The sequence below is a fragment of the Euleptes europaea genome, chromosome 6 (assembly GCF_029931775.1).
Source record: "Euleptes europaea isolate rEulEur1 chromosome 6, rEulEur1.hap1, whole genome shotgun sequence".
In the NCBI taxonomy this organism is placed as follows: Eukaryota; Metazoa; Chordata; class Lepidosauria; order Squamata; family Sphaerodactylidae; genus Euleptes; species Euleptes europaea.
The window spans coordinates 56,237,778-56,298,725 of record NC_079317.1 but is presented as its reverse complement, the minus strand read 5'-3'; the positions used below and the strand labels follow the sequence as shown (position 1 = coordinate 56,298,725).

The 60,948-nt window shown below is 44.2% G+C and overlaps 1 protein-coding gene across 1 annotated transcript; it reads left to right on the top strand.

The window, feature by feature from the left end:
• Positions 1–2,743: 2,743 nt before the first annotated feature.
• Positions 2,744–40,336, top strand: PLEKHD1 (pleckstrin homology and coiled-coil domain containing D1). Its single transcript, XM_056851611.1, has 13 exons — positions 2,744–2,892; positions 15,050–15,143; positions 16,754–16,843; positions 17,336–17,412; positions 20,582–20,673; positions 22,163–22,215; positions 23,730–23,824; positions 26,958–27,051; positions 28,383–28,561; positions 30,408–30,540; positions 31,036–31,180; positions 36,261–36,410; positions 40,126–40,336. The coding sequence occupies exons 1-13, from the start codon at positions 2,744–2,746 to the stop codon at positions 40,278–40,280; spliced, it is 1,506 nt and encodes a 501-aa protein (XP_056707589.1). The 3' UTR covers positions 40,281–40,336.
• Positions 40,337–60,948: the final 20,612 nt, after the last annotated feature.

The window sequence follows — 60,948 nt, the reverse complement described above, 5'->3', positions numbered from 1 at the left end:
AGAATCATTACTTTTGCTTGGTTAGAGCCAGTGAAAAATTACTGCTAGTGGAACATTAGGATTTAATACCCTTTCAGCAGCCTTCCGCCTATTTTTACCATTTACTGTATGAGCCCCACCTCAGCAAACAGTTGCCAAAGCATCGATTCCAGGAGCGATGAGAAATTCAGGATGTATTTTATTTAGAGAGTCAGTATGGTGTAGTTGTTAAGAGCAGTGGTTTGGGGGGGGGGTCTGATCTGGAGAACCGGGTTTGTTTCCCTACTCCTACACATGAAGCCAGCTGGGTGACCTTGGGCTAGTCACACTCAGCGTCACCTACCTCACAGGGTTTCTGTTGTGTGGCGGGGAAGGGAAGGTGATTGTAAGCCAGTTTGATTCTCCCTTAAGTGGTAAAGTCAGCATATAAAAACCAACTCTTCTCCTCCTCCTCTCCCCAAAAGAAACTCAAAGCAACTTACTACATTGAGAGCCAGTGTAGTGTTATGGTTAGAGTATCAGACTAGGATCTGGGACACCCAGGCTCGAATCCTCACTCTGCCATGGAAGCACACCGGAGGACCATGGTCCATTCTCACACTCTCAATCCAACCTACTTCACGGGGTAGTTGTGATAATAAATTGGAGGAGAGGAGAATGCTATAAGCTGCTTTGAGTCCCCTTGGAGAGAAAGAAGGGGTGCAAATGAAGTAAATGCCCTCTCTCCTCCATTTAGGCTGAGAGAGAGTGACAGGCCCAAGGTCATCCAGTGAATTTCCTTGGCAGAGTAGTGTAGTTGCCAACCTCCAGGTACTAGCTGGAGATCTCCTGCTATTACAACTGATCTCCAGCTGATAGAGATCAATTCCCCTGGAGAAATTGGCTGCTTTGGCAACTGGACTCTATGGCATTGAAGCCCCTCCTTCTCCAAACCCCACTCTCCTCAGGCTCCGCCCCAAAAACCTCCTGCAGATGGCAAAGAGGGACCTGGCAACCCTACAGAGTAGGGATTCAAACCTTGGTCTCCCAGATTCTAGTCTGACCCACTAATCATTACACCATGTGGGCTTTCTTGAGAGAAGAGAGCACTGGCAACTTAATGGTGTCTTTTGTAATATTCAGTTTGCCTATAAGTTGAGTAGGCTTTACTTTTACAGAAACAAACTTGCAAGCAGTTTGTGCCAGTTCTAAAGCCATCTTGGTGTATTACCATAATGAAATCTTATAGGAAAGTATTTAATGAAATACAAGGTATAGTGTAAAACAGCATGGAAATGGTATGCTTCAAACAATGAGAGATCACATAATGTGGTGTGCCATCTTGTGATTTTCCTGGAGCAGCTGATGTGAAACCCCATCTTAACCACAGTAGGCTTAAAAAAAAAAGTTTCGAGGTTTAGCAGAAGAGCTGCTGAAGCAGAAACAAACAGATTCTGTAGGGGCTTGTATGTGCACAATGTGTCCTCTGTTTGTATTCATAAAAGCCCTGAAAGGCAACTTGGGCATGTCCCTGCCTCTTAGCAGGAGGCCGTACAGTTAATGTAAAGCAGGGCTGAGCCTTTCTGACACCGTAATCAAGGGCACAGCAGTCATGTGAAACCCATCCAAGGATTTCGGTTTTGCTACAAAAAGCAAATCTGGATTCATGCTCACTTTCTGCACACACTCACGTGCTTTGTATCTTTCCCCTCCCTTCCCCTCTTCCTCCTTTCTGAGCTATGACAGTACAAACAGTATATGCTAACTATTTGCCAAGCCTGCTTCTATTAATTAATATATTTATACCGTGCTTTTCTCCCCAGCAGGGACCCAAAGCAGCTCACAACATTATTCTCCCTTCCTCTATTTTATCCTCTGAGGTAGGGTAGACAAGAGTATGACTTGTCCACGGTCATCCAATGAGCTTCCATGGTAGAGTGGGAATTTGAACCTGGGTGTTCCAGATCTAGCTGGATGCTCTAACCACTACACTGCACTACTAGGTAGCATGGGAAGTAGTTAGATACTTTTTGCTTTACTGCATAGACTTAAAGAAATGCACTGTAGCAGACTCTGACTCTTGCCATGTACTCCATGTAGGAGCCAGCGTGGTGTGATGGTTAAGAGCAGCGGACTCTAATTTGGAGAACTGGGTAGGTTTCCCCACTCCTCCACATGAAGCCTGCTGGGTGACCTTGGGCTAGTCACAGTTCTCTCAGAACTCTCTTAGCCCCACCTACCTCACAAGGTGTCTGTTGTGAGGAGGGGTAGGGAAGGCTGCTTTGAGACTCCTTAAAAAAGTAGAGAAAATTGGGGTTAAAAAAAACTCCTTTTTGTGTGTACGTGGCTTTCAAAAAAAGGCATCTGTCTACCTTGCATAGTACAGGACAGAGGCACAGGTATGTGCTAATTTTTAACAGAGACACAGGTATGTGCTAATTTTTAACATGTAGTAGTTAATGTCATAATCTCTTGCTGTTTGGTTTGTTATGATCCAGCTGCTCATCCTGTTTTATGGCAGAGACCATCTTCAGGGCTGAGCTGGAACTTCAGCCTTGCTTCAGTGCATCAGGAAGCGATACAGCACGAGGAAGCTCTCTGCATCTCTGCATCAGGGAGACGAATATTGACTGAGCCCAGAGCGTCTGGTTATCGATTCAAAGCGTAGCCTCAGTCTCCCAGTGGCCGGTTACATCCTTCTGGCTCATTGCGTCTAATCGGATTCCCTGAGTCACAGAGCAGAGGCAGAGAATTAGATTTTTTTTTTAATCCATCCATCTGGACGATGTTCGCCTCTAAATCCAACTCTGTCTCTCCTTCTCCATCTATGGAACAAGCGGATTCAGATGCCTTGGACATCAGCACCAAAGTGCAGCTGTATGGAGTGCTCTGGAAGAGACCTTTCGGGAGACCGTCTGCCAAATGGTCCAGGAGGTAAGCTGCAGATTCGGGTTGTGTAGGGATGCAGTAGCAATAAAAATGCTTCAGTGGAAACACAGTGCAGGGCTTTGGCTGGGTGGAACCGAAGCCGGACAGTCAGGGAAAACCCTCTAAAGAAGTTTCAAAGAGGGGAGGGGCTGTGGCTCAGTGGTAGAGCATCTGCTCGGCAGGCAGAAGGTCCCTGGTTCAATCCCCAGCATCTCCACTTAAAGAGACTAGGCGAGTAGGTGATGTGAAAGACCTCCACCTGAGACTCTGGAGAGCCGCTGCTGGTCTGAGTAGACAATATTGACTTTGATGGACCAAGGGTCTGATTCAGTATAAGGCAGCTTCATGTGTTCATGTGTGTTCTACTACCATGCCAATACAATAATTCAAACTTCCAGAATATCAATTAGCTTGTGGTTTAAAACGTTTCAAAGCAAGCAAAGATTGCAGTACATGTTCATGCAGAGGGGTTCTGGGCAAATGAGAGGGGATGTGAAGGCAGGGTTTTAGCTTAAAGTGTTGCTGGGATGAAGTATCAGGAGCAGTTTTCTGGGATTTTTAGGCTACCATTGTGGATAATTAATGTGTGCCACACCAACCTCTTTGCTTAGACCGAATATTCTGATGGCACACTTCCCTCTTCCTAGCAGGTTGCTCTTTGCTGACTATCCTTTCCAAGGGGAAACAGTTGATATCCAGCCAGCTTTATGTAGGAGGGGTGTAGCCTTTAACCTTCCATGGATCACTTTTCTTGTCATTTGTGCTATGTCTCTTTAACAGTGTGTGGCACTGTGTTAGCCACCCCCCACCCCCCTTTGCAGAGTAAAAACAGTGTAGCAAAAATTGTGCCAAGAACTAAACAGTTGTTTTCCTACCTTTCATGGAGTGGAAGTGTGGGAATTTAAATCCAAAAACCTTTTGATGTTTAGCTGTACATCTGAAGGAATTTAATTGTGCTGGAAGAGTTGTTTGTGATGTCACAGTGGGTGCTGTCCAACATTAATGCTCATTTTCTTCTAACCTCTCTTAGCAATGCAGTTCTAGCACTTGACCATCATTATTAATTTAGCACGGTTTTATGGCAAGAAGTCATCTTGTTTTTAGCAGGCAGTGAGTAATTTACATCTATAAAGCAAGAATTGCCTGATGTTGGTTGAGGGTTTCAGACCTGATACTTACAACAAACTGGAGGCACTAGAAGAGATTCCATGGGAAGAGTTGGCAGTTTGTTGCTGAAGTTCAGCACAAATCAGGTGACAGGAGAACGGCATGGCATCAGAAGGAAAGAATCAACTGGTGCGCTGCCCAAGCACAATAGTATGCCTGAGTTATAGGAGCATCATGGCGTATGGGGAGTGGCTTGAAAAAGTCAACACAATTTGTCCTTTCTTAGAGTGACTACAAGTCTGCATTGGACACCGTGCAGAGGTTGTGCTGAGCCATGCTGTTCTGATACAGAGTGTCAAGAAAAAGTTACCTTTGGCTTGGCATGGCATGACATGACATGACCGCACTGATGGGATAGTTTGCTCATTCAGACTGTGTGTGTGTGTGAAGTGCCGTCAAGCTGTAGCCAACTTATGACGACTCCAGCAAGGGGCCTTCAAGGCAAGCAAAACGCAAAGGTGGCTTGCCATTGCTTTCTCCTGCAGAGTCTTCCTTGGAGGTCTCCCTTCCAAGTACCGACTCTGCTTAGCAGCCGAGATCTGACGAGATCGGGCTATACCATGCTGCCTTCCCTCCTTCATTCAAACTGCCTCCCAATAAAAAATTCTTGATGTTACACAAGCACAAATATTATAAAAACATATAACAACAAATATAATGTAATAAATTGGCAATAAGCAAGCAACAAGACTAAAATACTAAAAGTAGCCATTAAAAAAAGTTAAAACCTGCCCAAAGGCAGGTCTCATCTAATCTTTGCAAAGAGAGGCGGAGCTTTCAGGCTCAGGGTGCAGAGGTTGCTCTCGGACTATCTGCCTGTATACTTGCTCATGTGCTTCCATAAAACTTGTCAATCTTTGTATTTGTGAATGAAAACACAACATGCCTCCAATGCCATCTTCTTCTAAGGAAAACAAGCCCTGTAAAAGCTGGCCAGAAATCCCACTGATTAGACTTAGGACAGGGCAGGAAACATTCCAATAAACCACTGCTTTATTGGCTCTTTATATATCAATACATCCAATTCTAGAAGGCAGATAAAAAAAATCCACACAATGTGTGCCTGTAAAGAGAAAAGGAATTTTTCTACAAACTTGAACAACCACCAGGTTTGCAGGAAAAAAGTGATAATTAAAAAGGACGAAGGGGTGTTCTAGAAGCTCCCAAATCTAACTTTATGGAGAAGAAAACTGAGATGGGTCTCAACTGCCACTTTTAAGAAGGAGGAAGTGGTGGGAAAGCCATGAAAGGTGGCACTGCTGGGTAAGGTGGCCAGCTCCGGGTTGGGAAATACCTGGAGATTTTTGGGGTGGAGCCTGAGGAGAATGGGGTTTGTGGAGGGAAGGGACTTCAATAGGTATAATACCATAGAGTCCACCTTCCAAAGTGGCCATTTTCTCCAGGTGAACTGATCTCTGTAGATTTCCAGCCACCACCTGGAGATTGGCAACCCTAGTGAGTAGGCAAGCTGTGTTAATGGTAGGAAATGTAGGTGTGGTAGGGAGCAGAGAAAGGTGAGTTAGGCAGGCAAGGCCAGTAGTAATGGGTGCAGATGGGGTAGTGTAGGGTGCAGAAGCTCAGCCAGCAGGAGGAGGGGGAGAGAGGCCATGGTGGACAGAAAAAAGTTGCATGAGGAAGTGGGGATCAGTCTGGCTGGGATTTTCCCTGCCTCACAAGTTCCTCATGGGTTCCTGTTGGTGCGTGCATAACATATATATAAAAATATAACTTTAAATCCAGGCTGTGGTGAGCTCTTGATATGTACTGTTACATTTATTACTGTTGCCCTCCATACCAAATAATGGCTATATAGCTTCCATTTTGTTATAGCCCTGTATGTCAGACCTTGAAAACATAAGAAATGACAGTATATAGCAACTGGCAGATGGTTCAATCCATATGAGTTTCTGATTATATGAAAAGAATTTATGGGATTACGAAAACTTAAAAGTGTCCTTTGCTGCTCCTCCGCCATGCTTAAGAGAACTCCCACATTACATACACCTTTTAGTCATTAATGGTTTTCGTATGGTTGGAGTTTACCGGAACAGGCCCCTACAGAGCATCATTTGGAACGTCAGCTAACAGTCCAAATCTCTCTAATGGTTCTCTGCCAAAGCAGTTTAAGAAAAGTAGTTGCAGCAGTAAAATCTTTGCCTTCCACAGTACACATACTGTTGTGGGACCAAGACAACTAATAACCCATTTGTATGCATTACACAAGGCATATTGTAGTGCTGGTGATGAGGTATTTTTCAGCTTTCATGGAAAAGCTAAGCATTATTCTGCACTAAGGGAGGTTGCCATCTTGCACTGTTCTCTCAAGCACATATTGCAGCTTCAGTGTCAAGAAGGGCTGGCTCTGTCCATGACGTCTAGTACTGTTCGGTTGATAAGTGAGGGAATTCCAGGGAAAACCAAGAAGCACCGGTGAGTGGGTTGGGGTTGGCAAGGATTATTGGACACCGTAGACCTGTCTGTACATCATCTACTAATGCATTTATGGCTAGTCCATAAAGACCAGTGATCTGTACATGTTGTTCTTTTGTCTTGGAACTGGAATATGGAGTTGGTTCATTTGTCAACCTCAGTCACAGAAATCAGTTACAGTTTTCAGAATCAAGGTCTGCTATTAGCATAATAAAGCACCCAACACTGTGAGTCTTTCATACATGACTCTTGCTATACAAGACATGGAAAAAACTGTCGTTTCCAGAAACCTATTTTCTTTCTGGTTCCAAAAGAGGTAAACTGCTTTTTTCCTGCTTCCTGTCACCTTGTGCTAGACTATAACATACCATAGCATTAAGGTCATGTAGAAGCTATTATTATTAGGGAAAATGTCTAGGCAAATGTAAATTAAAAATGTAACATGCCCTATTTTATTATATATTTATGGTCCACCTTCACCTCTAAGGGGTATCCAGAATGGCTTTCAATGGCCTTTTATGCACAGGTTGTTCCTGTTGCCGTCAAGCCCCAAGTATTTCAGGGCTTTGTTTTCATTATACATGTGTTTTCTGACCTTTAGAAGTCGCCTCGCTCTCCCCTCGTGTTTTCCCCACATTTTGTGAATGCTTTTCAGCCCAAGTGTAATGTCTGCCTTGATCCCAATTTGAAAGCTAGTCCTGTGCATACTTGTCAATTCAAGGTTTTCTCCCCACACCCATTCTCATTTTCACCTCCCACTTGTCTTTCCTCCCATCCAGCCCCTTCCCTCAAAGCTGGAATACTATGAGGCTGCTTATTTGGTCAGTTTCACAGCGAGTGTGTCAGTTTAAGACCTTGGCTGGCTGGACAAATGTGAGAAAATGGCTTGCCCAGCTAACATGAAGACATACAAACAGAGAACCTACATACAGAGACACACACAAAAAGGGAATCACTTGGTCAAAGGGGGGGAATTCGAACAACAGAAAGTGTCTGGGAAAAGAAAACAGAAGGAAAAGTCGTGGGGAGGGAGGGTTTGCCATGAGTTGCGACTACTCGGTTCAGTAAAATTAGAGTCTTGCCGCCTGGCTGGTGAGAGCTGTTAACATATTTATAAAAAATTGACTACAGTCCATCACAAAGCAGTATTTAAAGGGGGAGGGGAATAATGCCTATACCATTAGCTCTGAAGCTCTGCATTTTCCCTGGTGATGCATAAGTTTAACCCCAAGTACTCCAGGAATTTTTTCAGGGGAAAAAGACTAGGGCTGTTGAAAAAAAAATTCGGTATAGTTCGGATTCGGCTGAATTCGGCCCGTCTGGATTCGGGATATGCCGAAGTCCGAACTCCCCCGCTTCGGGTCCAAGCAATTCGGCGCGAATTCAAACTTCGGGGAAAAAATCTGGCCGAGTAAAGCCATTTAAAACACAACCGCGCCTTTCCGCGGCTCCGGGGGGCATTTTTGGGGGTAGAGGTCCCAAACTTTCAGCGGAGCTTCAAAGGACCGTTCTTGCCAGACTCCCCATGTTTTGTAAAGATTGGGTCAGGGGGGGCTGAGATATGGGCCCCGAAAGGGGTTCCCCCACCCTTAATGTGCATCTTTGAGCAGAGCTTGCCGCCCATGCACAAAGCTCCCAGCCCCGACAAACAGCTGAGCTGCGGGGAGCAAGGGCGGGGCAGGTGCGAAGAAGTTTGCAAAGCAACACAACTGCAAAGCAACACAACTGCAAAGCAACACAACCATGCAAAGCAACATGTTTGCAACCATGCAAAACAACACCTGACACCTGGGAGTTTGCAAACCATGGAAAGGGACAGAGGCAGCTAGCTATGCATAATGAGCAGGAGGGGATGGAATTTCCCCTTTTGCATCGGACTCGAGTCGGGACCAGGCAAATGCATTCTTTAAGTCACCATTTGAAAACCAGTTTTGAGCAAGCATCAAAATAGCGACTCGAGGGGGCACACACACCCCAGGCAGAACGGGCGAAAGCCCCCTTTGGCTTCCCCCCCACCCACAGAAACTGGTCCCTCCCCACACACACACACTCTGCTTCCCCCCCACACACACACACAGGAGAAAAATTATAGATTAAAGCCCCCAAAGGGGTCTTACTGTGGCTGTCTTCTGTTCCATCAGGAGGGGCTGGGAGGAATGGGTAATCCAATACGATTCTATTTAAACACAGGAGGTTTTGCCTTGGATTTGCCGCTCTGGAGATGCATACAGGATCGGGTGATCCATTCATCCCAATAGGGAAAAGGGGAAAGCCCATATCTCGGGACCCCCTGACCCAATGTTTACAAAACTTTGGGGGTCTCTTAAGAAGGCTCGTCTGAAGCTATGCTGAATGTTTGGGGGTTGCACCCCCAAAAATGCACCCCTTGCAGCCACGGAAAGAGAAAAGGGGGGAGCCCATATTTCTGCCCCCACTGAACCCATCTTTACAAAACTTTGGGGGTCTCTTAAGAAGGCTTGTCTGAAGCTATGCTGAAAGTTTGGGGGCTGCACCCCCAAAAAAGCGCCCCCTGCAGCCACGGAAATGGAAAAGGGGGGAGGGAAAAGGGGTGGAGCCCATATCTCAGGACCCCCTGACCCAATGTTTACAAAACTTGGAGGGTCTCTTAAGAAGGCTCGTCTGAAGCTCTGCTGAAAGTTTGGGGTCTCTACCCCAAAAATGCCCCCCCTGCAGCCACAGAAAGGAGCGAATGTGCACACACACCCCACGAGGATTTATCTCTCTTTCTCTCCCCGGCCGGGCCGCGCAGCAGCTGATTCCTCCCGTACTCAATCCTGACTGATTGGCCAGAAGAAGACCCAGCTTGGCCACCGATTGGCCGGGGGAGAATTCTGCTTACTGACGGTTATGCTGCTGCGCCCCGAATTTGCTGAATTTATTCGTGAACTCCTGAACTCGCTGAATTCGGCTCCCCCGTTTTACCGCCATTTTTGAGTTCGGTTCGTCCCGAACGAAAAACCGCCGAATCAGGGGAAATTTGGCTGTTTTTCAGTTCGGGCCGAACCGAATCGACAGCCCTAAAAAAGACCCCATGCACAGTGATTTGAGAATTCGAGTTCAAATAGTGTGCATCAAGAGAGCAGAATATCTAGCAGAAACTACCCATGCTTAAAAGGCCAATAATAATCTTCCCTCCTAACAGCTCTGTGACATGGGTTAGTCTGAGAGAGCGCATGACTGGCTGCACAAGTTCACCCAGTGAGCTTCATTGACAGAGTGAGGATTTGAACTTGGGTTGCTCAGATCCTTATCCAACACTCTAACCACTGCACCACACAGATGGGAAACTGCAATTAACAAGGGTTTAACACTTAATTCAGAAGATACCAAACAGGATCTTTCAGTAAACATGAAAACCACCTCAGAATTAAGAACCTCTATAATGGCTAAGTTGGTCCAAAACTGTTGTAAGAAATATAGCACTACTTACATTCATAACAATAAAATATGGCATTCATGGATGTGTCACAGCAGTTTTAAATGGTACTAAAACTCATACCAGGATCTTGTTAAAGAACCAATTGTTTACTGCAAGGAATTTATTGATCAACTTATTTTAACAGTCGAGGCATTAAAAAATAATAATTTGTTGATGGAATTGACCGTCTGGGCTGGGAAGGAAAGGCCAGCATCTGTCAGCTCACCCATTGGGGCACTGGGATGGAAGTATATTATGCACATAATTTCACTCCTCTAAGGGCAATGTGTTGTTTCAGGGCAAGGGGCTTTCCCCCCCAGCACAGGAGGCTCCTTGTGCCAGAGGAACATTTAGGTGAGCAGAATGGTAGGATGTGGCCTATGATCTCCAGGGCAAAACAAGGTCCTGAGTAAAGCCCAACAGCTGAAAAGTCGCTCATGTCTATCGTACACTGGAGGACTGTGTTTCCATAATAAATTAGATCTCTCTTCCAGTTTGCATGCACGCAGTGTCTTTAATGTTGTCCCATCCCCATACTCAAATCTGTACTTCTGTGCCCAAAACACAAACCGAAAAGTCTCAGCCTCTCTCTGAGTGGTACACGTGACGGGCTCTGGAGCTTCAGATCTGAACAACCCTTGAGGCTGCATTGTTCTACTTTTACTGGAATATCCCCAGAGGATGAAAATTACCCTAGTTCAACATCAATTATTTGCTATACTTAGTTACTGGACTTATTCCAAAAAAGCATTGTTAGCTCGAGGCCCAGAAATGATGCTGTAATCCACAGGGAATACTTAACATGGTCCTTTTATGTTTTCAAAACACATTATAAAACATTACCTAGCTAATCTCATTGTGTATGGGTATGTCGAACAAAAACATTTATCATCAGAAAACAGGCTTTCTGTGAGAGAATCACACAAGATATATTTTTTCAGTTCTAGCTACTCCCAGGTGAATGAGCAGAAGAATTTAATGTCTGAACCTACGGACCATAGATCTACTTAGGGTTGCCAGGTCCCTCTTCGCTACCAACAGGAAGTTTTTGGGGCGGAGCCTGAGGAGGGCAGGGTTTGGAGAGGGGAGGGACTTCAATGCCATAGAGTCCAATTGCCAAAGCGGCCATTTTCTCCAGGTGAATGGATCTCTATTGGCTGGAGATCAGTTATAATAGCAGGGGATCTCCAGCTAGTTCCTGGAGGTTGGCCACCCTAGATCTACTCAGTATCAGTTTGTGCAAGTGCGGACTTACTGCAAGGATGGAGAGGATGGGCAGAGGCTGTGGCTCAGTGATGCAATATCTGATTTTCTTGCAGAATGCCACAGTTGAAAGGATCAGGTAGTAAATGATGTGAAAGTAGAGTTGCCGTCTGGCCCGAAGAAAAATGTCCTGTCACTTTAATAGAAGCTTAATGTACGGAAATGAGCAGCTGAAGATTTTCACGGCATGGAAGTAAATAACATTACCTCGTAAATAATATCTCATTAAGCTATTAAAGGGATAAGATGTTTTATTCCAGGCCAGTTGGCAAACCTACTCTGTCCTGTCTCACAGGATGAGACTTTGTTATCTTTACCTTGGAAATGTCATTGAAAGCTCACTATAATGAAAGATCTCTCCCAGCTGTAATGTTTAAAAGAGCTTACCAGTGTGGTTGGTTAACATCAAACTGGGAACTTCCATACCCCCACTGGTGGCATCCAGGAAGGTCATGCAGAATGGAATGATGACAATCATCATGATAAGCAATCCTAACCATTATGGCTTCCAACTCTTTCAGCACAGTGGTTGTTGGAGACTGTGCAGTTGTCACATACATTGGACTGGGCCTGTGATATCAGTTAATGTGATTCGCATACTCCCTCAAACCATGCGCTGTGTAGTTTTGGACTCGTGCTCAAACTTTTAATACTTTAAAAGAAGGTTCAGGTTACAGATGTTGCAGACAATCTCATCCAGGTTGCCAAAAATAAATAAATTGTGTCATGAGAACAGTTCAAAAGCCTCAGACATATTTGGTGAGGATTAAGGCAAACACTGTTATGGACTGTGGAAAAATTCAAGCTGTCAGAGCTTGGAGGCATGACATGGATGGTCTTTATTCTACTTAGTTCTATGCAGCTGGACTGTTACAAGATATGTGATGAGCCTCACACTCCAAAATGTTTGGTAGCTGTAGCTTATAGCAGCACAGTCTGTCGGAGTCCAGATTTAAAAGCTCCTTAAGCCATCAGTGCTGTTGTCAGTATGACTTTGGACTCCGATCTGATGGGGGCAGGATGTAAATCAGGGATTACCATGAGCTCTAACCCATAATAATAATAGTAGCTATGGTGCATAATACAGTCAAATTTAGAAAGGGAGCCCCCACGTTTACACACCAGTGCTACATATATGTTCTGAAAGCCATTGCTGAGAAACTCTCAGCCCCAGGCAAGAAAAAGAGCGCCAGGCAATCCTGGGCCCCTGCCAAATCCTTATTTCTATCTGACTTTTCCTCCAAGGATCTCAGAGCAGTGTATATGTTTCTCCTCTCCTCTATTTTATCCTCACAACAACCATGTGGCACTCCTTTTTAAATTTCTCTCCATTTCCAAAGCAGTCTGTGAAAATAGGCTAGGATTGCCAACTCCAGTTTGGGAAACTCCTGGGGATATGGGGTGCTACCTGGGGAGAGCCAAGGTTAGGGAGGAGAGGGAGCTCAGCGGGGATGTAATTCCATAGTGTCAATTCTCTGAAGCTGCCATTTTCTCTCAGAGAACAGATCTCTGCAGTTTGGAGATCAGTTGTACTCTCCAGAGATCTCCAAGTCCCACCTGAAGGTTGGTAACCCTAATTTAGATTGGTTCTTGTAGGTTATCCGGGCTGGGTGACCGTGGTCTTGGTATTTTCTTTCCTGACGTTTCGCCAGCAGCTGTGGCAGGCATCTTCAGAGGATTAACACTGAAGGACAGTGGCTCTCCGTGTCAAGTGAGTAGGAAGAGTAATATATAGTCAGAAAGGGGTTGGGTTTCAGGAAAGAAAATACCAAGACCACGGTCACACAGCCCTGATAACCTACAAGAACCAATGAACTCTGACCGCGAAAGCCTTCGACAATATTCTAATTTAGATTGTTCTGCACTTTCCAGTGTGAAAAACCTTCATTTCTGTGAGGGAAGCAACAAACGCCTTTTAAAAACAAGCATGGAGACAGGGGATAATTTTCCAAAGAGTGTGAAGTGGTATGATGGAGCCATTGGTGCTCAAGGCCGTACACTCATTTTTCTGTCCCACTGCTGTTACTCATCAAAGAGGTTTTGTGTGAGTGTGTGGGGGGGGGGTTATTGTACTAGTAGATCACCACTTCCACGCCACATGTGCCTGCATCAAATGGAGTGAGAATGACAGTGCAATCCTATGCAGAGCTACTCCAATCTAGCTCCACTTTAATCAATGGACTTATTCTGGAGTAATTCTGCATAGGAATGCACTGCATAGGATGAACTGTGTATATGTAGGGTTGCCAGATCCCACTTTGCCACCGGCAGGAGTTTTTTGGGGTGGAGCCTGAGGAGGGTGGGGTTTGGGGAAGGGAGGGACTTCAATGCCATAGAGTCCAATTGGCAAAGGTGGCCATTTTCTCTAGGTGAACTGATCTCTATCGGCTGGAGATTAGTTGTAATCGCAGGAGATCTCCTGCTACTACCTGGAGGTTGGCAACCCTAATGGAGAGTCATCTTACGAGAAAGATAAATGCCAGCAAACTCCAAATGTCATGCAAAAACCCAAGCATGAAGCACAGTTCTCATTGAAGGTTGACAGTAGAACAAAACATTTGGTAGTCCTCATTACCAATGTCTGAGAAAAATTTGATGGTGTAAAAGAGGAAACCATTCTGCCTGCTTTTCCAATGGGAAAAATGTCCTCAATGTTTTTTTTTCCCTGTTCAAATATTTACAATAGCTAGAAAGTTCCAGGTGACTCACAATGAATAATAACAGACCTTGGGGTATTATGGAGTCTACTTTGACTTTGAGGGAGGTAAGCAGCAGTTTGCAATCAGCCATGCCACTGTTGACAGAAGTAGTTCTGGGATAAGTTATGGTGAAATGAGAGAAAGCAGCTATCCAAGCATGAGCTTCTCCAAAAATGAATCAAGAGGCCTTTATTCTGCATAGACAGAAAATGCCTTCCCCTTGCCAAGCTTCAAATTGGAATCACTCTTGAAATATATCAGCAATTATGGACAGGCCTCTCACCTTAAAGAAATATAAGGAACTGCAAAACTCTTAAGCTACTTTTGTGGCTGCAAATACGTTCCAAACAACTTCCAGCCTGGATAATTACCTTTCACTTTCTGCCTCAAGTCCCCAAGGCCTGACAGCTCTAGAATTCAGCTCACCACACTTGGCTAGTAGTATTGTGTGCTCCTTTCACATAGAGAAGCAGCATGTTATGATTTTGAGAATCTTAAAGGTTCCATTTTTTAAACAAAGTGATGTTTCTAGCCCTCATGGTTGGAGAGCAAAATTTAAAAGATCATGTGTTCACTGAAGGCTTCCATTGGTCGTGTTGCAACATTCTGGAGCCTAGTTGGTATTGTTAGATTACAGGAGGTATTCACAGAACTGGGCTACATTTCTTGGCCCGGTCTGATCATGGCAACCTTGGCTGTAACCATGAAACTGTAGGGCCGGATGGGCCATGAAAATAATCTCCCCCAAGTTGGTTTCGTATAATTGCAAGGAATGTGTGGTTCACATCTATAGGTTCAGTTTCTTTAGAACTCTCCAGTTTCGCTGAGTTGGTCCTCAATTAGACAATATGTCACAATAATAGGGGAAAGGACGGTGGCTCAGTGGCACAGTACAAACCTTGCATGCATAAGTCCCAAGTTCTATTCCCCGCATCTCCAGTTAGCAGGGTCTTGGATAGCAAATCCTGAGAAGGGCCTTTCTCTGCTTGAAATCTTGGAGAGTCACTACCAATCAGATCAGGCAGTTCTGAGCTTGATGCCCTCAATACTGAGCAAGAAGGACTAGACAACATAAGACAGCTCATATGACTGCTGCCCATATGATATGGTCTGGTGTGTACATTAAAAGGTTGACAAAGACAAATTATTTTCATCTTTCTTTCAGGTTCTTTATCATCAAAGAGAGTTTTCTGCTTTACTATGCTGAGGGAGAAAAGAAGAACTTTGAAAACAATAGATACTTTAATATACACCCCAAAGTAAGCCATACCTACAAACACTCTCTGGTGGTATACTATCTTGTCAACATCTGGAGCTATGATCTAGAATTCCTGAGGCCTCATCTGCCATATTTGCATACTGTGCCACCAGACTACAGAAAACATGCTTGCCAGTTTGTTTTGTTGTTGTCCCTTAAAATACAAACAGCAGAGTCATTTCTTTCCTTTGTAAATATTTGGGTATCATGAAAATAAAAGATACTTAAATTTTCTTTATCGTATATTATTAAGGTAGTGAAGTATAGATGTATTTTATTTGTGGGAAATGAAGTATCTGTATAATGTTCCTTTGTACTCCAGTGCTTCAGAGCTAGGGCTGATGGGAACTTCTGGTGGTGATGCTGGGCATCATGTGACTAGGGTTGCTAGGTCTTCTGGTATAGTGGGAGACCGCTGCCCACCACTGTTCAGCTGGGTGGTAGGAGGAAATTCCCTGGAAAAATGAGGAGGTGACTGGTGTCTGCAGCATGATGATGTCGCTTCTGGTATGACCTGGAAGTGACATCATCACATTGGGTGGCACTCTAGCATTCACCTCAAATGCTGTGGTCACCCAAGGTGTGATGATATCACTTCCAGGTTGCACTGGAAATTATGTCATTGCACTGCGAATGCTGGAAGTGGTGTCACACATCTTCAGAACTCTCTAGCAATCCCCCCAAAACTCTGTTTTTTCTAGGGTAGGGTGGCCAGGCCTCCCATTTGCAACCCTTGTTACTTACTGCCACTAAGAGGGGTGGGGGAGAATGGTTAAGAGTGGTGGTTAGGAGCGGTGGACTCTTATCTGGAGAACCAGGCTTGATTCCCACTCCTCCTCATGAGCGGCAGAGGCTAATCTGGTGAACTGGATTTGTTTCCCCACTCCTACAAACGAAGCCAGCTGGGTGACCTTGGGCCAGTCACGCTCTCTCAGCCTCACCTGCCTCACAGGGTGTCTGTTGTTGGAAGGGAAGGAAATTGTAAGCCAGTTTGATTCTACCGTAAGTTGTAGAGAAAGTTGGCATATAAAAACCAACTCTTCTTCTATAATCCCCCTCTTAAAGCTGGCTTTGTGTGTGGTGGGATGTCACTTATGGGGGAAAACCCAGTTTTACCATAGGGTTTCTGATGATTCCTAGAGCTATGTGACATTGCAAAAATCACAAAATCACAAAAGGTTGGAAGAGACCACAAGGGCCATCCAGTCCAACCCCCTGCCATGCAGGATCCCACAATCAAAGTGCTCCTGACAGATAGCCATCCAACCTCTGCCCAAGGACGGGGACATTACTGCCAGGTATTCCTGGAAGTGACATCATGGCGCATAATACCATGTGCCTCCGTGCCCCCGCACCTTAAGTTCCCCCTGTTGCTAGGCAACACTAGGTTTTACTCAACTGGAAACTTCAACCTGGCAATTCAACCTGGCAACTTCACCGCAATGTCACTTTTCTAGCCAAATTTTCCCCACTGTTGGACATTTTTCTCTAGGCCTGCTGGCAACCCTAATGCCAAAAAGGCACTGTGAGAGATTTGGTCCATCTTAATTCCATTGTTATTCAGTGGAGATTCTTACCATCTAACCCAATGTTTGGTATATCGTTCTTCAGGGTGTCATACCTCTTGGTGGCTGCATCGTAGAAGCCAAAGAAGAGCCCAACATGCCTTATGCAATGAAAATCTCCCATGAGGACTTCCATGTAAGGGAACTTTTTTTCAACTGAATAAATGTTTAATGCTGCAGAAACCTGCTAAATGGACAAGTAAGGAAATTCATTTTCCAAAAGATACACCACGTAGATATGTAGTAGTGCCAATCCCACTCATTTTCTCTCTGCCAGCATGCTCAGCTCTTTCCTTGACATGCTGCCCACCCAGTAATGTTTTCTGTAGCTATAGCTTCCACTATAATAGTAGTGTCAGATGTTCCTGAGACTCTTGAGGCCTATCTACACTATAGACTCCATCTGTTTAGCAGTCATTCCTGTAGTTCTCTTTCCAAATTACAATTCCCAGGATTCTTTGGGTGAGGGAACCACAAGACTTAACCTGCAACGTGTCTGTAATATAGAAATCCCCACTGAAACTCCGTCTATATATAAGAGTGGGGATATTTGGTTTTCTTTTTCATTGATGGAGCATCTTTGTATATCTTCTTCTCTTTGTAGCTACTTTTAACATTTCTTTTTAAGGGTAACATTGTTCTAGCTGCCGAATCAGAGTTTGAACAAACCCAGTGGCTGGAGATGCTCCAAGAATCTGGAAAAGTGTAAGTACAGTGGGCAGCCAGCCACCCCATTAAACCTTTCTTTTCCTTGAAGCCAACTTCCATATTGCCATTGTCTCTCAAGCACTTTGGATATTATTAATGCTTTGTGTCCTTAACATAAAAGTGTTAGTAACTCTTTCATTTATTTGCACTTTCAATTGACTTCACATTTTTGCATGCCAACACAGCTGGTCAACTATATTATATTTGGGACATATTTGGAAAGATTAGAGTATACAGAGATGGGGGTCTTGGTGTAGCAGTATTTTGATTAAATCACCACCTTTCTTGCTGGTCATGGCTGACTTCTGAAGTCTGTGGGGGTTACCGCACTTGTATTCCAAGCAATGTATTAAGAGTTTGAAAATGTTATAAAAAATACTGTTCGCACTTTCTATGTATTCCCACCAATGTATTAAGAGTTTGAAAACATTATAAAAAATACTGTTCGGGCTTTGTTTGGCCCCTTTAGCTGTGAAGACGTCTTCCAACTATTTATAAGCCGTGGTATCCAAAACCCCTTTTAAAGCGATGTTTTTTTTAACATTTTCAAACTCTTAATACATCGCTGGGAATACAAAGTGCGGTAACCCCTTGTGAGTTCATGCACATTTCAACTGTCAGTGAACTCTGGTTGCATAAGGTTTACTTTAATATTTGACAGTTAATTGAAACAGTTACAGAAAAGTTAGAATAATTCTCTTTTAATAGAGGTTAAAAGTTAAATTTGGCCTTCTTATTTTGCTTTAGAAAAGACAATGAAGACATATTCTGATGAAACTGTTGAATATATCATACATAGTTAATTAACAAGGTAGTAATCCCATGATTAAGATAATTGAGATTTAGAGTAGTACATGCGCGAACCCACAAAGACTTGTGGGAGGCTTCTCATTTTCCTGTTCCCCACTATTTCCTCTTTTCCTTTACTGAAAGCCCCCATAGCCTCTCTTTCCCCCCCCCCCCGCTTTATTCTCTCCTTCTAGGCTTGCCAACCTCCAGGTGGAGCCTGGAGATCTCCTGGAATCACAACAGATCTCCTAACTACAGAGATCAGTTCCCTAGGGTTGCCAGCTCCAGGTTGGGGGTGGAGCCTTGGGAGGGTGAGGTTTGAGGAGGAAAGCGACCTCAGCAGGGTATAAATACCACAGAATCCACCCTCCAAAGCAGCCCTTTTCTCCTTGGGAACTGATTTCTGTCATCTGGCCTCCAGTCTTCAAATTACTTCCAGGGTTTTTTCTGCATGTCAGACCATCCTCTAACACCCTAGGCTACAGCATGGATATGTTTGATCTAGGTTGTCATAATTATAAGTATTTATGGCATTGCAAAGTGATTGAAGAGCACTTTTACTATCCAGAGGAGTTTAAAATAGCTCTGAAGATTTGCTCTGGCAGTCATGCAGTTCCTTGGTTAAGAGAGAAGCAGAGAGGGCATGGCTCTGAAGGTCAAGATACATGTGGCTTAAGCAGGACAGAGCTAATAAAATGGCTGTTTGTAGCAAAAGGGGTATACAGTAGACATGTCTCTGCTTCTGTGGTGAATTACAGGGGCTTCATCTCCCTCTCTGTGTAGAACACAACACCAATTCCACTCTGAGAAAAGAGGGTGATGGGATATTGTAACAAGACTCTCATGGGAGAACATGCCATCCAACTAGGCACCAGTGTTATATCCCATTGACAGCACCAGATCCCTGGAAGGCCTGTTTCTCCACTAATACTTGGCTTAACAACAGCATGCCAGTTTTGAGTATGCCCAGATGAACATGGAGGAGCTCTCTCATGTATGCCTACATCATTAAAATGAGACCAGGATATCTAAAAGTTCTTTCATATGTATTTGCCTTTGCTTTAAGATTGTAAACTGAAGCCCAGTTCTGCTTCCCTTCGTTATTGGAGGTGAGGTGTATGGCAGCAAGGAACAGGACCTTTTCAGACAGTGGCGGTAGGGTTGCCAACTCTGGGTTGGAAAACTCCTGGCAATTTGGGGTAGAGCCTGGGGAGGGTGGGGTTTGGGGAGGGGAGGGACCTCAGCAGCCACACAGTCCATCCTCCAAAGCAACCATTTTCTCCAGGGGAACTGATCCCTGTAGTCTGGAGATTAGTTGTAATTCCAGGAGCTCTCCAGGTCCACCTGAAGGTTGGCAGTACTAGGTGGTTGCACCTAGATGCACTGCCATGGACACTTACATGAACCAGAGCTGATGTCCTTCATCTCTGTGAAGACTAATTTCTTCTAGGTTTTTAAGAGAGTTTGAGTGGGGAGTCCTAATTATTGATTCTTTTGGTTTAATTTTGGGTTTACTACTGCTGTTTACATTGTTGGTTTTATAAAGTTCTATTTTGTATCACATATACGATTTGTGGCATATTCAAAGGGATATGCCATAGAGTCCATCTTCCAAAGCTGCTATTTTCTCCAGGCGAGCCAATCTCTGTCACTGTCAAGAAATGCAAGTCATGGCATATCAGAAACTGAAAGCTCAGGAACACATTGCATCCTGGGAGACTGCCTTGAGCTGGTTAGAACAGGTGTTAACCATGGCTGATGAAATAAGGTGAAATAGGAGCAATGACTAAGCAATGACTCAGCTGTAAACTGATTGGTTCCTGAAGCCTGTGAAATGTATAAATGTCTATTACCCTGTGACTGGGTGTGGGGAGATTTTGGTGGAAGTCGAGAGTGTTGGAGATTGCTGTAAATAATCTGTGCCCTGTAAATAAACAAACACTGGCTTTTTTTAGCTTGGCGTTTCTGGATTGTATCCTGAGGACTCTAATCTAATCCGCTAGCTCCTCGCGACAGTCATGTCAGGAGCTCACTGAGAGCCAAAAGGCACAGTCTGGCCTAGTAAATTGAAGAAAGTTTTCAGGGATATTATGAATCCGTGGGGTCCACAGTTTTTATTGCCATTTTGTTCTTTGGAGAGAAATGAGTTTCCTATAACAGTGTCACATTGGTAATTTATCTTCTTTATTTCCTACCCTAATAATACGTTGTAGGTAGGGCTGCTGGCTCTCATTGTCTGAGATATTTTCATAGAATAGCTTTCCCTATGCGCTCTCTCTTTCATAAAAGGAAGTTTATTGGAGATTGTAAATTTGACAGCATGGTATATTTTTAAAAGGGGATTTTCACTTTCTTATTGATTTTGGTTCTTTTTTAGGACCTGGAGAAATGCTCAGCTGGGAGAGGCTATGATTGAGACCCTCGAAGCACAAGGGCTCCAGCTTGCGAAGGAGAAACAGGAGTATTTAGGTTGGTCTGAACAAGTGTTCATTAGCGGATAATCATGTCTCAGCTCTGTGGTGATTATTGGTTTTATTTACATAGTGCCATTGATGTTTGTGGCACTGTGCAGAATTACATAATCCAAAATGGCAGGTGTAATGATGATAAATCCATTTGTGGCACCACAAGGTCCGCGTCACCTTCTTCCTGTAACAAGTTTGAGGCCAAAAGGTGATCTGCTTACCTTCAAGGCCTTACTACCAATGACCTCAATTAAGCAGCAACTTTTGTGAAGCTGTTATAGCAGAAAAGAATAGAGCAGAGATAATAAGCACAGACTGCATTCCTGAGGTGCTTATTAAAGGTAAAGGTAAAGGACCCCTGTGCCTCCCCCTCCCACTGTGGCCAAAAATGCAACCTGAAATGCTGTTCCTGAAGGACAGCCCCCCCCACCTCAGGAACAGCGTGAGGGGGGAATCATGCCCCCTCCACCTCTGGAAATTTTCTGTGGGAACCATGCCCCACTGTATTTCAGGTTGTTATAGGTGGCTCTGGGTAATTAAGAATTAAACCTTAAACTTAGGAACTTAGTCCTCTGAGCAGCTACTTGTCCCCTACTCCTTTTTTTTCGTAGAATGCTTTAAAAAAAGAATATTGCCATTTGACATCTCCCCCTTTGCTATGCCCTCAGTCATAGCAATAAACAGCACTTCTAGGATGGCATTGTAACTTGGAATGTAGCTCGAGAGCTTTATCTGATGGCTTGGTATAATTTTGGAAATTTGTAAGTATGCTGGAGTGTGTGCTAACATCCCACAAGCAGTGAGCAACCCGTAAGTCTGGTTTTAGTGTGGTTTCCTGTAGTCACAAGATAGATCCTCAGGCAAGAGGGAGTTTTGTGGTTCCTGGTGAGATGAGCTTTTATACAGCTTTATTTCCTCCAGTGGTCAGTTACAGTTCCTGCAACATGTTTGGCACCTTTGGCATTAGGTAACAATGTGAGGATCCTGCTGCCTACCCTGTAACTGTTGCAATGCCCCCCCATCCTTACATTCAAGTTACCAGGCAAACTCAGGGTTTGGGTACCCATGGTTGCTTTATAATGTATATCCCCCCCCCATTTATTTGGGAAACTCCAGCTGGCAGAGTAAAGCCTTCACTGCTTTGCTCTTGTCCTTATCCTGTATGCCCCTCTATCTCCTTGTGTTTCTTCCTATGCATAAAATTAAGTTGGTGATGTTTGATGGCGACATTGTAAGGTTTACTGCATTAGTGCACTTTGAAATCCTTTCAAAGAAAGCACTGGAGACCAAATTATTGTTATAATTTATGATTAATTTGGCAGAAGGGACATAAAAGACAAAAAACTCATTAAAGTAATTTCATAATAGCAACCCTCCAATTGACGCAGAACAATGCAACAAGCTAAACTGCATTTTTCAAGACCCACACATCTTAAGGCCTCACAGTCTAAAATGGTTTCTTCTACTGGTTGCTTTCTCCTTTATGTTTGCAGATAAGCTGATGGAGGAGACGGAGGAGCTGTGTCTGCAAAGGGAGCAGAGAGAGGTTTGTTCTCTTCCTTTACTGAACGTGTTTGTTGAAGACCTGTATGAGGGTAAGATTCCCACAGAATGTGATACGAGATTTTAGAATTTAGAACTGGATTGCACCCACTCTTCCCCCTGCCCCTTCAAAAGTCCAGTGTGAGGGGGCGGGGGGGGGGCTAGAGAAATCAGCAGGTGTTGATGGCCCTGTGACAAACACGAGGGACTCACTGCCCACTTGCAAGAGGCATGCTTGGGCTTGGTCATTGTTTCATCGGTGTTGAGGATGAAGGCTAGGGTTGCCAGGTCCCTCTTCGCCACCGGTGGGAGGTTTTTGGGGTGGAGCCTGAGGAGGGCGAGGTTTGGAAAGGACTTCAATGCCATAGAGACCAATTGCCAAAGCGGCCATTTTCTCCAGGGGAACTGATCTCTATCAGCTGTAGATCAGTTGTAACAGCAGGAGATCTCCAGCTAGTAGCTGGAGGTTGGCAACCCTAATGAAGGCAGAGCTCACACTTATAAAGAACCCCATTTCCCCAAGTGGTGAGAGGTTTCATGGGCAACACCTACCTGGATTCACGCACTTTGGAGAAAAGACCACTGGAGACTTATGGAATTTTTGTAGTATTTGCTTTATTTCCAGATCTATGAGTAAAGAGACAGTCCTACAGAGCACCAGATCTACAGCTGAGTATGTGAGAGACATCCCATGGCCTCAAGGGGCTTCAGCCAACTCACAGCAGAGCCTGCCTGCTTTGCCTCTCCCAGCATCTAAAGCTGCCCTTTCTTTCCGCACAGACACTAACCTGCTTCTTCCCTTAAATGAGGGCTGGGGCAGTCACCTCCTGATGGGCACTTGGTAGGGTTGCCAGGTTTCTCTTCACCACTGGCAGGAGGTTTTTGGGGCGGAGCCTGAGGAGGGCAGGGTTTGGGGAGGGAGGGACTTCAGTACTATAGAGTCCAATTGCCAAAGGGGCCATTTTATCCAGGTGAACTGATCCCTATCGGCTGGAGATCAGTTGTAATAGCAGGAGATCTCCAGCCACCACCTGGAGGTTGGCTACCATAGCACTTGGCCTTAGTTGTCTCCTGAGACTTCAGGCCCACTGAAAAGATATCTACACTCACTAAGGCACATTACCCTATGTACATTGTCATGTACGTTGATTGAGCCACAGTGATCAGGATCCAAGACTGCAACAGGGCTTTTCTTGTTGAAGACTGAGCTCTGCAAGTTTGAAACAGAGCCTGGCTTGCGTGATTCTGATAGGCCAGAGGCACCCTGTGGTTACGCACACATACCCCCAACTCCTGGAGGAAGCTTGCATTTTGATAAAGTTGCCTTTTAAAAACAGACTTAATAAGGTGATGCATGTCTGTATGGTGCTTTTATAATTTGGAGGGGGGGGGAGATGGACTGTTTATTTAAAGCCCTAGCAAAATGTAAAATTGAGCCAATATTTAATTGGCCAGTAATGAATGCCTGAAGCGTGATAGCCTGTTGGATGCACCATCTATCCTCTCCCTTTCTGTTAGGCTTTGGAGCACCTCAACCGAGTCCTGGAGGCAGAGAAGCAGCAGTTTGAGGAGGTGGTACAAGAGCTGCGCCAGGAGCAAGAGCAGATTAAGCGGTAGAGTATGAAGGGAGACAGGTGAAGAAGTGGGTTTTTCCACTGGCGTCTCGCGTGGTGCCTACCTTGGGCAGGGCTGGCTCATTTGGGTGCCCCGAGAGCTCTGCTCCTGTCCTGCTCTAAGGGCGCCAAGCTGGGGCACAAAGGGGCTCTGCAAGCCTGTCTTGGAGCCCGGCAGAATTAATGGGAGGTTGTTGCCTTCTCCTGTGCCACTCCACGGGCACCACTGCACCCTTATTAACAGTGCATTCCTAAGGTAGGGTTGCTATGTGCCTCTTCGCCACCGGCAGGAGGTTTTTGAGGCGGAGCCTGAGGAGGGCAGGGTTTAGGGAAGGGAGGGACTCCAAAGCCATAGAGTCCAATGGCCAAAGCGGCCATTTTCTCCAGGTGAACTGATCTCTATCGGCTGGAGATCAGTAGTAATAGCAGGAGATCTCTAGCTAATACCTGGTGGTTGGCAACCCTATCCTAAGGAGAGTTACTCCAGTCTAAACCCATTGAAATGAATGGGCTTAGGCTGGAGTAACTCTCCTTAAGAATGCACTGTCAGAGCCTGGTGGCAGCACAAGTATATGGACAGGTGCTATTTCTCCCGTGTCACCCTTATCAGCTCCAAGGTCTCTGCAGTCTGTCTTGGGCCCAGACAGCAGCAGCAGGGGTGTGCATAGGAGGTGATGAACAGTGCAAGCCATGCTCATGCCCTCTCTGCCAGTTTTGCACCCCAGGTTGTTGCTAGTAAAAGGTAAAGGTCCCTGTGCATGCACCGGGTCATTCCTGACCCATGGGGTGATGTCACATCCCAACGTTTCCTAGGCAGACTTTGTTTACGGGGTGGTTTGCCAGTGCCTTCCCCAGTCATCTTCCCTTTACCCCCAGCAAGCTGGGTACTCATTCTACCGACCTCGGAAGGATGGTATATGGAGTCAACCTTGAGCCGGCTGCCTGAAACCAACTTCCGTTGGGATTGAACTCAGGTCGTGAGCAGAGCTTGGACTGCAGTACTGCAGCTTACCACTCTGCGCCATGGGGCTCTTTATTTCTAGTAAGCCCCTACTTAAAACTCTTCTGCTTTCCTTGTGAATGTGTTCTTGTTCCCCCCCACCCCATGGCCTCTGTATGCCACACTCCATTAACTCTCTCTGTGCATTATACTCTGTCCATTGTACATGAACACTTTCTCTATCGTTGGGCTACCATCCTGCAGCACTGGCCTTCAGGTTTTTCTTTAAATAAATTGTGCCTAGTTTGCACGTGGACGTTTGTCCTTCCCACCTTCAATATATTTCACTTTGCTGAGGGTTTGCAGTACCTAAAAATAAAGAAGGGAGGAGCTTGAAGAAAACACTGTGGTGGGACTGTGAATATTAGGCAGGCATGAGACTAGACAGCAAAGCTCAGAAGAGATGGCTTTTGTTTAAACTGGTGTTGCTCAGGCAATGTCCTTGCTTCCCTAATGTGCTGGTGCAACCTATACTGATCTTGAACCATGTGAATTGCAAGCTGGATGGATAGGGAAGAGTTAGCGGGCAGCGGTTGCAGAGCTACATCACAGTGGCTCCAATTTCACTGATCAACACATCGTACATTTTTTTTAACTGATTCTTGGCTTGGCTTCACTGACTTCACACTCCTTAATCTGAAGGCTTTTGTCTCAGTAGCTTTGAAGATGGTGCTAAAGGCACAAAAGAAAGAAAGAGAAAAAGAGAGGGTGTGACTGTGTTGTGCTTCCTCCCTCTGTGACGTTCAGGCAGATTTACAGTACAGACTATGGGCCAAACCTACATGATACACCTGACACATGTCAGGTCATGGGTGCACCGACCAGATTTGCATTCAGCCACTGGGGGAACTTACCTTACCAAGTGCATGTTCACTAGGTGCTGCAAAGGGGGGGGGGGGGAGAAGGCATTTCTGGTTTCTCTCCAACCCTGTTTTTGCCCATGGAAACGGCAGTAGCAGGGGGTTGCAGGGAAGGGAGGCAGACAGGCTGTCTAGGTTGGCCTTTCTGGTAATAGTTGGGCAATTATGGCATGGCAACAGAGTCAACAGAGCATACTTAAATTGTAGAACTTCCTGCCCCAGGATGTGATGATGGCTGCCAACTTGGCAGGCTTTAAGAGGGGAGTGGACATATTCATGGAGGAGAGGGCTATTCATGGCTACTAGCAAAAATGGATACTAGTCATGATGCATACCTATTCTCTCCAGCATCAGAGGAGCATGCCTATTATATTAGGTGCTTTAGAACACAGGCAGGACAATGCTGCTGCAGTTATCTTGTTTGTGGGCTTCCTAGAGGCACCTGGTTGGCCACTCTGTGTGAACAGACTGCTGGACTTGATGGACCTTGGTCTGATCCAGCATAGCCTTTCTTATGTTCTTATGTTAGTTTCATTGCAAGGCAGTGGCAGCCAGAATCTGGGGTAGACAAGAGGGTAGCATTTTCTCCCATTCTACCTGGAAGATGTGGTGATTATTTATTAATTATTTAGAAAATATCTATACCACCTCTCCAAGGAACCAGCCCAAAGCAGCTCATAAAATTAAAAATAATAAAAAACATAAAACACTATGAAATTTTTAATCCAAGCCCATCTAGAGCACTAAAACATGGAATACTGAGCAGCTTAAAATGTATATCATAAAACAATTCTCAGGCTACAAGCAGACTTGTTAGAAGATTGACCCTTAATTAAAAGCCTGGGTTAAAAGAACAGTTTTGGCCCGGTGCCTAAGTCAGAATAAGGTATGTGCAAATTAGCCTTAAGGAGAAGGGCATTCCATAGGTGAAGGGGCCACTGCTGAAAAAGCCCTGTCATTTACAGTGGGAGAAGCCAACCAGGTCAATGGTGATAATGCACAGTGATTGATTGCCAAGTAACCATTACGGTACTTTAAACGAACATGTGATTTCATCCTTGTGTAAGTTCCATGGGTAATCTTTATTTTTGGCAGGGTGGTGTGTAAGGCAAAAATTCAACTGCTGAAGCATTATTAAACATTGACATTTGTGCATGCCATGCAGCTATCCTAGGTATACAAATCCTGCCCGAAGACACATTATTACTAATGCAAACATGGAGGTTTGAATTAATATCTGCCTACCAACTGCATTTGCCTGGTTGTCTCACAGAGAACTGGAAATGACAGCACGGTCTCTCAAAGGAGTGGAGGAAGAGAAGAAAGGGCTTCAAAGTTTGACAGATACGTTACAGAAAACACTGGAAGTAGGTGTCTGATCCTTCTTCTCTTGATTGGCAGCCTTTATGACCTGATCGCTGTGGACACTGTTAAAGAATGAACTCCTGTATACAGAATGAGAACTGAAACCTTTAGAACTATTCAGGATTTTTAAAAAGGCACGGTTTTCCTGCATGCCAAAATTCTATTTATGGCAAGGAGCATGAGGGGCATAACTTGTTTTCTTCCTTCTGCTTTCCTTGTAAAACAGATGTTTGGGATTATTTTTCAAAAACTCTTTTTTATCAATGCTTTTTTGTGGCAAGATTAGAGACTGGTGTGGTCTTGGGTGCTATCTTTTTTTCCTACCCCTTCTTTGCCTTGAACTCCCAATGAATCTTTTCCCATCACTGTATCTCCATGTTGTGAAAACTTCGTTGCCTTTAAACAGCTGTTTAAAGGCAGCTTCAAAAAGCCGAAATAACATGCAAAAGAAGAACGTGCCGTTCAGTCGCAACTGACTCACAGAGATGGCGTCCATGGGGAATTCCAGAGCAGAGGTGGTTTGCCAGTCCCTTCCTCTACATAGCAGCCTCAATCTTCCTTGGTGGTGTCCCATCCAAGTACTGAATGTGGCCAACCCCACTTATAGGGTTGCCAGTTCTGGGCTGGGAAATACCAGGAGATTTTGGGGGTGGAACCTGAGGAGGGTGGGGTTTGGGGAGGGGAGGGACTTCAGTAAGGTATAATGCCATAGGGTCCAAAGGTGGCCATTTTCTCCAGGTGAATGTATCTGTGTCCACTGGAGATCAGTTGTAATAGCAGAAGATCTCCAGCTACCACCTGGAGGTTGGCAACCCTACCTGCTCTTAGCTCCCAAGCTTTGATGAGCCTAGGCTATTTGGTCTGCTAATATGCAGAAGCCCTGTTTACTCTCCTATGGAACTGCCCTTTTGAGAGGTAAAGTTTAATTATTTTGGGGGTACTTTTAAAGAATAATCTCCTTACTCTGTCTCAGAATTATTGCTTCCTTTTGAGTTTGTTTTCATGATGCCATTCCTGCATTTTTCTTAAGTGCAAAGGCTGCCAGCTTTTTTCTGACAGGGCATTTATGCCTTTAAACAGCCATGTGACCGACAGAAATTAAGCAGCTAAAGTTTATTTCCTCTGCAGAGGCATAGTGATTGGCAACACTTAATCACCTGAATCTTTGTTTGATAGGAAGGTATTAAAAGCTGAGGAGCCCTGACAGAAAAAAAATGGCAACTCTACTTTAGATAAACACAGTTGGGTAAACAAAAGGTTTGCTTGAAGTGTGTGCAAAGCTGGGACAAAGAAGGGAAGGAACTTGACCTCTGACTGTTTATGTGGCCACAAGGAACTTTCCCTGGAAAAGCAGCGAACCCTGGAAATGCTGGAAGAGAACAAGAGGCACTTGCAGACCAAGACCAATGCTGGTGAGCAGCCCGATGCTACTGGGTGTCTACAGAGCAACCTGCACCTGATTGAGGAGAAAATGCATCAGTTGCTAGAAGAGAAACTACTGGCAGAGAAAAGGTGAGAGAGGTGGTAATGATATTCCAGGCAGAAGTGTCAGATTGTAACATATGCATTAAATCTATGGGTTGGATGCTCTGGGTGCAGATCTTTCCCTGCTTCCCCTTCTGCTCCCAGTGCATAAGGTCTAACCCTACACCGTTTATGTTCCCTGATGAAATGAGAGGCATAAAGCTGAGGCTTTTCTTTTGGGTGTCCCCCCCCCCCATACACACTCCTGCTTTCTACCTGCTCTTCAGCACACCTAAAGTTCTGCTTTCTTACAGCAGGCAGGGAAAGGGGTTAGGGTTGCCAACTTCTAGGTACTATAACAAGAAAATATTAACTAGTGCTGGAAACTATGTAGTTTGCAACCAAAACAACAGCACCAAGGCTCACTCTATATAGTAAGAATTTACTGACTTAGAAAAAGTTCTCTGTTGCAATGCAATGGATAGGTAAACAAATCACAATATGTAATATACAAACGCAAATAGGTTACATCACCATACAGGACAAAGTCCTTGTATCAAAGTCCCAAGTCCAAACACTAAGGAAGAGTTACGTCACTCCAAACCGGAAAAAAATTGCTAAACACCGGTCCAAAGGTAAGGTCCAGAAAATGAAAATTCAGTCACTCTGAAGGGGTTGCATCACCCCAAAGTCCATAAATCCAAAGGAAAAGCTCAAATATTGCTGCAGTCCAAGCGAAAGCAAAGCCGAGATGACACTTCTAGATTAGTAGTCGTTTCGCGACGAGATAGCTTCTTCAATTTTCTTCGTGCATTAAGGGCATTAATGCCTCTAAAAAATCATAAACATGAGCATGTACATACAATTCTACATTTTCAATTGCAAATAAGAAATTAAATTATGTCCTTACCTACGATCATGGCCCAAAGGGCTCTCCTGCCTGCAAAGAGGTTATCTGTTGGAAGTCTTAAGGCTGTTAAATGCAGTTAGCTGATTCCACAGCTGCTAGGGATTGTTAGAACTTAAAGTTACAGAAAGCACGCCAAATCAAATTCATTATTAAGGCCAGCAGGGGTCATTGTTTTAAATAAAAATATGAGTTTCATTTCCTGTCTGTGTAATATTTTGCTGACATCTTCCAGTTGGTAGGGCCGTTGTTGATATTTCCACAGTACAAAAAACTTAATATCATTCTCAGAGTGTCCTTTTTCAAGAAAATGCCCCGTTAAAGGGGCATCCATGATTTTAGCGCGGATGCACGCCCTGTGTTTGCCTATTCTTAATTTCAATTGTCTAGAGGTAGATCCAATATAGAGCAAAGAACACGGGATCGCATAAACAACATTGGATGCACCCAGTTCATAAGGTCTAACCCTACACCGTTTATGTTCCCTGATGAAATGAGAAGCATAAAGCTGCAGCTCTTCTTTTGGGTGTCCCCCCCATACACACTCCTGCTTTCTACCTGCTCTTCAGCACACCTTAAGTTCTGCTTTCTTACAGCAGGCAGGGGTTAGAGTTGTAAACTTCCAGGTACTAGCTGGCGATCTCCTGCTAGTACAACTGATCTCCAGCCAATAGAGGTCAGTTCACCTGGAGAAAATGGCCACTTTGGCAATTGGACTCTATGGCATTGAAGTCCCTCCCCTCCCCACGCCCACCCTCCTCAGTCTCTGCCCCCAAAACCTCCCACCGGTAGCAAAGAGGGACCTGGCAACCCTAGAAGGGGTGGAGATGGAAGACTGGCCCAGGGGCAGGGCCACAGCCGCTGAGTTTCCTGTTTCAACAGGGGAGTTAAGGGTGTAAAGACAATCTCTGGGTTCCAACTTGGGTTCCAGAGATTGGTAACAAAAGAATAGGGTGAGGTCTGACTCTTTTCTGTGCTACTTTGCAGGATGAAGGAGAACGAAGAGCGTTCCCGAGCACTAGAGGAGGAGCGGGAGTTCTACTCTTCCCAGTCACGGGCCCTGCAGACCTCACTGTCTGAGCTGACTGCTGAGAAACAACAGACCGAGAAAGACCTCAAGGTACTGATGGCCAATAGTTAGCGTCTGATGTGAGCTCACCAGGCAACCTCCCCTCCTTCCTCTCTGCCCAACAGCTGGAGAGACCTCCTAATTACACAGAATGGATGGCTCCTGTGATGTAAGATCTTTCCCTTGCTTTTCCAACCCTGGGAAAGTTGATTCTGGGGTTGTGGGTCCCAAGGCTGGAGCAGTGAGTAAAGGCGAGGAATCACCTTCCCCACCCTCTTCCATCAACTCACACTTGCCTCACATACTTTAAGAGTTCTTAAATAGAGGCTACTGTTCTCTCACTATTTGTCAATCCCAAAGCTGTGTACCTTTTCAATTCCCTAAGGAATGGACAGACTACAACCAAAAAAATGATCTTTTTATTCCACGTTGCTCCAGAACAGTGTCAGCCATTGTAAAGCATGCTGGATTTTAGTTTGTTTTGGGGAGAGACTTTTCCTGGTTTCTTTGGTTGGTTGTGGACTATCCGATTTCGTTCTTGCTCAGGCAGAAGTGAAGGTGCGCATGGACCTGGAGAAGCGCCTGCAGGAGGCGGAAGAGGCCCTGCAGAGTCTTGAGCAAGGCCTGAATTGCCTGCATCGTAATAAAGAGAAGGAAGAAAAAATGAAAGTGGATGTCAGCAATCTGAAAAGTAAGTGAGCAACGTTTAATTTTCTTTTCCACGCTGCTGGTGAGCGGACTGCAGAATTAGGGCCATTGCCTGAACAAGGATCAATGACGGAAAGCAGATGCTTGTCATTAGGGATGAGGTTGCAGCAATTGGACCTTGCAAGCCAGTCAGCTGCCTCCTCAGCTCCTCAAGAGTGTTGCATGCTGCTGTGGCATTTATATCACACAAGAGTAAAGAAAACTGTAAGATTTTCTAATATAAGGGTCTGCAGGTAGCTCACGAGCTACTGGTAGCTTGCTGGCTGCTGCAAAGTAGCTTGTGCACCCCTTTAGAATACCCAGGGAAAGATCATGAAAAGATCTGTTCCAAGCTTTTAAAAAATATTTATTTCATAAGATTTTTCTCTGTGTTGTTTAGCTGATAGCTTCCTATCAGCTCCGACAGAACAAAACTTGGTGCCTTGGCAGGGGCAAGTAGGCTATTTTTTCATTAGAAGTAGCTCTCACTAAAAAAATGGTTGTTGGGCCCTGTTCTAATTAATCATTCCTATGCTCTGTGAGAGGTTTTATTATTGCCTTGCTTTTCTAGTAGGGATTGTCTGAAGCACAAATGCATCAAAGCACAAATCATCCCTCCCTCCTCCTGTAAATCACTTTCCCATCAGAGCCTCAGCTGCCAGGAGAAGACCATTATAGAGGGGCAGTTGTGGCTTTTCTGCCCAATCTGGGCTTTCAGTCCATGGGGATCAATGAGGGAGGGATCATGTTGCTAGTTCAGGCTCCCCACCCCACTTCCCTTTTCAGCCTTAGGCCAAATTAAATGCCATGAGAGAGACAGATCTGCTGCTCCTGCCTGTGCTAGGCCAGGTCGTCTCGGGTTACTGCCGGCTACTGGTCTTGAGAGCAGGCTGTTATCTCCGGAATGCAGGAATCCGGGGGAGTCCCATCAGGAGCTGGAAACCAAAATAAAGTCGGCGTGCAGAGGGGAAGTCAAAAGGCCGCTCCAAGGGTCAGAAGTCCGTTTAACAAAGTCTAGGAGCATCAGCAACAAACGTCAGAGATCCTTTTGCAACAATTGCTTTTGCAACGTCTGTCTGTTCCAAGCCTGGTTTTAAGCTGTTTCCCTTTGCCTTAGGTCTCATCCACAGACAACTCACAGTCTTGGAGCCGTCTCCTTAGTGCCTGTAAACGCGCACTTCTCCTTTTACTTTGTAACTGCATTCTTCCTTTTTGCCTTTGCTGTTGTTGAGTGTCTTCAGGTGAGCTGGGTGGGTCCTGTTTCTGTGGAGTTACAGCTGCATCTGGTTGTGCCGAAGGAGGTGATTCTGTGTTTACTTCCAAATCCTCAGCAGGGCTGGTGTTTACTCCTACCTGTTGCCCTTCGCCCTGCCCTGCATTCTCAGCGGCCTGAGGTGCAATGCCCGTTATTTCTCCCTGCTCAGGCTCTTCCTCTGATGATGCTTCACCTGTTGAAGCCTGGGCCATGACACTGCCTCACACGTCTTTGATCTGCATTCTTAATACCCATGTCACATGATGTCATCCTGCTGGGTGCTTCCCTGCTAGCCAGTGAGGTGAAGGTGATGAGACATGAAGCAAGATGACATCATTCACATGTTGTTTGCATTACAAAGAACAGAGGGCCCCAAGAGAACCAGAACCCTGACAGCTCCATATCTCTTTGAAACTGGTTGGCTCACAGGACATCCCCTGTAATGACAGGCGATCCACATATATTTAGAGATGTGGGAAATTTGGGGAGGGGGTTGTGGGGGCAAGCTTTGCCCACACACTTTACTGTGCTCTGGTACTTGAGCATTTATTTTCTAACCTGTCCCTGATGCTGGGCTAGAAGAAAAGAATGTAAGAGCCCTGCTGGATCAGACTAGGGGTCCATCTAGGCCAGCATCCTGCTTCACAGTTGCCCTGGAGGACCAACGAACAGGGCATCAAAGCCAAGGAATTCTCCTGATGTTGCGCCTAGCCCTGGTATTCAGAGGCTTGCTATTGAAAGCAATGGCGTGCCTGAGGCAAATCAAGGAAAGTGATCAGGGTTCAGGTCTATTTTTATTAAAATAATACACCTTCCCCACTTTAGGCATGAATGGATGGATGAGTGTATAGATAAATATATGAAGCTGCCATACTGAGTCAGGCCGTTGGTCTATCAAGGTCAGTATTGTCTACTCTAACTGGCAGCGGCTCTCCAAAGTCTCAGGTCTTTCACATAACTAACTGATCCTTTTTAAACAGGAGATGCTGGGGATTGAACCTGGATCTTCTAGTCCGCAAAGCAAATGCTCTACTGAGCCACATTGCGTTCAATGTGTATGGGGACTCCCTACCCTGCCACAATTGCATTTACTTTGCCCTCAGCTGCTAGAGGGAGGCAACTCGAAGAAGCAAGCTATTTTTTCACAGGCCAAGAGGACGTGACAGAAGGGATTTCAGCTCAAGGCCCTTGTGGCTATGCAGACTTAGACCTACTAATGGGATGATATCCAGTTTCTTCCAGCATTTTCAGAGAGCATTTATTGGCTACAAAAATGCTTCTGCGGGGGCAGCTGAGCAGGATCCAATCAGTTTCTATAAGCTTTTCTGTAATTGTACTGATGTTCTGATCTTGTCAGCTTGCTTTCAGTTGAAGGAATGAAGTAAGAGGAAATGTTTGTGTGCAATTCTCTGTGGGTTTAGTTTTATGTAGCATCTTATATGTTGGTCAGAATCCTGAGCTTTCCTTTTAAAAGAATTAAGTTTCTGGCCCTCATAGTTTTGGAACTACTCATGAAAAGCATGGTGTAAGTATCTGCAAATGGCCAGTATTCAGGGGCTCCCTTACCTTTTGTAAACTTGGACACATTATATGTCTTATCACCTAAACTTCCTACTTTTACTAAAACTAGCTTGACAATAGGTCTTTTTCTGACACCACACCTTGCATATTGTAAACCCAAATGCTGTGTTCAACATAATGTATACAAATAGCGTGTTTTGTACAAAATGCATATATTTTCATTTGGTTAGTCGGAGTGTCTTCTGTCTGTAGAGTTTCAGTTTACTTTCACAGAATCTCAGTTTCCATGGTGTACAGTTTGGATTTATTCTTGGATTATTATTGGGTTTTGGTGCACAATGGAAACATGCTTGTTGCTTTCTCAGTAATAGCAGGAAAGGAAACCCATGCCACATCTGGAAGTTAGAGGTATAAATAATGTGATTTAAAAAAAATAGTGGCATTTTTGAATAACAGTAGACTGAATCAATAGTCACTTCAAGAAAGGGTATCAAAATATGAGTGAGAACTCATTTGTGAGGATGGAGGTAAAGAGGGAGGAGGGTAAGATCTAGAAACAGCAGATGATAGAACTGGTAAGATTTTGTATAGGGAAGAGAAAGATCAGGCATATCAGAAGGTAGCTTAGGTAAAGTGGGAACCAACATTGCTTTGTTCCCTGAGAGATTTAAACAGGGAAGCCAAAGTACGTGTGATGAGAGCATTCTGCACATGTTCAGAGGAACTTCATTATTACTTTACATGCTGTAGGCATGAGTCATCCCATTCAAAGCAAGTTCTGGAGCTCAACTCTGCCACACTTTTTTAGAGTCCAATTAAATACTGAATCCCCTCCCATTTTTTTCCTGATATGTCAAAACAACCTTGCAAAAGAGGTCTTTTTTTTTTTTAATTCCTTTTAAGGAAAGTTTCTACTCCAGGGAAATTCTGTCCCAGAAACCTCTGAGAGCCAGTTAATGAGGGCTCAACAGAACATGAAATCCTAGGCAAGTTGAGAACGTTTGCTGACAAGAGAAATTTTCTGAGAGATGGTTCTACTTTCAGTGGCAGGCACAGCTTTCATTTCACCCTCTGGAAGTGAAGTGTTAAATAGCAAAGCTCTATGTGGTTATTCAAAGAAACTGAATCCCGATGCCAAAGAAAAAGTCTAGCACCTGACTTAGCAAGTTTTGTTGCTGATTACCCTGATGTTCCTTTTCTAGAGTACTGCAAAATAATATTGACTGTGGTTGTTTATACATGGGTACTTGGACTCACGTTCACCCTCTGACTGACTCGGTTATTCCTTGGAGTTATGCATGAGTTTTCCATCCGTTAGAGATGACCTCATGGCCAGTCCTCGCAAATCCCGGGTCTTCCCATTGCTGTTAAATCCTGATTCTTCTGTCTCTCCTAAGATCAGCCCGGGTCAAATTGTCGTCCTCTCCATGCATAATCCAAAGCGCAGGAGAGTAAAGCTGGGGATGGGGGGTGCTGACATTTTTTTACACTAAGTACTACTGCCAATTACAAAGCAATATTTCAGGGGGTGGGGACTCAAATTCTTCCTGATTTTAAACCTCCCAGCCAGAGTTTTTTGTCTCATAAAAATGGGTTTTCAAATGACGTTTGGGTTTCTTCTCCCCCATTCCATTCCTTTAAAAGAGCTACTGTTTGTGAAATGGATTTTACCACAGCACTTTGGTATCTGTGGGGGTGGGTGGGGACTGAATGTTTTTCTCACAGTAAGCACTACAGCTAATTACAAAGCAGCGTCCTCTAGGGGCGGGGAGATGTTTCCAGATTGAGCTTAGTGACTTTTGCTGGCGCATAGCAATTTTTGAATTTGAAAGAGAAAAGTGTGGGTCAACAAGCATTGAACCCTAGGTAAAACTCCCATTCATAAATGACCTGTGATGCAGTGACATCCTTTAGGGCAATTTCCTTTGGAGGGGAGCGGTTGTTGAAGCTAGATTGCAAGTGAGTTTGGGGGTCCAAAATTCTCAGGCACACTGTCCTAGCTCAAAGTAGATTGCAAAAGTTCAAATGTGTGTTCTCCATTCTCTCCCCCCCCCCCCATTTGATCAGTTATGGCTGCTGTGGAATTTAGGGATCTCAGACACATAAACAAGGTGTAAACTACTACGTTTAATGGTTACATTTAACATTATTGCATTCAATATCCACCTACCAGATTACTGAAGCAGAATTTTAAAATGCTCAAAATATTAATATTGCCAAATTTACAATTTCTGCAAACATTTTATGCTGGCTTGAGTGGAAACTGGCATGTATAAGACCAGTGTTAACTGTATCTCCCTTCCTGTAGAATTCTTCGAGGAATGCATTCGAAACGCTGAATTAGAAGCCAAGATGCCAGTGATCATGAAGAACTCTGTGTACCTCCAAAAGGCTGCTACTCGCAGGATAAAGAGCTGCCGATTTCACCGGAGAAGATCTAGCAATGTTTGGAATGACCGTAGGTGCCGTTTTCTTGATAGAAATCCTCTCTCCATGACCTGTTATTAATCCCACTAGGGGGGGAAGACAGGCACCATATTATACCTGTCTTTTTCCCTCCTTCTGAAGCCCATAGTAGCTCAGAGGGTTAATTTCCATCAGCCCTGATCCGAGGCTACCTCTCCCCACAATAGATACAATCTGATAACATGTAGTTTGTGCTGCCAGTTACAGTAGTGAAAATAAGCATCCTCAGTTTTGAAAAACAAACAGGAAGATGTTGCCTTTTGGAGAGCTTTTCATCTAGCAGGAGAATGTTGCAGTTCTCCTTCACTATGCTTTTCTTGAATTTTGTTGTGAGATGGACTTGTGACCAATTCACGCAAGTACTTCTATCTATGATTATTCTTCCAACATGGCTGCGTTTTAAGGTTAAACTACGAGTCGGGAGATCTAGTCATAGATTCCCAGCATAACATATAGCTTGGACCTCAGTGAGCATTTGTTTATTAAAATAGTTGTACCTCTCCTTTCCTCTTGGCTCAAGGAAGTTTACAGGTAATAATTAACACACCACAGATTAAAACCAAATAAAACTGCCAAACACCTTTCTTTATGTGTTAAGACACATGCCCTCATATGTAGCAATGAGAGCCCACTTTATTGGGGGGCCTGAAGTAGAGGCCTGTATGGGCCTAGACTGATTTTGTGAGTGCACTTCTTTTTAATGTTGAACCAGCTCAGTCTATGCTGAGTAAGACAGGGTAATGAGCTGATCACATTAGACCCAAGCAAGGTTTCCCTCAAGTTCTGTGCGGCCACCATGTAACGACTCACACTGATATTGGTGGTGCTAAGGTAGAAGAGCTGGTAGGTGGGACATTTTTTAAAGAAATAAGTAAACTGGAGAGGCAATGTTTTAAGTTTGTTTTACACTTCCTTGACTGGTTGCTTCAAACAGAGATTGCATTATACATTTTAATGCCTGAAGAATAGGATTGCTATGTGCCCACTCCAGTGGCCGGCAGAGAAAGAATTAAAAAAAAAAATCTCTGTCAGAGATGACATGACCATAGAGTTCTTGGCTATTACTAGAGAGGGCTACTAAAACAAGACCAGGAATCGACTGTGGTACAGACCATGAATTGTTAATATCAAAAATTAGAATAAAGCTGAAGAAAAACACCAAAACATTCATAGTGCCAAAATACAATCTAAGCAACATTCCTGAAGAATTTAAAGACCTTGTAAAGAACAGAGCTGCTTCATTAAGACAAGTGAACGTGAACCAGAAAAACTATGGGTTGAAACCAGAGGTATTATCAAGGAAGACTGTGCAAAGACTATTCCTGTAGCCTAAAGAAATGTAAAGCCTCAATGAATGACTGATGAAACTTGTATAATTGCTAAAGATATATGAGAAGCAAAAGTAAAAGGTGACAGAAACAGAATCAAAAGTCTAAGTGCAGTGTTCCAGCAACTCTCACATAGAAACAACTATTATAATAACCAGTGTTAATAAATAGGATAGAAAAAGGAAGAACAAGAGATCTATTCCACAAGATCCAAGAAATCAAAGGAAATTTAAAGCATGGTTAGGCATGCTGAAAGTTCAACATGGAAATACATTAATTGAACAGGACAAAATAAAGAAAAGGTGTGAACAATACACTGAAGAACTATACAAAAGAGATGAGAGGATGACAGAGTCCTTCCAAGAAGAATCTTTTGAAGAAGAGCCTACAGTTTTAGAAAGTGAAGTGAAATCTGCAGTGAGAACAATTGGAAGAAACAAATCACCAGGAGTAGATGGGATATCAATAGAGCTATTCCAATCTACAGAAACTGAGTCCATCAAAATCTTAACAAGAATATGCCAACACATATGGAAAACAAGACAATGGCCTTCAGACTGGCAACGGACTATTTACATTCCATTTCCGAAAAAAGGAGTCCTCAAAGACTGCAGCAACTATCAGACCATCGTGTTAATTTCACACAATAGTAAAGGAATGCTCAAAATCTTACAGCAAAGACTGTTATCATATATGGAATGAGAAATGACTGATGTTCAAGCTGGATTCAGAGAAGGAAGAGGCACTGGAGATCATATTGCAAATTTACAATGATTACTGGAGCCTATGAGAGAATTTTAGAAGAAAATCAGGTTGTGTTCCATAGATTACAGTAAAGCTTTTGACTGTGTGGATCATGAAAAGCTATGGTTGGTATTAAAAGAAATGAGTATGCCACAGGTTCTGATTGTTTTGATACACAACCTGTATTCCAGACAAGAGGCTATTGTTAGGACAGAATATTGAGAAACAGAATGGTTTCCAATTGGCAAAGGTGTCAGACAAGGATGCATTTTATCTCCCTATCTGTTCAATCTATAAGCAGAACATATCATAAGGAAAGCTGGATTAGATTTACATGAAGGTGGAATGAAAACTGATGGAAGGAACATTAACAATTTGAGATGTGCACATGACACCACATTACTGGAAGAAGATAGTGAAGACTTGAAATGACTCCTGATGAAAGTTAAAGCAGAACGTGCCGAAGCAGGATTACAGTTGTACACCAAGAAGACAAATGTAATGACTACTGAGGAATTTATACAACTTGAAGGTTGATGATGAAGAAACTGAAATTGGTCAAGATTTTCTATTCCTTGGCTCCATCATCCACCAAAAGGGAGACCGCAACCAAGAAATCAGAAGGAGATTGAGACTGATTAGGGCAGCCTTGAAGGAGCTAGAAAAGATTCTTAAGTATAAAGATGGGTTGCTGGTGACCAAGATCAAGTTTATTCATGCTATAGTATACCCCATAACTATGTATGGGTGTGAAAGTTGGATAATGAAGAAAGCTGAGGAAGAAAATTGATTTGTTTGAAATATGGAGTTGGAAGAGAGTTTTATGGATACTGCGGACTGCCAAAAAGACAAATCAGTGGGTTCTAGATCAAATCAAGCCTGAACTCTCCCTAGAAGCTAAAACGACTAAACTGAGGCTATCATACTGTGGTCAAATTATGAGAAGACAAGAGTCACTGGAAAAGACAATAATACTAGGAAAAGTTGTGTGGTAGAAGGAAAAGAGCAAGTCCCAACATTAGATGGAGCCACAGCCCTCAGTTTGCAAGATCTGAGCAAGGCTGTTAACAATAGGACATTTTGGAAGACATTAATTCATAGGGTTGCCATAAGTCGGAAGCTACTAGTCGGCACTCAACATACAGAGTACTGACATAACTTCCAGGTTGTCCCAGAAGTGGCATCACAATGTCACTTACATCTGCCTTTCATGCCCCCACCTTGGTTTTCCAGGACTGGCAACCCTACAAGGAATAAAATCCAAACTGCATATGCCCATTCGCTCCATGACAGTAAAAATATAATAGAAATAAAAATGCTAATTTTCTGCTACCTGAGACAGTTTGCCTCAACACTTACCTGGCAGTGAGTCTGCTGAATCCATTTGGCATACCTAGAGTTTCTAACACTGAAGGCCAGAATCTATCCATTTTCTGAATGGCCTGTGTTTGTGTCCATATGGCTGGGTGAACTGACCTTCGTTCTGTCGTCTTAGTATTTAATGATATCTATGCTTTCTTTGTGGAATAGAACTTGGCATAAGAGCTTTCTTGTTCAATGCCAAGGATGTTTTCAGTAGGCCTTGGGTCTGGTTTGGTTCTAGTGTGAGTGCTGTATTGTGTTCTGTTGTTTCAGTGCGGCAGTCACAATCATTCATGTCTTCAGAGGCTGAAAGCATAGAAGAGCTGAAGCAAACTGCCAAGAGGCTGAGCCAAGACCAGCACTTCCGGGAAACTATCTATCAGATCATGATGTCACGTAAAGATGCCTCCTTAGTCAACAAAAAGTGAACACTTGCCTCCTTCAGGGAGTTTACAAACTCATCTTGTCATCACAAAGCTCAGCCAAAGCCAAATTATTGCAACAAAAGTCAGCTGTGGGATGTCGGCTGGCAATCTGTTTTTTCTCCCTCCCAGGCAATGAGGAGATGGTGAAGAGAACATTCGCCATTATGACTAGCTAACATTCCTGGAGGTAGATGACCTGTTCTGCCCCCAGCAATCCTTGCCTTCTCTGCTATCCACTCCAGATCACATCAGCTAGTTCCATTAAGAGGTGTTTTGTCAAGATTATGCAGTCAATGTTAATATGAGCAACATAGTTTTGCTTGGACTACCAATAACTGTTCACCGAGGGGTAACTTTCCATGGTGGGTATCCAACCGTATAGACTATACCACATACAGTCATCAATACTGTGGTGAGAAGAATGATATTGTTTCTCTGCTTCCTTAAATTTCTGATTGGATACAGATGTGTGGTGGAATTGTCTATCACAAGTGTGGACTAGTGATGCTATCAGAGTGTATACCTCATATGTTTAGAGTATGAGCTTACACTACGGTCTCTTCCTTTCACTCCATCTTCTCTGATGGTTTGCTGGGGTGGTAATGGTGGGGCAGTCAGCGAGATGACTGGAAGAAAGGAAGAGTCTTTCCTGCCTCACTTCCTTGTTTGTTCTACCATCAATTGAAACATGGTGCATGGTGGAAAATATAATTCCTAGGATGCCTGACTTTAGCATGTCATATTTCATGGTAATTTCATTTCATAGTGTGCCTCAGTAGATGATGGAACAGAGAGATACAAGATGGGAGAGTCTTCCTTCCTTTATGCCAGTTGGCTGGCCTGAAACCTGCTTCTGCAGCAGAACAGCAAGTAAGGTGACTTGTGGTTGGGGGCTTTAGGAACCTTTCTGATGACATCCTTGGGAGTTCTTTCTCTCACCTCCAGCATGTATGATGAGGCTCAAGATAACCCAAGCTGTGTCCCAGTTTACTGATACATAGCTCGGTTTATCTGATTACATGCCAAACTCTGGGTGGAATTTTTATGGGGAAAGACAGTGCTATATTAAATGCTATATTAAATGTAGAGCCCCTATTTCAGTTTCACTTGCAGCTGAATGTGGAAGAGGAATGTTTCACTAGTGCACAAACACTGTGCAGAACCATCTCACCTAATAAAGATAATCCCTTGAATTCCTTCCCGTCTTCAGGAAGAAGAAGAGAGAACAAGGGTCCTTAAGTGTTCCTTGGTGATTCCAGGCTTACCGCTCTTCCTAGCAATTCTGATGGAGTCAAATATAAACCCAGGCCTTGATTTCACCTCTGCAGAAATAGGATATTAAAGTACTATAAGCCTAAAGAGTGAAACCAATCAGGGCAGGGGAAGCAGGCACAGAATTCGGCAGCTTCCTTGACAGTGCACTGTTCAAAGCTTCTTTGCAGATTGTGTCATGCAAAATGATTGGTAAGGTAGAGAGTTGCTCAGCCACTGACCTTTGTTTGCCTTGGTACTCTTTAATAACTTAATTTAATAAGAAACTGGAGCACAATAATATCCATGCTGCTGCTTGGCCAGATCCAGAAACAGGACTTTTCTGAAACCCAGGAACATCAGTTGCTTGTCTCTTTCCTCATCTGTGCCATCGAATGGTGAGGTGGGGGGAGATCTCAAAATGTCTGGAAGATCTCTGAGAGGAATACAGATGTTAGGTCTCTAGGACCTATCCTATGATTTGAGAAGCACTAGCTCCCTCTAGTGGCACTTGGTGACAACACAGCTGCTTTACAAGCTGTACAATAAAAATGTACATGAAACCGTATTCGTAGATCCTACTGATTAGTAACTATTTAATAAGAAGACCACTTATGTCAGAGTTGTTCCATGAGAAACGAGCAATGCTTTCATTTTAAAGCATATGAAGGGGCTTTATTTTCTGCCCCAATCTCCTTGGGCTACTGGAGATGTCATATTCGTGTTGAACTCAAGGCTCATCCTTGACTGAAGAAGAGCATGTGTCCAATGTGGGATTATACAGTATGTCAAGCAGTGGAGTGGTGCTTTGTAATGTGAACAGGTAGTAGCACTTTTAAACAAAATAGCAATGTCTGTTGTGAGGAGGGGAAGGGAAAGTGATTGTAAGCAGCTTTAGATTCCTTAAAGGTAGAGAAAAGCGGGGTGTAACAACCAACTTTCTTCTTCTATGCAATTACTGTTCTTGGTCAGAAGCAGGCAATTTGACATGTGGGATTGGCAGTTTGCCATGTAGCCCAGTAAGACTTTTACCTATTTCTCCTCCCTTCAATCCTAGTGTGAGACACCACTTTTGGGGGTGGAGTGGGGAGTTCTGAGGCCTGGTGCATTCAGGGTGTGTGTATATGCGCGTGTGAGAAAGAGGTGCTTGGCATGTTGGATGTAGTCTGTGTGCCTTGCTTTGCCTGTCTCTGTATCAGATCATTACAGTTTCTTTAAAAAGAACACCCTGTTCACAACTGTGGCCAGTGAGGAAACCAAGAGGCACAAAAAAACAACCACCCTGCAGTTCCAAAAGAAGTTCCAGAGCCCTTGAAAGTTCAGGATAAATATGATTTCTTAGAAATTTGTTTAGTAGTTCAGGTCTATCTGACAAAATTCATTAGCCTTTTGCTGTAGAGTTCTGGATATGACAGGTACACTATCAGGCAACTGAACAGTCAAGTAAACTCCACAGTTCATAGTCAGCTATTTCATAGATATTTCAGTGGTCATCATGGGCTGGGTTGAGGGGTCATGACCAAAGCATGATTTGGCTGTCAACAATATATTGCAGGCTAACACACTTCCTCCTCAACTTGTGCTCACTGATTCCTTCTTCCACCATGCTTGCTTCCAAGCCCAAATCCAGTTATGGTTTGGAGGTAAACTATGGTCAGTGGTAACAGAAGTTTGCCTGATTTGTACTTTGCAGTACACAATGGATACTGAGAACCAGCACGCAGAGGAGGGAGTTGTATGTGTCTGTTCTTGGTTTGGCCATGACAAGTGACTTGGGTCATGGTTGCATTGGAGGCATTCCTTGTTTGGTCTGATTTACCTTTTAGGTTACTTGAGTGACACATACCTGTATCTGAACTCTTACATTTTGCCTCTCTTTTGTTGTTTCTGACACAACTGCAATCTGCCCATTGCCTAATGGCAAAGGAAACTGAGAGTTGTGATAAGGGTAGAGAGATGGCAATTGCAAGCGTAACATTTTTTTTTGGGGGGGGGGTGGACAGTTCCATTACAGCAGGGGTGGGGAACCTTTTTTCCGCCAAGGGCCATTTGGATATTTATAACATTATTCGCGGGCCATACAAAATTTTCAACTTAAAAATTAGTTTCTTGGGGGGTCCTAGCAGCTCCATAGCTAACGACTCTTCTGCAAGGGGGGGGGAAATGTTCCTTTTCTTGGCAAAACAAACTCACATCTGCCTTGAATAGAGGCTATTCCTGTCCACGGGAGGGGGCGGATCGCCAGTCTTAGATCCTTCTGAGCTAGAGATCTGCCAGGACCCACAAAGGGCCAGACCAAATGATTTCGCGGGCCTTAAACGGCCCCCGGGCCTGACGTTCCCCACCCCTGAATTACAGTGTCTAATAAAGAATAAATATGGTATTAATATCAACAAAACGAAGTTGTACTCAGATGGACATTGCTATTATGAGTGTTACTATGCAGACGGACATTGTTATTATGAGTCTTTTACTATGCAGTATTAGTTATGTAACAAATAAAGTAACATTGTTAGTAATACAAGTAATACATGGCTCTGGTATAGTATTGCTTTATGTTCAGCTAATCATCTTACCAGTTTTTTTGCACATTAGTTGGCCAATTTAATATCACTATTACCCCCAGATTCTCTATTATCCCTTGGAAAAACCGTGCTGTGAAAAATGTATCATTTCATCTCACTGCCTCCCCCTCCCCACTGCACCTGCTTTGTGTTGGGCGACAACCGCAGGTGACCAGGCTTAGCTGTGGTACTTGACAAGGGAGGCAGCTGACCCACCATTGATGCCCCTGGTGCTCTGGGCACAGTTTTTCGATGCACCCTGGTAAATGGAGGCAGGAGAAGGAGGGAGATCCTCTTTCCACCTGGCCTTTGGCTGACTGGCTTGCCTGCCTGCCTAACTTAGCTGTTGCCACTACAGCAAAATGTCAGGTGTGGCACAGTAAGCAGCTGGGAGGAGAACCAGAGGGAAAGGATGGTGGTATTCCCAAAAGGAATAAAATGAAATTTAATAGTGGATGTAACGAAAAGGAGAAGCTTTAGAAACAAAAGGAAAAACAAAAGCATATATTTCATTAGAAAATGGAAGAAAAGTGATTTGGTTTTTTTAGTATGTGGGCATGACAGAAAATGTTCTGAGGGATACATCCAGCCTCAGGGCCTTGAGGTGCCCCTACTTAACTTAAACTCCTTTGGTTTGGTTGCGGGATAGGCCTTCCTCAAAGGTATCAAAGTCCTGAACTGTGGGCAGTTGTTAGGGTTCAAAAGACCCACAGCTATTTGGTTGGTTGGCTGCACTTCGGATTCTTCCACACCTGCTAAGCCTCTTAGGTGCCTAGAAAAAGCTGACAATAAATACTTAGAGAAGGAAATTTTTAAAAAGATGAATATCCATCTTAGGTGCTTTTATGATTAATCACTGCCTCAAAGAACCAGTAGAGAAGAAAGAGAAGCTGCCCTGAAGCCCAGGAACCAATATGGGAGTAATAAACAATAGCGAAGCACTTTCCTTTTCCTCCAGTTGCCTCAAGAGCCATGTCTGTGCACTTGCTATAGGGGAGAGAGGAACTGTGTTTGAAAAGAGTGAAGAGTAGCTCGCTGAATGCATGAGAAAAGCAGGAGTTGATGATGCAATCTTAAAACCCGTCAGTGAGCAATCTCTTACCCAGGGAGCAAACAAGGTCATTTTACTAAGGATTGCCCAGGCCTTTTTAGAGAGATTGAGATTTGCATGAGTCTGTGGAAGCGGCAATATTCTGAATTAAAGGCTATGTTATGTGATTTGTGGTATAATCCTATCCTAAGAACTTCCAGTTGGCAGCTTCACTGTTCAGTCTCTAAAACAAAGCAGATGGAGTTGCGAAAGGGACATGAAGCAGTATAATGCATATTATGCCCCACTCCCATCTGTATATGTCCAGATCAAAATTTCACCACCACTTGGGGGCTTTATTTTTCACAGCAAGAATGCTTTTTCTCTGCCTGGATTCTTGTAGCAAATTGGTGGTGTGAATATGCCCTCCCAACATGCAAATCTTGTTGTGTTCCTGTGATAATCCCACATCTAAGGGTCTCTTTTCCCCAGCTATCTATCAACAGCCAGGTTGCCTCAGATGGCAAAAAACAGAGATCTATTCATGGACAATGTATAGTCAATTATTTAGTTTATTGTTAGAAGTTTACAACTATGGGATATGTTGTTTGGGTTTTCTGCCTCGGGTACCAAAATGGCTTAGGCTGTCCCTGCTATGCTGGGTGCTCACCAGGTGACTTTTTAAAGGGTTCTTGAGACCACAAATGGAAAGGTTGAATCAGTGAAGAAATCTAAGCAGGACAAAATAGGAATCTAACATTCTGCTCTTGGGATTGGTCTTGCTTAGAAGATGATTCCTGCTGCAGAGTCCAGTCTAGTTCTTCTATAGTTTCTTCAAAGTATAAAATGGCACTGCAGAAATATTGCCCTGGTCAAAAAAGGTACAAGCTTATACAAGCCAGATGGTGTATTAGACTAGAAATCCACAAGTGAGCCCGCTGGAGATATCACATTAGTGTTGTGTTCACCCCAGAACCCTGGGATTCTGGTTTATGTGAACAGAAACTGTACCCACATGGAAAAACTATGCACTGTTCAATTCACAATACAGCGACTGTGTGAAATGTCCCAAAATGTGTGGCTGGTTGGCTCCTTTCTTGGTGTGAATGGAACACCAGTGTCGTGTCTGCTAGGGCTCGGGCTGAGGTTTAACTGGCATTGCCTATTCCCAAGAAATCTGGGGAAGGAAGTCTTATCAAGACAGCAAAAGGGCAAAGCACTGCTTGGGATCAAAAACACGAAGGAAATAAAATTACATCTGAGGCACACAGGCACAAGCTTACTTCATCTGTTAATTTTCCCATCTAATTGAAACCCCATATTTGTTTCTTGATTTGGGATATCTCTACTAATTGTTTAGCTGCAGTACATCCTTATGACCATGTTGTAAAGACAGAATAGCACTTACTTAATGACATTAACTAAGGAACACAACGCTGTTCCATACAGTCAGCACATTGTTTTTCCTTCTTCTATTAACATAACAACATGTGGGTTGTTTACACAAGCTTATCTTTAATAGGTGATGCTTCTAATTACCAGGGAATACTTGTGGTTTTCTTTGACTTAACTGACTGCTACAAATACCAGGAAAACAAGTTGCTGCTTTCATTTCTAGAAATCATTGCAGGACCCAATCTGATGAGTACAACATCATTGTGATGACTTTTGACACTTCCTGAAAATGGATAAACATTCAGCCTTGCATATTTAAAGGAACTTATTAGTATTGCTGGAAGGTAATACGAGAACTGGGTTCGAGTCCCCACTCCTCCATATGAAGCCTGCTGGGTGACCTTGGGCCAGCCACAGTTCTCTCAGAACTCTCTCAGGCCACATGGAGGCAGGCAATGGCAAACCACCTCCGAACATCTCTTGCCTTGAAAACCCTACAGGTTTGCCATAAATCAGCTGTGACTTGAGAGCACACACACACAAAATATGGGAATAACATCTTGGTGTTTTAGGTGGAACAGCAATATAGTTTTTTCCTGACTTCTTTTCCAAGGATCCCAGGCAGCATACATGGCTTCCCCCCTCCATTTTGTCCTTACCACAACCCTATAAGGTAGGTTAAGCTGATAAAGGGTGTGTGGCGAAAGGTTACATAATGAGCTTCATCACTGAGTAGGGATTTGTTCCCAGGTCTCCATCTTATACTCTAGTCACTAAACAACAACTAATGTGCTCAAACCAGAGCATTTAGGTCTGCAATTGTATGTGCACCTACTACCTCCAAATATAGATGCATATGAGTAGATTGCAAAAGTAGCAAGAACACAGAAGAATGTCACATTTTCAACTAAGTGTTTTGGTTCTAAAGTGGGAGGGCCGAAAGCTTCCCAACCTGGCAATCTGCAGGTCCTTTCATGGCTCCTTTTTGAAGCTTTGTGCAGTGACCTCTTTACTAATAAGCTGTGACTTAATTCACTTTATGTAACAATTTCAGTCACTACGTTGAAAGGACAGAACGTTCTGAGTGGCTTCAGATATGAAAAGCTAGAACTCCTTTGGTTGTTCAGGCACAGACTGTGAACTGAATGCCTGAATGAACCCAGCGGAAGCTGAAGCTTCCGTGCACTTTTATTACAGTGGTGAGATGTAGATAGGATGCACACCTGGCCATATTCCAAGTACCAGTTGTATCCATCTCCTGTAGTTATCATCTATGGTGAATATTAACCAGGTGTTCACTTGGATACATTGCATAGCAGTTACATAAGCCCCCTTGATGGGAATGGGAACCTTCTTCCATTTGAGCTAATACATGTATATATTTAAATGCCCTTGGTAAGTATGTACAGTGATTCTATTATTTTAGTGTACATTATGTAAAACTATGTAAAACAGAACTGTTCAGGAGGGCGTTTTTATAAAGGAATAGGGCTGGAATATAACAATGATTCAGAAAGATGTTTCAATACAGAATGGGACTGCAGACTATACTACTAATATGTATTATCTGTTGCAGTATGTTTTTATCTTGCTCTCACTGCTTTATCTATGTAATGCCATTTCTTGTCATGTTTAACATTTATACCTTGTTTCAGATTCTGCAATCCTAGTCCTGTTACATTGTTTATTAGATGTCTCTTCATTATGTTGATGTACTGACTTATATTGTGTAATCCTCCTTGAGTCTCAGTGAGAAAGGTGGAATATAAATAACATAAAAAGATACATAACATAAATAAATTCTGCTAGTAAAGTGGTAATCTGATAGGGCAGTGATCCTCAAGATGGCACCCAAAGGCACCACAGTACCTGCTGATGGGTTTCCTGGTGCCTATTTTGGTTCTTCAGACAAAAGAGCCAATCCTGGCATTCCTCCACCTCACTGGAACAAGAGAAGCATCAGAAGAGCTAAGAGGCATCCCTTTTGTGTTTACAGGGAGCACAATGGAACTGCCTCTATCATAGGAGGATGCTTCACTTACAAACTCCCAACATTTGTGATTGGCTCCACCCCATAGCAGCCATTTTCTGGAGGTGTTCTCTCCCCATTCTCAACATTCCTAAAGTGCCCACAGGCTCAAGAAAATGAGGGGGCCCACAGGAAATGGCATAAAAACAGTGTTGGAACAGATAAAGTGAGGGTTAAAATCATGTGAATTTAAATCATATAAACTATAGACTCTTTTGTACAGTTGAGTTGCTTTCAGATAAAAAGGAACCCGAAGTTGCAAAGTTTTTGAATATTGCTGATTGTGACGTCCCTTCTGAAGTGTCACAATGAGATTCTGCATTTATTCTGTTACTCATTGAGACATATATTCATCTCAATGAGAGGGAAGCAGCAGCTTTTATTTCTTACCAAAGGTGTGAGCAGATACTGAAGGAACTATGAATATTGTTTTAAGAACTAAATTTCATTGTTGGCGGGGGGTGCAGAATAATAATTAGAGATGGGCCGATTTTTCCAGCTGAAACTCAGTTCCAAATGACTGGGCCCCACACATATTTTCTATGCTGCACTTTGCCCAAACAATTCAAACTTCATGCATTGTATTTCCTTCAGCTAATGAAGCCTTTATCTTTGCCATCTCCCAGCACTATACTAAACATCACAAAGACTAATAATTATTCATCCTTCTGTGCTAACTAGTTAGTCTACTCAGATGGCTTGGCCAGAATATCTCAGTCTGCATTTCCAACCTACATATTCATATTCTTGCACAGAATACCTCACTTCAAATGACAGCATTTTTCTGTGGTTTTCAGTTAGTTCGTTAACTGGAAGTTTATAATTCAAAGGAGAAAATATATTAATAATGATAATTTATTTGTTCTCACAGGAATAGGAGATCAGTAATCTTTCTGTCATTGTTGAGGTTTTTATTTTTTGCTGTTCGGTTTGTATTTTTCAGATTTTTGAAATGGTTCTAATAAATGCCATTTCTTCCTGGGCTGCAATTGTTCAGTCAATGACTTGGTAGAATGTTTCCAAGCAAGTGTGGAATCCCTGGGAAAACCCCTTCTGTGTCTTTTTAAAAGCATTCTTTTATCCCTATACCATTATCTGTCATGTTTAATTGGCCATCTGTGTACTGTGTCTCGTCTTTCTGCTTAGTTTATCTTCCCTAGGACCTTGTATTGATCCCAGCTTAGGTTCTCTTCTGTTACTATTCCTATCTTCTGCTCCTAGCTGTTAGTGAAACCTCAGTTGTAGAAATCAAATAAGTCAAAAGGTTATTGCAGCTTTGGGTTACATGAGAAGTCGCAAGTATAAAGAAGCTCCTACAGGGGCCAACTGAAATTGTAGACTGATGCTCGTCTGGCTGGCCAGTTTAGAGATGTGTGGATTTTAGCCCTACTCCACTATAAATATTTAGCAGGAATCATTGACATGTAACTGCCACAGGACTGTGATTATACAATTTTCCTGGGTTATTAATATAGTGCTGGGTAGAGTGGGCATGTAAATGAAAAGGAGGGATGGAAAGAGTAGAGCATCTGTGTGGAAGACTTTTTTCCCCCTTTCCTGTTTCAGGTACCTGATAAACCTTGGGCATGGCCAGAGACTCTTTAGCAGTGAGGAAGGGAAGGAATAAAAGGAAGAACATCTATGCCAGCTGCGTAACATTTTTGCTAAGGAATTATTTTTCACTTCTTTTGTCAGGTACCTGATAAAGCTTGGGTGTGGCCAAAGGCACGAACCCTTAGGCATGAGCTGAAGGGCACGAGCCAAAGGACTCTTGGCCCTTTGGTTCTTAGCACTGTGATTTCCTGTGGGGGTATTATGGCTTAGTGGTAAAGCATCAGCTCTGTATGCAGAAGGTCCCAGGTTCAACCTTTGGCATTACCAGCTAAAAGGATGAGGTGGTAGTTGATGTGAAAGAGCCCTGCCTGAGATTCTGGAGAGCTGCTGCTAGTTTGTGTAGCCAATGCTGATCTTGATGGACCAATGGTCTAATTTAGTATAAGTAGGTTAATGTGTGTGCCAAAGCTCGGGGCTCTGCCCGGCTCTCTCCGCGAGTTGGGTCACCGGAGCCTACCTGACAGGCTCAGCGTTAGGTATTTTTTTTTAAAAAAAAACACACACACACAAGAGGGTCAGAAACAGGGGGGCGTCTGTGTGTTTTGTTGGTGTGAATTAGCCATCCTGCCTAAGGCTAAAGAAAAAAAGCTCTGTGTTTTATTTTTACTTTCACAGGCCAGGCAGCAAGCAAGAGTCATTCAGCCCCTTAGAAAAATAGAAGGTTACTCCACCTTTCTCCCACCCTTAAGAAACAGAATGCTTTTTTCTCCAACCTGTCATACTTTTATCAATGTGTGTTTATCTAGAAAGTCAGCCCTGCAGGCTCGGCGTTAAGGGCTAAAAAACAGTCTCAGGGGCTGGGTGGCGGGTGTCTGTGTGCCTTGAGAGAAAAAGCTGCCTGTGGGGGTGTTTCAGAACCTTTCCTTTGTGTTTTTTGACTTTCACAGGGCCAGCTAAGCAAACAGGAGTCTGAGAGCCCTCCCTCATTCAGCCCGTAGAACCAGCCATATCTCACTGGAAGGTCGGGTTGATATCCTTCATTTTTTCCATTCTCAATTCAACTCCCCTTTTCTACACCTTATAGGAATTTATTTAAAACATTTCTACTCGCCGTTCCTCCCCAGGAAGCCTGGGGGGTGACCTTGAGCTAGTCACAGATCTCTCTGGACTCTCTCAGCCCCCTCCCCCCCTGCTGCTGCTATGCTCTAGTCTAGGATCTCGTTCAACCACTTAGAAAAAATAGAGGGCTCCTCTGACCATCTTGTGCCCCTTCCCCCCATGCACGCTTGCTATAAAGCTCGAAAGCCCTGTCCTGTGGGGCCCCGTCACTGTCTCTGAGGCAAAATTTCAAAAAAACCATGTTTGATAAAGCTAGAAGCCGTGTGATGTGTTTGCCCTGTCGTTCATACTGCTGAGACCGTTTTTTACAGAGAGCTGTTTGGTAAAAGATGAGAGAATCCACCCCTCCTCTCCCCCCTCCCTCCCTGTTTGGAGAGCACATCGGCTGCAAACAGCCTGTCAAATTCTTAAAGCCAGATCAGGTGGTAGGGAACGGCGGCTTTTTTCCAAATACCAAACTCCGCCTCTTCGATGTATAGATCATGTGAGCCCCCACCTTTCTTTCTTTCGCTAGACGTCTCTGCAGGGGTAAGATCTGGTTGAACATTAGCACAAATAAATGGGGGGTGGGGGGCTCACAGCCCCCCTGCCTTTGTCTTACAAATTCTCTCTGTCTCTCTTTCTCTCTCACTCTCTGTGTGTCTGTAAAAGTTCCCCTCCTCCCCTCCCCCTCAGAAAGACCTGCCGTTCCTCTCTACCTGTTCGGGAACGGAATGAGTGGGGCTAGGAATCAGCTCCGTTCTGCATTAAAAAAAAAACACCGTTTGTAGCCACCCCCACCCTCTGCCTGTCTCTTCAGTTTTGTTTTGTTTTTTGCAAGGAGGGGCTGTAGATTTTGAGCCGTCTTGGCTGTAAAGTGGGAAAGAAAGAAAACTTTAAAAAACCAGGTACTTTGGGACTGCAGGGCTTATTTGAGGGGGGAAGGGAGAGGGAAACTGGCGGCTGGTAAAACATGCTGCTGTGTCACGCACATACACGGCTTAAACTCTGCTCTGTGGATTCTACATTCTGCTGTAGTCACAATCTCTCTCTCTCTCTAGCTGCTCTGATGTGGGGAAGGGAAACACACAGGTCTCGTTACATTTTGCTTGCCTTGGGTGCTTTATTTTTAAAAAAGGTGGGGGCTTCACAACCCCTCTCTGGAGCCTGCCTCTCTCTCTCTAGATCACTGGTTCCCAACCAGGGGTCCATGGACCCCCAGGGGTCCACGAGAACTAAATTAAGGTCCACGAAACAAAGTTATAAACCCATAATAAATTAATATTTTCAATTAAAAGTTATCTATTATAAAAATATATATTCAAATATTATTCTAAGTTTAATGTTTAACTAACAGTTATGATTAAAGTTTATTTTCAAATTCTCAGAATTTTTATTTTGAACCTTGGGGTCCCTACACCGAACAAAAAAGTCCTAGTGGTCCCTGGTCAAAAAAAGGTTGGGAACCACTGCTCTAGATCCTTTTTTCTCTGTCTTTGCCTGCGATGGCCAGAAGCTTGGGCAGAGAAAGTCGCTTTGCTTTTTTAAAAAATACCACTTGGGGCTGTGCATTCTGTAAGGGAGATTGTTTTCTCAGGGAAGCTACAGGAGCTTATGTGAGGAGGGGAAGAAGTTTTGGGGTTTTTTGCCTTCCAGCCTGCAGGGGCTATACAGCACCCTCTGAGCTTACCAGGAGATGTGGAACCCCACAGACCGAGGAAACCACCCTGCCTGCTTCCTCCCTGTACAGGGAGCTTTTTGCAAACACGTTCCCCCCTCCGCTAAAACACCTTCCTCAAACATGTTTTTTTGCCTAAGCACCACAGCGTCTTAAAAGCCTCCTGCCCCACCAAAAAACCTATTTGGCGGGGGGGAATCTCCAGCCCACGAAGTTGGTATGCATAACATAGGCTCATGAACCACCACCCCCTGCAGCCCTGGAGGATGAAAGTGCGTTCTAAAAAAAAATACACTGGGAATCATACCATCACCACCTGCCTGTCAGCAGCTGCAACCCTCCTCCCCTCCCCATACACACACGCTGCCATGGCCCCGCCCCCTCATGGTCTCTCTATGCACACAATACAACCCTGCAATTTTTGACACCTTTGACACCTCTCCCTGAGATAAGAGGGTGTATACACTCCTACTATTGATCAATCAACAGTGCAAAGTATACTGTTAATTTCTGTGATGACATTACATCTATGTAGACAATTGCTTTGCTGCTAAAATTCCTGCCAGCTCAAAGTGGATAAGATTGATGTCAACTTATATTAAATTATATACATTATATTATGAGAGCCAGCATGGTGTAGTGGTTAAGAGCAGTGGTTTGGAGTGGTGGACTCTGATCTCGAGAACCAGTTTTGATTCCCCACTCCTCCAAATGAGTGGTGGAGGCTAATCTGGTGAACTGGATTTGTTTCCCCAATCCTACACATGAAGCTAGCTGGGTGATCTTGGGCTAGTCACAGCTCTCTCGGAGTTCTCTCAGCCCCATCTACCTCACAGGGTGTCTGTTGTGGGAAGGGGAAGGGAAGGTGATTATAAGCCGGTTTGATTATTTCTTAAGTGATAGAGAAAGTTGGCATATAAAAACCAACTCTTTCTTATAGGGCTGTTGAAAAAAATTTTGGGGTACAGTTCGGCTTCGGCAAAATTCGGCCCTTTTGAATTCGGGCTGTGCCAAAGTCCGAACTGCCCCGCTTTGGATCCCCGAAATTCGGGTGAGATCCGGAGTTCGGGGGAAATTCAGGCCCCCCGCGGGCCTTCAGGGGGCTTCCCTGAAGGTGCACGGGGGGCCCTTTAAACAGATCTGCACCTCCCAGCTGGGAGGCACAGATCTGTTTAAAAGCCCCCCCCCGCGCACCTTCAGGGAAGCCCCCTGAAGGCGCGGGGGGGCTTTAAACAGATCTGCGCCTAACAGCTGTTAGGCACAGATCTGTTTCCCCCCTGTCCCCCTTCAGGGGGCTTCCCTGAAGGCGCGGGGGGGGGCTTTAAACAGATCTGCGCCTAACAGCTGTTAGGTGCAGATCTGTTTCCCCCTAAAGGCGCGCGGGGGTGGTGGAACAGAGTTGTGACTCCCAGCCGGGAGGCGCAGATCTGTTTAAAGGGCCCCCCCCCCGCGTGCCTTCAGGGAAGCCCCTTAAAGGCGCGAGCGGGGGGAAACAGATCTGCCCCTAAGCTGTTAGGCTCAGATCTGTTTAAAGAGGCCCCCACGCACCTTCAGGGAAGCCCATGAAGGCACGGGGGGCAGAGGGGTTTAAAGACCCCCACCCCTCTTCCCGGGACTCCCTGGAAGAGGGGGGATGGGTTGTCAAGCCCCTCTGCGCTGTCTGCGCAGGCAGGGCAGAGGGGTTTAAAGACCCCCCGCCCCTCTTCCCGGGACTCCCGGGAAGAGGGGTGGGTGGGTTGTCAAGCCCCTCTACGCTGTCTGCGCAGGCAGGGCAGAGGGGTTTAAAGACCCCCCGCCCCTCTTCCCAGGACTCCCAGGAAGAGGGGCGGTGGGTTGTCAAGCCCCTCTGCGCTGTCTGCGCAGGCAGGGAAGAGGGGTTTAAAGACCCCCGCCCCTCTTCCTGGGACTTCAGGGAAGCCCCCTGAAGGCACGCGGGGGGTCTTTAAACAGATATGTGTCTCCCGGCTGGGAGGCGCAGATCTGTTTAAAGACCCCCCCCCCGTGCACCTTCAGGGAAGCTCCCTGAAGACGGGCGGGGGGGAAGATTTGCGCCTCCCAGCTGGGAGGCACAGATCTATTTAAAGGGCCCCCAGCGCCTTCAGGAAAGCTCCCTGAAGGCGCGCACGGGGGGGGGGGGGGGGAACAGATCTGCGCCTAACAGCTGTTAGGTGCAGATCTGTTTAAAGGGGCCCCCACGCACCTTCAGGGAAGCCCATGAAGGCACGGGGGGCTGAGGGGTTTAAAGACCGAACCGAATCGACAGCCCTACTTCCTTATATAAAAATCCACTTTAGCTACAATGTATATTGGAATGTTTTCTTATGTGTGTGTTTTATTTTGCTGTTTGATCATTAATTGCAAATTAGTGATGGCTTACATTTTTATAATCTTTGCTTTTCAGTGAAATAAAACTGTCCACTCAGGTAATTGTACTTTAGGAGGCTAACACCCCAAGCAAGAGTACAGTCCTTGCATGCACATTGCCAAAGGTGAATAGGAGCTGTTAGATCTCTGCTATGATGCCTGTTTTATTGATCTACAAAGAGTTCAGTATCCAGATCTGCAAGGCCAGTACCTTCCTACGGGATTCTATTTATATAGCTAAGTCAGAAACAAAGGACTTGGTTTCAGATTCCCCACACAAAACTGGTGGCCCCCCCCCCCATGTTTAAAGGCATAAAAATAATTGCAGCACCAGTAGTACTGCAAAATAGAAATCTTTACACATCCTTTAAGGGTGTTTCTGCCCCTCTTAATTTAGAATAAAATGAAAAGATGGCTGGGCTCCATTAGAGAGTCTGATGGGAAGAGGTTGTAACAAGGAATATGTGTGAATGAATGTATTTGGCAAAGAGGGATAACTGTTAGGTTACCATAGCAACAATACTAAGAAGGCCAGTTAGACCTTCTGATAAAGGCATCAAGCTTTACAAAAGCTGAGTATGAAGAACGGTTTTGTTTGGGGTTTTGTCTCTGCCTGAGACCCTGGAGAGCCGCTGCCGGTGTGAGTAGACAATACTGACCTTAATGGACCAAGGAGCTGATTCAGTATAAGGCAGCTTCATGTGGGGAGGGGCTGTGGCTCAGTGGTAGAGCCTCTGCTTTGCATGCAGAAGGTCCCAGGTTCAATCCTTGGCATCTCCAGCTAAAGGAACTAGGCAAGGTAGGTGATGTGAAAGACCCCTGCCTGAGACCCTGGAGAGCCGCTGGCTATCTGAGCAGACAATACTGACTTTGATGGACCAAGGGTCTGATTCAGTACAAGGCAGCTTCATGTGTTCATGTGTCTTTTTTTATCCTAACAATCCAACACATTTTTTTTTCTCAGAGAAAAAAATACCATTGATTTACTTTTGAGTAAACATGGTTAGGATATGGGTTCTAGTGTGGTTCACATCATCAGGGTAGTGGGGAGAGGAGGAATAGCATTTTTAGTGAAACATCAAGGAACATAAATTATATAAAACACATTAAATTGGGGGGGGGTAGGCAGGGAGACAGTATGTCAGGCCATATGTTAAGCCAGAATATTTTAAAACAGCTCAGGCCAGCTGCTCTGCAGGACACTAGGGAAGAATAAATTGAACCCCCCCCCCAGCTGTGTAGAAAATAATCCCCATTTGGTATTCATGTAAACCTGGCTCATCTCTTTCTCCAGAACAGACACTGAACACGGTCGCAGCATTCATTTCTAGTCCCTGTTGAAGCAAATCTTTTATCTGCTGCTGCCTGAAGAAGTGTTAGTCACACCTCTGCATAATGCAAGCAGGAATTTGTGGGAAGAGTGTGTTTTTGTTGAAATGTTGAACTTGAACAAAGGAAGTGTACTTGATTTTAAAAAATCCTGCTTGGGACGAAAAAATCTGCTTTGAATAATATACCTCTCAATATGCACTGTAAATACACAGTGCTAGACAGCTGCGGCTAAAACACTGGCTGATTCACAATGCAATCCTATGCACTGTAAGCAAGCCACTGCTCACTAAGTGATACTGTGGCTCCTTCGTCTGCACTCCGCTATTACCTATCTTCTTGGATCCTTGACTCAGAGTCCCACTAGTTCCAAATGCTCCTTTGCCTTACAGTGGCCTTTTCCCTAGCATAATCCATCTCCCATTGTTCATTCATAAGCCCTATGTGAGGCTCTTCCTTGTTCACCTTTGCCCTTGCCTCTTTTTCTCAGACCTCTGCTTCTTCTACCCATCTTTCTTCAAATCCCAGCATCTCTCAGGGCCAAGCAGGGTTGCCAACTCCAGCGTGGGAAGTTCCTGGAGATTTGGGGGTGAAGCCTGAGAAGGGTGGGGTTGAGAGGAGGGACCTCAGCAGGATATAGCGCCATAGAGTCCACCTCCAAAGCAGCCATTTTCTCCAGGGGAACTGTAGTCTGGAGATCAGTTGTCATTCTGGGAGATCTCCAGGCCCCTGGAGGTTGGTAACTGTAGGACCAAATAACACTGAAATGCTGTTATTAGGAACTTTTTAGATTTTCCCAGAGTAATTAGTAGGGTTGCTGGGTCCCTCTTCGCCACCAGTGGGAGGTTTTTGGGGTGGAGCCTAATGAGGGTGGGATTTGGTGAGGGGAGGGACTTCAATGCCATAGAGTCCAATTGCCAAAGTGGCTATATTCTCCAGGTGAACTTATCTACATTGGCTGGAGATCAGTTGTAATAGCAGCAGATCTCCAGCTAGTACCTGGAGGTTGGCAACCCTAGTAATTAGGCAATAAAACACAGATGGGAGTAGGGATGCCAGGTCCCCACTGGCCACCGGCAGGTAATGGGGTAGGGTTGCCAGCTCCTAGTTGGCAAACTCCTAGAGATTTGGGGGTGGAGCCTGGGGAGGACAGGGACCTTGGTGAGGTACAATGCCATAGAGTCCATCCTCCAAAGCATCCAAGGGAACCGATCTCTGTAGTCTTGAGTTGAGCTGTAATTCCAGGGAATCCCCAAGTCCCACCAGGAAGCTGGCATGCCTAGGTGGGAACCAATATGGATTGAGGCCTTGATGTATCATTTCCCCATTGAAAATGCCCATCCCCCCCCAGCAGCTTAAAGCCCCCAGCAGAGAAAAAAGAAATTTATTTATATTGTGTACATCTTTCCCCTCCTATTAGAGCTAAGTGTCTGGCAAGGTTGGGGCAGTTTAAGGAACTGGGGAGAGTTTTTAAAAGTCCGCTTCCTCAGGGCCCTGCCTCCCTCCCCTGTGGTTGCCTTTTAGGAGCAAACAACAAGTCACAAATCCCAGTCACAGAATTCCAGGTCCTCTGTAGTTTAGTCCTCAGCCGATTATCTTGCTTGCCCTCAGTCTCTTTCACACTCGTCTTTCCAGACAGCAAATTCTCTGTAGCCCTTTCCTTTCTCTCTGTCAAAGTATTAATGCACAGACCACACTATCAGAAGGTTTCTCTCAGCAGCTCTTTTCATCGCTTTTCCTCAAACTTTGCCACTCCCTTGGTCCTGCCTTTTTCACCTCATGTTCCCAATACTCATTTATAATGCAATGCAGGTGATGCAAATGTGGCTGCAGAAACTGGGAAAAAATATTGTGCTAAATGGATTAATATCATTATGGATTAATCACATTAGCTAAGTATGACCACCCCCATGCAGATCAAGAAATCCACAAAGGGGAAGCACGCATATAGATCTATAGAACACCTCAGGTTTTCAGAAAATACCATTAAAAAGTAATGGTATTACTTTTTAATGGTAACCCCCTAACAGTAAAAGAGGCATTGGGAAGGGGGAAAAACCAATTTGGGTGGCAGGATTGCTAGAGCAGCCCAAAATAGCATGCAACAAAATAGCACACAACAACAAAAGGAGATGATTTGGGGGAAAGATGCTGGAAAAGGCAAGGGGGAAGAGGAGCTGCAGGGACTGTGGTGGAAAGAGCCAACTAGAGGAAAGAGCCAGAGGGGTTAGTGGTTGGTGGGAGAAAAGACTGGGTGGGCAGTGGTATGAGGGGACTAGGAGGGGGAAGTAGGGCGGGCAGTGGGGGGAAAGAAATTGGATTGGAGGAAGAGTGGCCAAGCGGACATGGAGGGGAAGTGGGGGAGGAAATGGAACTTCCCTTCCACCGCAAGTCCTCATGGCTCCCCCTCATTATCATTGGAATATATCCAATGATAATTAGTTATTTCAGTTGCACTTGAAATGAAGGCGTGGTCTGCAATAGTCCAAGTCAGTGGCATCCGCTGCAGTCTCGTCAGTGTGGTGCTAAGGAGTGCCATTCCCACCGTGCAAATTCATTTCTTCTAAACGTAGCAACCAGATTCTTTTCATATTCTCATCCCACCGTGTGTATGTGTACTTGTGCAAGATCAGTGGATGTGGAAAGATTTACAATCCTGGGCTTTGCGCCTTGTCCTTATCTGCAACCACAGGGCACCTTTTGGTATTTGTATTCATAAACGGTAGCAACTGCAGTTATGGTGAATACATTCCCTATATATAGACTCTGAAAAAAATGCTCATAGAGGAGGTAGTGGGACTGGCTAAATTTGGAGTAACAAACTTAAGTGAATCTGAATTTTTGACATCCTGGAAACATCCACAGAGTGACTGTAAAGATGTCTCTTACATCTGGCCTGAAAGAGGCCAGTGAGTTGGCTCCTATGCAGTGTTGACCAGAGCTGCGCTACATAATGATGGTTTACCTGCCTCCCTTCCCAGTCTTCTGTTCCCCCTGAGATGGTGTGCCTTGGGTCAACTGACTCCTAGAAACATAAAGCGAAGAGGGGGTGCCGTGAGAGAGGGGGATCCATAACATTTGCCCTCCCCTTCTTCAGTGAGCAGAAGTGCCTACTGTGAGCAGGAAGGGCATTTCAGATCCAAGCCTTCACAGATATTTTTAAAGCATGCTACAAGTTTGGGTTGTTTTAGTGCAGGAATTAATAGGCAAGATTGCCTAACCGTTTCTCTTCCAACTGTTTTCACATGAACGCATGAAGATACACACAGCAGTGCATGCACTAAACAGGCAACAGCATACTATTAAGGTTATGAACAATCAGATTTCGGGGTGGGGAGTCTATGATGTGTTAAGGTAAAATAATAGGGCAGCATACACAACCCCAAACCATATTTATGCTTCATTCTCTTTTGCAGAATGAGGATGGCATGCTCTATCAGCTTGATTCTCATGGTACTCTTTACTGTGTATGAAAAAGCATGAGTAACATAAATTAAACTGGCTACATTAGTATACATTTCAACCTCCCTAAGCAGTTGTGGATTATTGTTACGGCAGGTCTTCTGTCCTCTAAAAAGCACTAAGAGGCCAGAAGCCCCATCTCTTCTGCAACATAAGCACTCTTAATTCTTATGCTACATTTATATTTTATATACATTTATACACTTTTGCTCTTTAGAAGGCAGTTGAAGATGATTTTATTTAGCACTGTATTTGTCTCATTTAGGTTTTTTTCTTTATTGGCAGTCTCATTATGATTTTAAATTATGATCTATGTTTTTATCAAGGTTGTTTATTTACATTGTAAGCCACCATGAGTACCACAAGGTAGAAAGGCAGCTAATAAATATTTTAAATAAATAAATATTAATATTTTTGTACATACCAATCTCAGTAACAAGCTACAAAAGTGACAGTTAGAAGGATCCTGACAATTAGAAGAATTTTGCTGAGAAAAGAAAATGTAATAAAAGGGTATTCTTCATCCCTCTTAATTTTTCCAGCAAAATTCTATATCGACAAAAGAGAGCTGGGATATCAAGGTGCTCGTTTGATCGGTACACAAGGGAGGGCCTTTTCCATGGCAACCCCACATTTATGGAACAACTTCCCCAGGGAGCTGCACCTGGCCCCCTCATTGTTGATCTTCGAAGACAGTTTTATTTAGGACTGTATTTTGATTGAATTAGCCTTTATTAATGGCAGCCCTAACTGGAGTTTTTAATCTGTGACTTTTATAAGTTTTCTAACTGTTGTTTTTATTGTGTTTTATAATGTTTTATTTACATTGTAAGCCGCCTTGAGTCCCACAAGGGAGAAAGGTGGCTAACAAATGTTTTAAGTAAATAACTGCCCGTTCCTGACCTCCAAAGCTGTTT

Excerpts from the sequence above, each read along its gene's own strand:
- PLEKHD1 (XM_056851611.1), top strand. The coding sequence starts at position 2,744 with ATGTTCGCCTCTAAATCCAACTCTGTCTCTCCTTCTCCATCTATGGAA. Across the intron at positions 22,216-23,729 it reads TGCAAAGGGAGCAGAGAGAG|GCTTTGGAGCACCTCAACCG; the intron begins GTTTGTTCTCTT and ends CCTTTCTGTTAG. Across the intron at positions 27,052-28,382 it reads CGTTACAGAAAACACTGGAA|GAACTTTCCCTGGAAAAGCA; the intron begins GTAGGTGTCTGA and ends TGTGGCCACAAG.